At 51.1% G+C, this 67,535-nt stretch overlaps 4 protein-coding genes, 6 non-coding genes and 1 pseudogene across 16 annotated transcripts; 5 read left to right on the forward strand and 6 right to left on the reverse strand.

The window, feature by feature from the left end:
- Nucleotides 1-2,683: 2,683 nt before the first annotated feature.
- Nucleotides 2,684-19,916, reverse strand: ALOXE3 (arachidonate lipoxygenase 3). The gene is made up of 15 exons (XM_045824322.1): nt 19,770-19,916; nt 18,955-19,159; nt 17,838-17,919; nt 17,179-17,298; nt 16,709-16,834; nt 15,683-15,786; nt 14,952-15,124; nt 14,038-14,181; nt 13,745-13,948; nt 13,570-13,656; nt 12,851-13,020; nt 12,135-12,256; nt 9,092-9,192; nt 8,320-8,490; nt 2,684-3,589 (listed from the first exon to the last, which is right to left on the reverse strand). Exons 1-15 carry the CDS (start codon nt 19,914-19,916, stop codon nt 3,410-3,412), a joined length of 2,136 nt encoding a protein of 711 aa, XP_045680278.1. The 3' UTR covers nt 2,684-3,409.
- A 1,215-nt stretch (nt 19,917-21,131) lies between these two features.
- TRNAK-UUU lies at nt 21,132-21,204 on the forward strand. Its single transcript has one exon. It is a non-coding gene; the product is annotated as a tRNA-Lys (tRNA).
- A 149-nt stretch (nt 21,205-21,353) lies between these two features.
- Nucleotides 21,354-21,601, forward strand: LOC123809506 (annotated as a pseudogene).
- Nucleotides 21,602-22,298: 697 nt separating this feature from the next.
- TRNAQ-CUG lies at nt 22,299-22,370 on the forward strand. Its single transcript has one exon. It is a non-coding gene; the product is annotated as a tRNA-Gln (tRNA).
- A 434-nt stretch (nt 22,371-22,804) lies between these two features.
- On the reverse strand, nt 22,805-22,886 carry TRNAL-UAG. Its single transcript has one exon. It is a non-coding gene; the product is annotated as a tRNA-Leu (tRNA).
- Nucleotides 22,887-23,349: 463 nt separating this feature from the next.
- On the forward strand, nt 23,350-23,437 carry TRNAR-UCU. Its single transcript is given in 2 exon segments — nt 23,350-23,386; nt 23,402-23,437. It is a non-coding gene; the product is annotated as a tRNA-Arg (tRNA).
- A 569-nt stretch (nt 23,438-24,006) lies between these two features.
- HES7 (hes family bHLH transcription factor 7) lies at nt 24,007-26,544 on the reverse strand. 2 transcript variants are annotated; one of them, XM_045824586.1, is made up of 4 exons: nt 26,436-26,544; nt 25,445-25,540; nt 24,781-24,868; nt 24,007-24,458 (listed from the first exon to the last, which is right to left on the reverse strand). In XM_045824586.1, exons 1-4 carry the CDS (start codon nt 26,475-26,477, stop codon nt 24,007-24,009), a joined length of 678 nt encoding a protein of 225 aa, XP_045680542.1. In that variant the 5' UTR covers nt 26,478-26,544. The 2 variants fall into 2 exon arrangements, with proteins under 2 accessions (XP_045680542.1, XP_045680543.1); XM_045824587.1 differs by having other exon boundaries at nt 24,007-24,473.
- Nucleotides 26,545-28,150: 1,606 nt separating this feature from the next.
- Nucleotides 28,151-28,221, forward strand: TRNAG-GCC. The gene has a single exon. It is a non-coding gene; the product is annotated as a tRNA-Gly (tRNA).
- A 10,367-nt stretch (nt 28,222-38,588) lies between these two features.
- TRNAS-CGA lies at nt 38,589-38,670 on the reverse strand. Its single transcript has one exon. It is a non-coding gene; the product is annotated as a tRNA-Ser (tRNA).
- A 1,345-nt stretch (nt 38,671-40,015) lies between these two features.
- On the reverse strand, nt 40,016-55,217 carry PER1 (period circadian regulator 1). Of its 5 annotated transcripts, none has more exons than XM_045824261.1 (23): nt 55,066-55,217; nt 49,250-49,668; nt 49,032-49,130; nt 48,785-48,939; nt 48,571-48,692; nt 48,278-48,479; nt 48,074-48,125; nt 47,807-47,949; nt 47,386-47,464; nt 47,202-47,308; nt 46,878-47,031; nt 46,689-46,797; nt 46,470-46,601; nt 46,135-46,240; nt 45,846-46,020; nt 45,632-45,759; nt 45,227-45,403; nt 44,373-44,615; nt 42,920-43,530; nt 42,330-42,516; nt 41,929-42,118; nt 41,273-41,423; nt 40,016-40,868 (listed from the first exon to the last, which is right to left on the reverse strand). In XM_045824261.1, the coding sequence occupies exons 2-23, from the start codon at nt 49,522-49,524 to the stop codon at nt 40,605-40,607; spliced, it is 3,861 nt and encodes a 1,286-aa protein (XP_045680217.1). In that variant the 5' UTR covers nt 49,525-49,668; nt 55,066-55,217; the 3' UTR covers nt 40,016-40,604. The 5 variants fall into 5 exon arrangements, with proteins under 5 accessions (XP_045680217.1, XP_045680218.1, XP_045680220.1 ...); XM_045824262.1 differs by having other exon boundaries at nt 55,052-55,118; XM_045824264.1 differs by lacking the exon at nt 55,066-55,217 and adding an exon at nt 55,032-55,064.
- Nucleotides 55,218-56,890: 1,673 nt separating this feature from the next.
- Nucleotides 56,891-60,658, reverse strand: VAMP2 (vesicle associated membrane protein 2). 2 transcript variants are annotated; one of them, XM_045824612.1, is made up of 5 exons: nt 60,525-60,658; nt 59,945-60,065; nt 59,320-59,478; nt 59,184-59,235; nt 56,891-57,563 (listed from the first exon to the last, which is right to left on the reverse strand). In XM_045824612.1, coding segments are annotated over exons 1-5 (552 nt in total). In that variant the 5' UTR covers nt 60,527-60,658; the 3' UTR covers nt 56,891-57,345. The 2 variants fall into 2 exon arrangements, with proteins under 2 accessions (XP_045680568.1, XP_045680569.1); XM_045824613.1 differs by lacking the exon at nt 56,891-57,563 and adding an exon at nt 57,773-58,586.
- Nucleotides 60,659-67,535: the final 6,877 nt, after the last annotated feature.

Raw genomic sequence — 67,535 nt, forward strand, 5'->3', positions numbered from 1 at the left:
GCCAGTCCCTCTCTCCCAACAAAGCAGGAGGGGTGACCCTGCTGAAGTCTGGGGTGGGACTTCCGTTCCTGAGGGAAACATGGATGGAAATGCATATGGGATGGCAGGGACGTGAATGTGGCTGGGGACGTGGACAAGATTAGGCATGAGGTTGTCAATGGGGCACTCCCCAGTTAAGACCAAAACGTGGACACATGACTCTCGGTAGATGCTCACTGTGCTGAAGAACTGGTTCTCCTGGACCAGGGGTGGACCCAGAGAGCAGGGGAGGCCCCTGGGAAGGATGCAAGCTTGCATGGCTGGCTCACAGGGGGCCACCCACACAGGAAGCCAAGTCGTCACTGCTGGGGCACCCCCCCCGCCTTTGCCTTGCCCTGAGCCCTGAGAGTCAGGGAGCAACCCTTGGGCCTCCCACCCCATGTCCAGGATACAGAGAGAAAAATTCAATCAGTTCACTCCTCTGCTTAAAACTCAACAGAACTTAAAACGGCATTGCTCTTAGAGTCAAGACCAAGGCCTTACCAGGTACCACAGGACCTGTGCATGACCTGGCTTCTGTCTATCCCTTGGTCACCTTACCCCAGCCCCTCTGGCCCTCTCCCTATCACTCAAACACAGGCCCTTCAGGGGCCTTGCACTGGACCTGTTCCCACTCTGTAACACCTTTCCCCCAAGCTGTCCCAAGGGTTTTGGTCTTCTCATCCAGATCTCAACTCAACTTCTGCTCCTCAGAATGGCCTTCCCTGACCACCAGACCTAATGCTTCTCCCCACCTGCTGTGCCCAGTCGTGGTAACACAGCACCTGGTTTTATCTCCTGACTGCACTACAACCATCTGAAAGAATGTATTTGCTTGTGTGATTATTTATGGGATTATTTGTTGTCTGTTTCCCTGTAAACCAGTGGAAGTAAGGATGGTACCAGGGGAGTGTACAGCTGCTTCCCCCTGTTTCAAACAGTGTCTGGGGAGACAGGAGCCACAAGGCAAGCAGATCCTAGAATGTCAATGCCAGAGGACTTTCCAAGCCTTCTTGTCCCTCCCATTTATCTGACATATTTGGGACACTGAGGCTGAAAGGCTTCCTCAAGGCCAGCTGGGAAAAGAGGGCTAGTGTGCTTCCCATTATACCACTCACCTTCCAGACTGGCGTAAAAGCATAGAAGGGTCCAGAGTGCAAGCTGTAGGAAGCCTCCTATCTCACAGGCCTCGAGCTTTACATGAGCCTCTTCCCCAAGTCCTGTTCCTGGAGGCACCCAGAGCCTGGGCAGAATCCTGCTTGCAGCTGGGTGTGTCTCCTTAATAAACCTCCCTCCAAGCTGGCTTTCTGGGAAATTAGATTCAAGTGATCTGCCCTGGCTCCTCTCTTTCTGGCTCAGGGACATTTTTAGAATGGGCATGCCTCCTAATACTGACTTTGGTGCAGGCCAAGGCATGTCCATCCTCTTGGAGGGACAGACTGCCTGACTATGCCCTAATATCCCTCCAGCCTACCAGGTCCTGCTCTTCTAAGTCAAAGCCCAAATTTAGAGGGCGGGCATATCCAGCCCCTGCTATGGTCCTCCTAGCCACAAGGGGCGCCTCTTGGTTCTCTCATTTTGTTCTAAAATGGACAAAATCTGGTGATTCTGACTGGATTCTTAGGTTGGAATCTGCAGGTGAGATAAACCCGAACACACTTCTTCATGCACAATGACATGGGGATCATCTTCTCCCAGGATCTCTGGAGCAGAAAGTGAAAATCTGCTCTGGTTTGGTAGAGCCAAAGACTCACACCACCCCTCACCCCCTTACCTCCTCATCACCCCACCACTCCTTGCACTGTGACTCTGGCCAGAGAGAAGCCATGAGCAAGGTTTGCTCAGACACAGAATTTGACTCAAGAAACAGAGTAGGCAAGGGGAGTGGGATCTGAGGTCTAGGGAAGCAGGAGACAGGAAGGTGTTGAGTGGCTGTGGAGAAAGGTACAGATCTCTATTTTTAAAGGCACCCAGGCTGGCAGGGAGAACATCAGGCTCCCCAGATTACTATCTGTTTCAGTCATAATGGGCTAGATTATGCCGCAACAACAAACAATCCTGAAATCTCAATGGCTTAACCCCTCCAACCACCCAATCCCCTGAAAAATTTATTTTTCTCTTAGCATCACGTGCAACTCAGGTCAGCAGGGGTTCTGTTCTACTCTGGTCCCTCAGAGGCAGAAGCTGACAGAAGTGCCATCTCAACACGTGCTTCTCCAACAGCAGAGGCAGAGAGAATAGAACTCTGGAGGTTTCATGCCAGTAAATGCTCATTAACCAAAACTCATCCATGACCCCACCCACCCTTATAAAAGCTAGAGATTGAGTCTTCCATGAATCCACAAGAGGAACTGGATCTCAGTGGCAACACTAACAACTCCCACACCCAGAAGCTGGATTCCCAGGCTTTGCAAATTACCTACTTTTTCCCTATCAACCCCTTCATTCTGGATACTCCTTCACTTCCTGATGGATGGATGACACACTCCGGGAGGTGAAGGCAGGAATGTAGGGCCTGGCTAGGCGTTGAGTGGAACTGGGAGGTTTCCTGTCTCCAGCAGATGACCCAAGGACTCACAGTTGCTCCAACCTTGTCCAATCCCCTGGCACCTCCCCCTACCTACATACACACACGTATCAAACCAAAAATGAAACGGGAGCCAAATATGTTGGTTTTTATTGAAGTCACTGGGCTTAAGGACAAATAAACAAACAAACAAAAAAGGAGGAGGGATGGTAGCAGGAGGACAAGAGACGGGAAGAGACTCCGTACACACCCACGCCAGGGAGCCTGGCCCTGAAAGAACTACAACTAGAGGTCCAGGTAAGCTGGGCTCTAATTCCAACCCTCCCCTTAAAGATGCTGGGGTTAGAGAGGTCCATGTGGCAGATGTAGGGCATACATCCTTTCTTGTCCAGTTTCCAGGCTCTTCCAGAGAAGGAAGTTGGATTGGTTGATCCCAGAGTTGGAGGAAAGTGGAAACAAAGAGTCAAGATAAGAGAAAGTTTGGGGATGGGAGGGAGAACTGGGAAGAGAGTTTAGAGTCCCAAGCTGGGGATCCCAATGGGAGGAGGCAGATTTTGACACGAGAGGGAAATACTAGCCTGCCCAAAGTAAGGCAAGGGGTGATGGGGTTCCTTCCTTGTGGAGGGTCTGTTGTGCGTTTGACTTTCACCAGCAGCTTCTCACGGTGAGTACTGTTGTATTGGTCCCTCACAACTCAGGGCCCACTTCATATGATGCTAGAACCATCTTGGCTGGAAAACGTCCCCACCTGCAGGGAAGTTTCAGGCTGATGGAGAACAGAGAGGGCAAAAGAGCCTGGAGGACCAGGAGAATCTGGCCCTACTCCTGCTTGGGTCCGTCTTCCAGGGTGGCAGGAGGAGGGGATTAAATGGAGACGCTGTTTTCGATGAGGGGAGGGTCCAGGTAGGTATAAGGCAGCGGCAGGCCCTGGTTCCGCTCACGGATGTCCCGTGAGATCTGAGCCAGGCGGTTCTGGAAGGCAGCGATGCTCAGCCGTGGGGCCTCCTCGGTGAAGTGGTCATCCGGGTAGGTGCCCAGGGGCCTCTGGGGGGAAATCAGGTGCGGGGTAAGGGTCATGTTCAGGGCAGGATGAAGAGTAATGAAGAACCACATTTGTCAACAAATACAGTCAAGGTTGCTTCTAAGGGCATGAACTAGGCACAGCTACTGTAAACGCACACCCTTCAAACCACAACCACAAATCACCACTCACATGACCGCAACTCGCGCAGAGGAGCCCGAACACCCACAGCTCGCAAAGCCTGGGGCAGGAAGGGGGCCTGGGAGCCTGCCAACCTAAGGTTAGTGCTCCCTCTGCTGGTAACTCTTTGCCTATTACCCTGAATCAGTTTCTGCCTGTGAAAATGGATGGATTGGACTAGAAAATCTCTGAAGGTCCATGCCAGTGCCAGGTCCCCTGTCCTCTGAACTGAAAGAACACAACCACATTCATAACACAACGGAAAACAAAGTGAACACGCTCCAGCAAACACGCCCTATTTATCACCTACTACCTCACAATTGAACAAAATTCACCCTATAGACCACCAGGCCGGAGACAGCTTCCCAATCATGACAGCTTATTCAATAGCATTAAATTTTTGCCAACATAGTCGCCACCACCATACACCGTCACACCGCACAGCATGGCCAATGACAATCAAAAAATATTGCGATGACCTTCAGTCCGGGGTGGCAGCGAGGGCTTGCCCCTCTCCATGACCACACCACACCACACAACCAGTTCACCGTCACAGCTGGTGCGGCTGGCCTCCTAAACAGCACACACTTCCCGCCCAGTAAAACCTTCATACTATAAAACTGTTGCCAATAATACTAATGTTTTAAAATGCTTTGTCTTGTTTTATTCCACTAGTAAAGCCTTCTAGAAAAGTGCTAACTACCACCAGCAACAGTGGGCTTTGTTTTCTTGTCCCTGACTGTAATAAGGAGACCTCTATTGTTATACCATAAGGGCAGTGTTTTGTTTTCTGAAAGATACTTTTTATCAAAATTCCATAAGGGGGTTTCATTTTACACTGAGTTTTTATTAGTAATGGCTGTACACTGTTACCAAATGCTTTTTTGACCTATATTGAGATGATTATATGGTGTGTTTCTTTACTGATGTAATAAATTATATTGTTAGATTTCATAAGGTTGAACCAACCTTTCATTCCTTTCATTCCTAGAATAAACTAGACTTCGTCACGGTGTATTATTGTTCTACTATGTACTATTGGCCTTCGTTGGCTGATGGTATATTTTTAAGATTGTCGTAGCTAAGTGGAACAAGTTTATAATTTTATTTTCTTAATCACAGCTAGCGTGTTGCAAGCACTTCATGGGGACTATCACAATGGCACAACAATCCTGTAAGGCAGGCGCTCTTGTCATTCTCACTTTACAGATAAGGACACTGAGGCCTGGGGTGGGGGCGGTGGAGGGGGCCTGGGGGAATAAATGGTGATGGATGGGGACTTGACTTGGGATGGTGAGCACACAGTACAGTGTACAGATGATGCATTGTGGAATTGAGCACCCAAAACCTATATAATTTTGTTAACCAGGGTCACCCCAATAAATTCAATAAAAAGGAAAAAAAGAAACTAAGGCTTGGAGATGCCCCATTCCATCCCTAAGGTCACACAGATGGGAAGTGCAATCTGGGACAGGACCGATCTGCCTAAGACCCACCTCTCTCCTGAAGGGCCCCACCTTTGTCAGGTGGGGATATCAGGGTCCCCAGTAAAGCAGAATCCAGTACAATGATTTGGGAAACTTTCACCTTTGTCTATACTTTCAAGCAGTTTGAATAATTTAGGAATGACTTGTTCCTTGATGATTTGTTAGAACCTCCTTTTGTAACGGCAGCGGTCAGATCTTTTACAGCCTTTCCCATTGCTGTATGGTTTTCATCTCTTCTGTTTGTTTATGTTTTCCTAGAAAATCACTTCTTTCATCTAGATTTCCATATTTGTTTGCATAAAACTGTAAGTAGAATTTCCTTCCAATTTCTTCAGTCTTCTCTGTATTTGTAGCCATATGCCTTTCCCATTCCTAATGCTGTACATTTATGTTCTCTCTTTTTTTTCTTTACTAGAATTGTCTCTGTTTTCTTTTATTGGTCTTTTCAAAGCATCAGTTTTATGTCTGATTTACCAAGTTGACATCTAATTTCTAAAACTCTAGTTTAGTTTTTTAAAAAGCAGAACACAGAAGTGTGGCAGACTGGGTTCAAGCGTACTTACTAGCTGTGTGACCTTGGACAAATTGCTTAGTGTCTCTGAACCTCGGGTTCTCCCCTGTAAAATGGAACTACTATTTCCTGAGTAGTAATATGCTAGGCACTGCATGAAGTACTGTAAATATAGCCACTTATTTATTTTCTATTTTAAAATAGTGGACATACGGCATCCTATTTAATACTAAGATGATAGAATCTCAAAAAGGGATAGCCGCCATTACTGTGGTGGTTCTGATTTCCCAGGTTAAACTTCCCACTGGCTCATGGGGAGGAAATCCTTCAGCAGCGTCCTCTTGCCTACTCTTCCCTCTCCACTGTGATATTGTGATTTATAAGAAATATATATTTGGTCTTCCTCCCACTTCTGGCACAGAGCTCCTGAAACCCTTATAATTTCACCTTAGACTGTTACAGGTGTCTTTTGTTATTCAAAATAAGCCTCTTTCAACCACCGCCTGAGTTTATGTTAATGAGGTGACTTCTGGAAAGCACACTCACCCAGCTGCTTGCCTTGGGAATCAACCCTGTGATTTGGGAGTTGGAACTTTTAGTTCCACCCCCCAACCTCTGGGGAGGGGAGAGGGGCTGGGGGTTAAAATAATCCCCAATGGCCAATAATTTAATCAATCACTCCTATGTAATAAAGCCTTCATCAAAATCCCTAAAATGCAGGTTTGGCGAACTCCCAGGTTGGTGCATGGGTGGAGGCGCTGAGAGGCGACATACCTGAGAGAGCACACGAGGTGAGGTGTGTGGGGAGAGAGCACCCCTTCCCTCACACCCCACCTTGTGCATTTCTTCCACGTAGCAGTGCTTGAGTTGTACCTTGTCATGATAAACCTGTACTCTAGAGACTGTTTTCCTGAGTTATGTGAGCTGTTCCAGCACATACTCAAACCTGAGGAGGGGGTTGTAGAAACCCGATTTATAGCTGGGTGGTCAGAAACACAGCTGGCAACCTGGACTTTCATTTGGCAATTGGTGTCTGAAGGGGGGCAGTGGCAGTCTTGTGGGACAGAGCCCTTAACCTGCGGGACCTGACACTATCTCCAGATAGTGTCAGCACTGAGCTAAATTAGAGGGCGCCCAGCCGGTGTCTGAGAATTGTTTCGGGTGGGAACAACCCCCATGCATTGGTAGCCAGAAGTATTGAGTGAGAGTATTGCATTGAGAGTAGTAAAAAAGTATTCTGCGAATAGACCAAAAAAGAGCTTTTTTCCTTTATAATGACAGAAATAAATGCCTTGAAATCCTTGAGAGAGGGGACCAGAAAGGATCAGGACCCAGGGATGAGTTTCTGGCAACCCCAGGCTATAGGATGATAAGTCAGAACTTGCTAAGGAGATAAAAATATCTGCACCAAATGGAGTCAGACATGCGAAATGAGGATATTCCTGTAATGTCAGACAACTTGTGAACAAAACCAGGAGGGCAGAGGCATGACTGATAACTGAATGTGTGCGTGGAGATGATGGTAATCGGTGACCAAAGGGCTGCTCACCACCCCCAAGCCCGAGTAGCCTAAGCAGCACCTCCTCACTGTTGTTCCTGCCTCCAAAATCGCCCCTCCCATCCATTGACACAGCCACAGAAGCACTGTTTGCTAAAACCCAAATTTAGCCATGTCACCCCAGGCTTAAATCTCTTCATCGTCTCCCCATTGTCCTCTGAATGAACACTGTGCCCACACTGTACTATTTGTGACCCTCGAGACATAATGGACTCTTGCCTTCACTTCACTTCATTTCATTTGGTCTCATCCTTCACCTCTGCCTAGGAATTCACACTGCCCCTCCTTTGTCTCTCAAACACCTACTGGTCTCACAGGTCCCAGCTTAGATGTCACTTCCTTCCAAGAAGCCTCCCTGTGTTCACCCACACTTGGTCAGGTTCCAACAGGTCCCTGTCCTTACATGTACCACTGGACTGTAGCCAGCTCATGAGGACAGGGTTCACATCTGCCCATCAGTGCCTGGCACATTGCAGGTGCTCAGGAAGTACCTGTTCAAATGGAGGAATTAGCACCTAAATAATACCTACAACACTATGGTACTCCTTTTCATTTATCTGTGTATCTCCTCAGCTAGACAATAGGATTCTTGAAGGCAGGAAGGTCTCACCCAACTTTACATGCCTGATGCCCAGCATTGTGTTGACACATGGGAGGTATCCAATAAATGTGTGTGGAATGTTTAGATGAATGGGTAAGTGGTCAATGGATGAATGGTTGATGGATGGAAGAATAAATGGTTTGTTGGATGGTTGGATGGATGGATGGTTGGATCGGTGGATTGGTAAACTGGTGAATTGGATGGACGTTGTATCCCAGCCACTAACTGGTATTTGCTTCAGTGTATGTCTCTGGGAATCAACTATCATTTCCTGAAGAAACTGAAGAACCCAAGGCAGTTCAGCAGTCAACATAAATGCCAGCAGTCACCCCCTAAGTCCCCCTGGGGTGGCCACCATCACTTCCAGTGCCCAGGCCCTGCAAACTCCCACCCCCAACCCCACCCCATGCACACACCTGGTCCTTGGGCTCTTGGCTGACCAACCAGAAGAGAAGAAGATTGTTACAGGTGACGTTCACTTCTGGGAGGGCCTCTAGGTAACTCTCCAGGGTGGTCATCCCCTTGGTCTGTGGTGGGGGCTGCTTCATGGATGATGGGGCATTAGGCATCCAGGCCCCAAAGTCATGCTGTGGAGACCCCCACACCAGTTGAGTCAATGGCCAGAGGGAGAGGACCAGTTCCATTATCATCATCCCTTATCCTGCCCCCTACTGTCCTGGGTCTTGTAGCTGGGAAATGAGGAGGTAGTGGGAAGGGAAGAGAAGGAGGGGTAGAGAATAGAAAGTTCCAAAGTGCAGCAGGAACCTGGATCACCCCTGTCACTCCCTTCCCAATGTTCCAGGACTGGGTGGGATGAATCACCAAGGAAGGAGGAGGACCCAGAGAGGAGGTAACTCTAGAAATAGGCCTTGGGCTGGCATGCCAAACAGAGCAACCTGATACTCCACTTGGCTCCATCCTGACCATGACAGGAGTCCGTAAGTTCTACTCCTTGTGCAACACCAACCCAAGCCACCATTGCAACTTTGGCCTTAGCTCCACCCCAGTCATCATCTGACACCAGTCCTTCCCTCCACACAGTCACCACTCCTACCCCAACCCTGATGATAAACCCAACCCAAACCTGACCCACCCATGCTCTCAGCCCAGACTCCCGGCCTCCTGTGCATTGCTGAACCTAACCTTTCCCGGCCCAGTACCCCTCTGGCCTGCCCCCTGCAGCCTCACCTGCCCACTGTTGACAGCAGCGTGTTGGGCGGAACAGTTGAAGATGATTGCTGTGAGGAACTTCACCAGCTCTTTTGGGGTGCACAGACGGCATGGGAAGCCTGGGTGTGGAAGGAAGGGAAGAGGGTGTGGAGGGGACTAGATTCCTAGGGACAGCTCAGGGCTGGGGCTCAGCACAGAGGGAGAGTGAGGAGATGAGGGCTGAACATTTGGCCACCACTGTCTTTAGACTAAGATTAGGGTTGGGCTGTTAGGGGTGGTCACCATGGTGGGTGGTCTCTGAAGAAGGTCAGGAAAGGAGCTGGGTGCTGGGGTCAGACCAGAAAATGCCCAGCTGGCAGAGCTCACAGCTGTGCAGCCAGGTCCCTGCCAGCCACCATGGCACTCCTGTCCACAGCCCATGTTAGCACTTAATGATTTAAGTCTACCTAATTCACCGTTGTCCAAGCAAGCAGGTCATCTGCTACTGGGCTTAGTTGCAGGCACAGATGACCAGAATGTGCTACTCATAAGCTCACAGTGGTAGAAGCAGAAGGAGGCCCTCAGGCCAGGGTTGGCTCCCTGAAGAGAGGGCAGGCAGGCAAGGCACTGAGGCTGTGCTGGTGGGGAAGAGAAGGAGGCTTCCTGAGGAAGAGTGGGTAAGCTTTGAATGGAAAAAAAGATGACAGAGGAAGCACTTCAGCCCTTGGCCCTCTTCTCTCTGTACTTGGTCTCCTCCAAATCTATAGTTCAACCTCCTCCCATGGGCTGACAACTCCTAAGCGCACAACTCTGGCTGTCTCCCCCTACCCCCTGAAGTCTAGGCTCAGTGGGCTTACATCTGCAGCTGCCCGTCAGCTCCAGCTGAGTGTCTGCAGGCCATCTCAGACTTAACGTCTGCAAAGCCTAATGCCCGACTGCCTACTCCCCACACTCCCCAAACCTGTCCCTCCCACAGCCGTCCCATTTTGATAGTTTTTATCCTGTGCGCTCACTGCCCTTATCTCATACCCCACATACCAGCAAACACTTCCAGAAGCCAATTTTGTCTCATCATCTGCTTCTACCACTACCCGGTACCTAGCATCTCACTCCCGGGTGAATCTGACTGCTTCCACCATTACTCCGACAGCTCAAGGAAGTGGTCCTTTAGAATCATAAATTCAATTCTGTCACTACTTTCTAGAACCCTCTACGGGCTTCCCATCCCTCCTACCTCACCATGGTCCTACTTGACCTGGCTCTGGCTTATTCTCTGACTTCATCTCCTTCCCAACTTTTCTCTCTCTCACTCTGTTCCAGCCACACAGGCCTTCCTCCTATTCTTCTAACCTGCCAGCACACTCCCGCCTCAAGGCCTTCCACTCCCCCCTCTGACTGCACCCGTTAAGCCCAGCCATTCACAGAAATAGCTCTTTCATTTCTTTCACATCTCTACTCAAACATCACCCTTTCAGGGAGGCCTTCCCTGACCACATATCTGAAATTATCCCCCCACCTCAACACACCAGTGATTTCTGATGCTGTTTCGATCTTCTTGGCATTCATAACCACCTAACATATTTGTTTGTTATCTGTGTCTCCTCTCAAGAATATCAAGCTCCATGAAGGCTGGGATTTTTGTCTGTCATATTCACTGCCGAGCCCCAGCACCTAGAGCAACACTTACTACATATTAAAAGAGCCAAGTGATGACCAGTTGAATGGAGTGAATTCATGAGAGGGTAAGAAGCCAGAGTGGGAAGAAATGGGGCATAAGCCAGGTGGAGGGTCAGGGAGGGTGCTCACTGGGAGCGAGGCTGCAGCAGTGTGCCAGGCCAGGTCTCTGGGCACTATTTCAGAGGATCGCCAGGGTGGCACCGCACTGGCTTGGCAGGCAAGCATCTAAAGGTTGAGAAGCAGCTGCCACAATGCAGGAATAGCGTGAGGACTGGGATTAGGATGACGACAGCGGGAAATTACCAGGACAATAGGGTTTGCCGCCCACCGGGGTTTAGGGGAAGAGGAAGGCAGAGGGAACATGAGTCAAAGACGGCTCCAAGGTTCAGTCAGGATGACTGGAGGGACACTGATGCAACAGGGCAGATAGAGAGGTTTCGAGGAAGGACTGGGTATCTGCCTGGGAGTGTGTGGGAAGTTTCCAAATGTTCTATTCCTGGCTGATATTCTAACCTTGAGGGCTGAAAATAAAAAAGGAAAGCAGTCAGATCGTCTATGGGAATTTTTCTGTAACTCATATTAGTATTTTTCCCCTTTGAAATATGGAGCAAAAGGCATAATGCCTGAGGTTAATGAATGAGTGTTTTACCTTAAAACAGATGAATCTAGGATAAGTTTGTACTGGTCAGGAGACATGTTTGTCAATCTGAAGAATGTTCCGGTGTATTAAATTAGAGACAAGCGTAATTAAGTAAGATAGGAGAGTGAGCCAACAGTAATTATACCCCCTTCTGGGTCTTAAATAAGAAATAGACCACCCCAAAGAGAAATGCCTTCGAGAAGAGGAGCAATTGAAATCACAGATGCCCGTGATTAACAGCAGGCTGCAAAGCTCAGGGAGGGGTCACCCTTTAAAAGATCCAAAAGCAATCTGGCTGTCACCACCTTTACTCAGAAATCACTCGAGGCATCACTAAGAATGGGACAACCTGACATTATGTGCCTCCCAAGATGATGCAATGCGGAGACTGCAGCGTGCCCTGAGAAATATTCTTATTTGAGGCCAAAGATGGCTCCTATCACATGATACGGCACATCCATACAACTCAGCAAACGGAAGTGAATGGATCATGAGCTCAGGCTCATGTAAAGGTCTAGAAGAGACCAGAGGGGCACAGGGTAGTGGTTGAAAGCAAGGGCTTTGCAGATCATGGGATCGGGCCCTGGATCCTGCCTCTACCACTTACTGTATAACCTTCTCTGTGCCTATTCCTCGTCTATTCAGTGTGGCTAATACTAGGATGTACTTCAAACTCTGATCAATAAACAGGAACTGATTAATGGTGAGGCCGGGGGGAGCACTGCATCATTGGGAGCTTGTGGTTAAGGGGTGGAGAAGAGATACCTGAGCTTTTCCGGCTCAGGAATGCCTGAGCAAAAATCTCGCTGACCCAGGCCTGCAGCTCCGAATCCTGCTGCACCGACGCATCACTGGGATAATAGTAGCCCACGATTTCTGAGACAAAGCTGCAGGAAAGAGATGCCCATGCTATCACAGTGACCTTGGGCTCAGGCCTGGCCAGAAAACTACGGTCCAGTGATGCTCAGGCTGGGGATAGCAGCTGGTCAGAGTCCACTGACAGCCATGGAAGATGCCCAGATGCAGCTGGAACCTGAGTGCCCAGGCTTCCTTCAAGTTTCCATGACTCCTGAGTCATGGGTGCTCTGGGCCTCCTTCCTGCAAAGGGGCTGGAGCAGGGTACACAGAGGAGAGCCAGACTCATGCAGCCCACCCTCCCTGCTTGGCACTCAAGAGAAAGGAAGACCTGCCTGCCCGGAGGCCCCAGGCTACACCTAGCTGTTTTACCTTCTCTGGACACTCTGTCCTTCCCTTCCTCCACTGTGTTCACACACAGCCCAACCTCTCTCCAGCCCAAAGCTATCTGCCATTTCACAGGGGACCCCAACCCTAATGCTCACCCTTGGGAGTACCCCATGCTGAGAACACCTGGAAACCCCACCACCAAGCGCCCCAGCCTACATCAACACAGAGGTCCACACTGCCCCTGAAACAGGAGGGCCTTGCCAGGCCAGACTGGCTTCAGGGTCCCAGGACCACACCTCTCAATGGCGGCCCAGATCTTCAGACCATCATCTCGGTAATGGTAGTTGGGGATAGCCAAAACACCGCGGGCCCGCAGGCTGTCCGGAAGGCAGAAATTGGTGTAGGTGAAGTGGGCCAGGCCAGCGCTCATGAGGTAGAGGAGGCCTTGCCTCCCGATGGAGGTGACCTGAGGATACATCACAGCTCAGCTCCTGGGCCTTCCCAACCTCCACCCTGGTGCCTGGGGACCAGATGGGGCTATTGATTTAGCAGAGGGGATTTTTCCGTTAAGCAGTGCAAGATCACAGACCAAAATCACCCATTGGGACTTGACATGGGCTACCAAGGTTGTGACCCTACTATGTGCATAGGAGGTAATCCCTAGGTATTTGGTAACTAAATGAATGAACTGATGCTGGGGAGTCAGGGAGGCGGAGCAGGGCTCGTCCCAGGGTCAGGAAGGGTGTGCTTAGACTGGGGATACCCTACCCACCTCAAGGAGCATTTGGAACTTGGCCTGAGGGGTGGGACCCCGTGGGTGAGATGGGCGGGCAGAGACAAGGTTTGTGGGCGGTGCAAGTAGGAGACAGGGGGCAGGGGCGGGTCTTGGGAAAAGGGGATGGCTGGCGGGAACTGTGGGATGAGATTGGAGGCCAAACTGGATTGTAGGTGGAGGAAAGTACGCATCGGAGCGGGGCCGCAGAGACGGGGTGGGCGGGGGTAGGGGAGGCCGCACCTTGTCTATCAGGCCCTCAGGGTTGAGCAGCGTGGCACGGGCGATGGTGTTCACCTGCAGCGTGTACCGAGTATGCGGAAGCAGGAGCTGCGAGTGGAATGAGGTCACAGGAACCTAAGGTCAGGGCCCCGCCCTGGCCCCGCCGCCTCTCGACCCGCCAGGGGGTCTCACCGACCTTGTAGATAGGATGACAAAGTGGCAGCTGACGCAGCGTGGCCATGGCGAAGGCCTCGCACAACAAATGTGTGCACAGGAAGTGCGTGTTGTTCTCGTGCACAAGGAAGTCGGAGTTGCGCACCCACGTCTTGGCCAGCAGCCAGTCCCAGTCCGAGTCAGTGGGCAGAAAGATGGGGCTGTCGGGCCCTGGGGTCTGGCTGAGCTGCGTCCAAGAACAATAAGGGAGTGAGATTCAAGACTGCCAGGGTGCACCTTAGAGCCCCACCCCCTAAAACCCTGCCCCAGGCTCACCTGGATGGCCAGAGGCATTAGCGCCCCCTGTGGGTTGAGCCACAGCAGGCAGAGAGGGGCAGCCAAGTACTGCTGGCGGCCGTTTAGGCACTGGACAGGAACGTCCGCTAGGATCCAGTAGTCGGCTAGGAAGATGTTCCCTCTCTGCGGAAGGAGCACAGAGCCTCCGAGTGCCCTTCCCTCCCGCGCTCCGCTTTTCTCCCTGTTCTCTGGGCGTTTCCACCTCAGCTCTGGCCTCGGTAATGCTCGGTATCTGCACTCATGGTCAACGTTGGGTACCCGACCCTTCCCAGAATGTTCGGAATGAGGTCCAGCCGAATACCTTGTTGTGCGACCTCTCACCTGGCTTCCCAGCTTGGACAAGCCTTCATCCTCTCCCCTTCTGCCCATACCTGGTCCTTCCTACTCTCAACGTAGATGACCTCAGTGTATCCAAGAAAAACAAAATCACCAAACATATCTCCAGCCTTCTAGAGGATACCGGAGGACTTGACTGCTTCAGAGAAACTGGATCATCATCTTCTCCCACACCCTCAAAACTCCTAGTTCTCCATGATTGTACCTGCTGTATCTAGCGGCACTGTCTTTGGTCTGTCCTGAAACAGCCTTCTTTGGGCATCAGCACTCAGGACCTTGGAGGCCCAGAATAGAGGGAGAGCCCTCTATTCATCCACACCCCTGTCCTGTTCATCCACACCCCTTCAATGAGTCTTGAACACTCACATCACTGCGCCAGACCCCATGTCAGGCCTCAGGCCAGCCCCAGCCCCATCGGGCCCTTATCCACAACTACTCTACTTAAAAGGTGCAGGGCCAGGGCTACCCAGAGGATGAGGCCTGCAGGCTGGATGCAGCCCTGGCCATCCCACCCTATCTTTCACACCATCCTTTTTCCATAATGGCAACTCACCCACCTCTAGCTCTGTCTGCAGACAGGTGCCAGGCCCCAACGAGGGGGCTACCATGTCATTGGTAACAGGCAGCTTGCTGGGCAAACTGGAGAGGCAATGGAGCATAACAGGATTGACGCCATTCAGGTACTGGTACCCAAAGAAGTGGTCCTCACACCAGTGCTCTGTGACATACTCTAGAGGGGGAGATGGGGAGGGACTTGTTGGTCTGGAAACTACTTCCCCAGATCTTGCTCCTGCCCAGCTCCTTGCTCATCACTTTGGTTTAGGATTTCACAGCAACCCTACAAAGTAAGTGAATTACATCTTCATTTAACACTGGACACTGAGAGCCAAAGAGGCGGAGTGAGTTGTTTAGTTGAGTGGCATAACAGGGCTTTGAACTTAAGTCTGGCCCCAAAGCCCAGAAGGCTTGGTGGTGGGGGCAGAGGAACAGAAGTGAGTGCTCCCGAGCAGGATCAGGGCTCCCTAAATGACTTTTAACCCTTTCCCAGGCAAGTAGAGTATTTCTTGTCCTTACTCTCCTATTCTTGTCCCATCCCAGAGGAAGGGTAGATGTGTGGGTTCCTGAGGGGGGCCTGTGAGATTGCCACCAGCGAAACCAGGAGCCCCTCCCACCAGAATCCAGCAGGCTGTCTGAGGGTACTGGGGGAGGGTGCTTTCCCAGGACAGGCAGAGGGGTCTGAGCATGGGACAGGCTAGCAAATGTACATCTCCTGCTTGGCTCTTCACACCTGAAGTGAATGTCTTGTGGCACCAGAATACATTCCGGATGTCATCCAGCTTCTTCCAGGAGCCCTTTCTGTCCAGCAGCCCTCGAAGCTTCATACCCAAGGACCTGCCGGGGAGCGAAAGTGAAGGTGGGTTCTGGGGCTTCCAGGAGCACTGTGTCCCCAGCCTAGAGGTCTGGAGGGAACTGACAAGGTCAATGGGTTTGCCCAGGACCCACCCACTCTCTCCTCACCTATCCTTCTCCCCCTGGTGCAAAGCCTGCTTCAGTCCCACCTACCACCCCAAATGCCACCTACCCCCCCCCCCACTCCCAGACCCCTGCCTCCTCTAGATGCCAGAGTATGGACAGTACCCCCTCCAGCCGTGTCACACTTAGAACTTCAGCTGTTGCCTTGAGCTGCTGATGACCCTTCCGATGGCTAATTCACTGTGTAGCATGTCTCCCTAGTGATACTGAGTTCTTCCCAGCCAAGATTATATCAGAATACTACTAGCATCTATTGAGAGATTATTTTGTGCTGGGTGTTACTTCATTACATTTTCTCCCAAACCTATGGAGTAGGTATGTATATTATTGTCATTTTATAAATGAGGAAACTATTTAGAAGCCAAGTGAAAATCAAGTTCACACAGCTAGAAAGCATTGGCTCTGGGAATTGAAACTGAGGTGGTTTGGCCACCTCCTTAAAGACTAAGAGCCAGGCATCTCTGTTCTACCCAACATGGTCCCAGCAGTGCCTGGGACCACGCTGTGCACAATCAATTGTATTGGCTTGAGGAATGAAAAAAGAATGGATGAATAAGGAGCAGAGAGGAGACAATGGGAAGATAAAGAATGGAGGAGTCTAAGGAGAGAGAGAGAGAAGACTGGGGGCCACAGAGGGGAAAGAGAGGGGACACTATGGGACAAAGATAGGGAAGACTGGAGGCAGAAAGAAGGGAAAGGGAAGTAGAGATGTGTTTGTGCATCAAAGAGGCAGAGGCAGATGGGAGAGTGAGCAGGAGCACAGAGCAGGCAGTTGCCTCACGGAGGGATGGCGTTGAAGATCAGAGAGGTTGTCTTGGTGGCCGAGTATCTGATGTTGGGCTCCATGTGCAGCAAAGATGGGATGTCAACTTTCATGGGGAAGAAAGGCAGGTACCGATTCCCACTGCTGGGAGAGGGGGGTGGGAGGGTAGTGGGGCAGAAGAGCAGGGAACAGTTAGAAAGATCTGTGGCTCATTTCCTTAATTCCTTCCCTTTCTCCTCCCCCAGACTTCCTTGGCCTTCCCTCACTCTGGGCTTTTCCTCTGCCCTCTCCCATCAGGCCTGGAATCACCTCCTCCTCTCTGCCAGACCCCTGGGCCCTCCCGGCCTGTTCCACTCCTGACACTTGGATTAAATTGCACTTATCATAGTTCCCAACTTCTCTTTCCAGGCTGCCTGGGATCCCGCCTCCCGACAGACCCCTCACTCCACACCCCTCCACCTTCTTCCCAAAGCCCCGTCTTCCCTCACCTGTCATCCTGGTCTGCACAAGCCGTTGTCCTGGTCAAAGCAAATTTCTTGTCTGACTCCATCTGCTCAAAGCTGCTGACGTCCACGATGCCAGGGAAGCCAGGGGCATAGATTTTCCAGCTTCCAGGGGTAGGAGGTTAGAGGCAGCAGGTCAAACTTAGGGTACATAGAAACTTTAGCTTTTAAAGACATGCCTTGAAATTAAAACTTCCAAAAAACTCCAACTTTCTAGGTAGGTGACAGAAAATTTGAATTTTCTCCCTGAGACATCGGGCTTCAGATCAGGGTAGAATTTGAGGATGATGTGAATGTCCCAGCTGCTTTAGCATCAGGTTTGTGCTGAGATCAAGATCATGGACAATTCGGGAGTGACACTGAGGAGGGGGTGAGTCTGAGGATGGGCTGAGATTCATCAATACTAGGGTCACATCAAAGGTAGCTGGGGCTGAGTGTAGATTCATCGATGGTATTGGTGCAATTATTGGTACTAGTGTTCTGAGTCTGGACTCAAGGTCAGTATTAGGTTGAGGTTAGGTTTAAATAATGGTCCTGATTGGAGTTGGGCCCCTAAGATTGGAACCAAGGTAAAAGTTAGTAAAGTGATTAAGTCTGAGGTCCTAATAAAGATGGGGAAAGAAGTCAAATTAGGTCACCCTCACCGGTAGCATTCCTGTCGGGCCTGGAGCTCCCGTTTCCTGTGGTCCAGAAGGATTGGAAGGGAGTCTTGACAAATAGTTCTCGCTGTGGGAAATGAAAATTACTCATCTCTCAAGTCTCTTTTTCAAACAATAGCTTCTCCAGCAAAGCTTACCTGAACCCCTTAACCCTTGTACCCAATCCCTCAGTGGCATGGATATCCCATGTTCTTCGTATCTTCATCAGTAAAAGGGATTCAGGCAGGCCCACCCCTGAATTATAACAATCTTCTATATTGTTTGCATGTTTGTCTTCTTCCTAAAACTAACTCTTTCTGGGTAGAAGTCACATTATATTCACTTTCTGTATTCTCAGCATGTAGCATGGTGCCTAGCACAGTGTACACAGCATGCTCACAGTACATGAGGGGAACATACGTGAGTATATTTTGTGAAGTGATGAATGGGTTATGATGACAGATGGGGGTTCTGAGTGAGATCTATGAAGAACTCACTATGGGCCAAGGGGTAATGTTCACTCACTTTGCCTTGATCTAGAACAGCATCTCTCATCCCTAAGACTCATCTCAAACCATAGACTAACCCTAGTCTTGCCTTTCCAGATCAGACAACTCAGGAGACATGGGGGCCCAGAGGCCGAAGGAGCCAGAGCCCAGCATTCTTGAAAGGCCACCTAAATTCAAGAAGGAATACTAATAGCACCTCACAGGGACTTCATCCACACTGGAAAAGCCAGTAGTAGTGGACAGAGCCTTTTCAGCTAAATTCTCTTAACATTCAGGGCTTCTTCACCTGTCCCCTTTTGGGGACATGCAGAGGCAGTCAGCAGAAAGCAAACTGCCATCTGTGTGTGTTTGTGTCTGTGCTGGGTGGTGTGAGTGGACGTGAGCATGTGTCTAGTCTATGTGTGTCTCCAGAGGGGTGAATACTGTCTAGAAGGCCTCTACCTTTCAGGACTTTAGAGGTTCACTTTCTTCCCCCAGGAAACATCTACTTGGGAGTCCTGAACTTGTTACACTAACCCCAACCCTGTTTCCTACACCCTGAGCTCTGGGAGACCCTGCCCCTAATCCCAACAGATGCCTTCTGCAGCACAGGCCAGCCCCTGCCTTTGGCTCACCTGTTCCTGGTCGCAGCTCTATAGTGCAGTAGCCCTCAATCCACTGATAGCAGGGAAAGTGGAAAAGGGTACCATCTGGGGCAGTGACACAGATGTGGCTACAGTACCAGGAGTCCTTGGGGAAGAAAGCATAGCGCTCCTTGTGTAGACGCAGCAGCAAGAGCTCACCCAGCTCTGCTGAGCAGCGCACCTTGTACTTCTGTACCTGAGGGGACCAAGAGAGGGAGTAGGTGAGAGGCAAGGAACCGCCAGAGCTGTCCTTGCACCTTGCAAGGTGCAGCTATACCTAAACCTATTCTGGCATAGAAACCTGAGCTGCTGCTGACCCATGTGATGCTTTTGTATGAATTTGAAAAGAGCATCCCTTCACAAGGCAGAAGCAACCACAGCTACCACAGGCAAGGGTGGGTTCTGGATTTCACTAGCCCCCTTGGAGGCCGACTTCTCCCCAGGACCCATCAACAAACAATCCTTGGGCCTGGCAGAGACAGGCAGATTCCTCCAGAGAAGATGAAACCCAGACTATGGGAGTTCAAGCAACTTGCCCAGAGCCCATCTTCAGTTATGAGAGGAGGAGCTAGGAAGCCAGGGGAATTCTTCTGACCCCCTTGCCCAGGGCTCCTTCACAGTCCTGTCTGGGTGGGATTTATTATCCCCAAGAAAGACAAGAACCAGACAGAACCAGGAATGGTGAGGAAGTCAGGACCGGCATTCTGAGTTCTGCAGGATTTGATGAGCTCTGAGGGAAGACCCTCCCCTCCTTCAGGGTCACCCAGCTACCCTGCCCCACTCCTCCCTCTCTCATCGGTACTCACCGATCCAGGGGCAAAGTCCCTGCCCATGCGATCCAGTAGCTGCTTGGGGCTCTCACCACGCATGCCCACCAGAGTGACAGAGATGTTGTCCAGTGTGCCTGCCCCCAGGTAAGCACCAGTGGTCACTCGCACGCGGTACACGGCCATAATGAGAGGGAAGGAGGAATGCCCCCAGGTTAGCCCCAGCAGCAGCTGGCCTGAACGTGAGCAGCAGGCAGGGCAGAATTGGATTGCTGGGATGCTGAGCCGATAGAGAGGAGCTCTGAGGTAGGGGTGGGGGGGGGGCAGGCTAGGCCTCTGAGAAAAGGCTCAGCTCTCTCTGAGATGCTCTCTCTCCAGAAACTCCTGGCCTCTGCCCTTGCTCACTGTGGGCTCCCTCTCTCCGCCCACACTTGCACCCTAATAGTTGTTTGCTTCTCTCTGACACAGCCGGTCCCTCTGGCTGACAGAACAGGGCGGCTCACCCAGATGGGTATCAAGAGCTTGAGCCCCATTGGGAAGGGAGGGGCCAAATGCTGAAAAAGAGACAGGGAGTAAGCGACGTCCTTATGATTGATCGAAACATTGTCCTCCTCCTGGTCAGGAGCCCTACAGATGCTCTGGGGCCCTTGTCCGTCCCTCCACGCCCAAATTGCCCCACAAGACCCTTTCCTCTTCTCTCTCAACCACAAAGGGGAACAGAGCACCCACATTCTTACTTGTGAATCATCCATGTGAATCAGTATACACAAGTGAGACACACCGCCATAAACCACACGTGACTACAGCCACACGCAGGTGAGTTTCACGCATTCCTGCACACCCCATGGGGGTCAGAAACAACTCTTCTGTCACCCCACGCACTTCGCACCACCATCCCACGCCCAGCTGTCTGAGTCCCGTGTCTTTGGCACGCCAGATATCAATCTCTCCCTTGGAATGGGGCTCGTCGGAGTATCGAAGTGCACTCCGGGTGCACAGCATCTGAAAGCCCCATGTGGCATTCTTCTGCTCCGGGCCCACCCTTGAACCTTCTGGGCTGGAGCGGGGGTGCCGGGGTGCCTAGAACTTAGGTCTTCCAAATTAAGGAGAAACCACCCTGCGAGGGAAGCCGGCAGCCGGCAGCGACCCCACGCGGCCAATCTTGGCACCGCACCATCCCAGCCTTCGCATCGCTGCAGCCTTAGCAAACCAACTCCGCAGGAACTGTACTCGAGAGGCTTGGTAAGAAGTGCAATCAGCAATCGCCGGCTGCCCTAGCTTTCTTAGGGTCTGTGCCCAAACTATCTGAATACATATATAATTACCCTTCAGTTTTGCGAGCACGAACTTTTTCAAGTAAAATACTATTAAAGATAGAAGAGCGAGTGCAAAGCTAAGGGAGCCCGGATAGCTCAGTCGGTAGAGCATCAGACTTTTAATCTGAGGGTCCAGGGTTCAAGTCCCTGTTCGGGCGTCCGATACCTTTTCTATCAAAACAGCACCGTTCATTTTTTTTTTAGTACAATTGAGTATTTGCGTTCCTTCGAACAAAACAAAGGGAAAGAACAGCGAAAATACTAATACTTAATTTTAAAAGGATGTGATGGCCGGACCGCAGCCATCATGGATACGAGTCGTGTGCAACCAATCAAGCTAGCCAGGGTCAACCGGCCCCCCAGGGACAGTGCAAGCCCATATGTGTGAAATTCATGGACATCATGAGTCGCTCGATCATCCGCAGCGTGAAAGGCTCCGTGAACGAGGGCCTCACCCTACTGGAGTCACAGCGCGAGGCTTCGAGGCTGCTCTGGATTTGTGTCAGGGTCTTGGATGTCTGGGTGGACCACATGGCCCATGGGAATGATATTTGAATGTTAAACAAAGAGTTTTTATTGTCTGTTAAAAAAAGTGATATTAAGTGAGTCAGGGTTTTAGTTTTTAGAAGGTAGAACGAATAACGGGAAGGAAAATAGAGGTATTTTAGAGTATTACATATGGGTCATATATGCTAAATTTACATTTTCTAGTAACTGTATTTAAAAAAGAAGTTTCACCAAGATGTATAAAAACTAAATGTGTGAAGTTTTTTGTATGTCAGTTATACCTCAATAAGGCTAAAAATGAAATAATAATAAAAGAAGAAGAAAAAACTGTGGAGGTAGCAGGAGTACGTGGGAGTTCTCTGTACTTTCTCTTCAATTTTTCTGGAAACCTAAAACTGCTCTAAGAAATAAAATCTGTTATTTAAAAAAGAGTGGAAATAAACAGTCGAAATTAATTTTAATAACATTTTATTTAATCCAAAATATCCAAAATCTGAGCATTTTAACACATAATCAACATTTTTATATTCATAAAATTATAACCATTTTTATGTTGTTTTCTAAGTACACTTTCTATTTTATACTTACAATACATCTCAATTCGTGTTTCAGTGTTTGATAGCGGCTTCTACCTTACCCGACAGCTGTTTTTATGTTGTTTTGTCTTCTGTAAAAGGCAGCGCATAGAAGTACAACAGGAAGTTGGCTAATATATAAGTATTCAGAAAAGGTCGCAGGACAAGTAGGTTCCATGGTGTAATGGTTAGCACTCTGGACTCTGAATCCAGCGATCCGAGTTCAAATCTCGGTGGAACCTTACGCTTTGTTTTCACTAACTACCTATGTGTCCCATTGTTAGTTTTGTATATCACATGCTTTTATGATCTGAGATGATCTAAAAAGAAAACTGCAACCCAATGAGCTTTCCGGAGTGGGTAGTTGGATCCTCTAGCACACCGTGAGGAGAACATACAACAAATCAATTCAATTTGTGTATGAACAAGTGTTGCACTTGTTCTGAGATTTCAGAATGTTATTTGAGGACATGAAGTAATGAGGGTTGCTTTAGCAGTTTCCATCACCGTTATGGTTTAGGGCTGGGATGCAGACCTCGGTAAAATTATGTCTGGAGTACCAGAGAGGGAAGACAGTGGTGAGACTTTTACCAGGAGTCCTCATAAAATTGAAGCAGATCCCACAGGGTCTTGCATGGTCTTACACGGAACATAACCCACGAGAAAAACTCTGACTTGGCAGCGGTGGGATTCGAACCCACGCCTCCGAAGAGACTGGAGCCTAAATCCAGCGCCTTAGACCGCTCGGCCACGCTACCTATGTGAAGTAAACGATTCTCCATAGTCCTCCTAAGAGACTGTAGAAATGTAAGCTAGAGACAGTTGTATTTAATTAGTCGTTTTTCTTTGGAAATAATTTAGATTCAGAACTGCGAAGCTGCGGATGGCAAAGCAGATAAACCAAAGAAAACAGAACACAGAAATTCACAACGAAACGAGTTTATTTGGATGGGTGGGGCCACATCTGGGAGTGGGGGTGCACCTGGGCTGGAAGCAATCCCCCAAGCAGGCAGCCAGAGCTCTGTACTCGCTCCCTCGCTCATATTTGGTTACTCTCTTTTCTTCCACCCATGTGCGCCCGCACTCCCACCTGGCTCACCTGCTTTTCGCCCGCTACCTCTCCCAGGCAGGCCTCGGAAGTCCAAACCGCGCGCTCTAGGCCACCCTCCCCCTCCCCCACACTATTACCCGTAAGCCATCAGAGGTGGAGGCTTGGCAGTGGGCTCTGTGGCGCAATGGATAGCGCATTGGACTTCTAGTGATGAAATGAGCGATTCAAAGGTTGTGGGTTCGAATCCCACCAGAGTCGATTTTATTCAAAGTTTTCCTTTTATATATCCGATTTTTTTCTTAAAGGTTCCCCCATCCCTTCTCCCCCTACCCTATCTATGTGTTTCCACGTTTTCAGCTCCAACCTCAGCCTTCACTCTGCTCTCTTCTTTACTTACCTGTGTGCCCCGGGGCTTGGGCCGTGAAGAGCAAGACTGGGGTGGGGGAAGGGAGGGATGGGAGACAAAAGGGAAGGGAAAGTGGGCGTGGACGCCGAGATAAAGGCAGGCCCCTGGTTCTGGGACACACGGGGGTTTAATAACCACTTTATTCCATGCACTAGGGACTCGAGAAGGGACTAGGGGTGGGCTAGGGGCAAAAAAGGTACAATCCTAGACACGGGGGAGACGGGGTTGGGGAAGGGGACAGGAACCAGGGAAATATATATTTATATAGATACTCTAATATAGACCACATCTCACCCGCGCGCTACGCCCGCACGCCCCGCCGCCCTCCCCAACACCTCCTCACCCCGACGCCCGGGTCCCTCTGCTGCCCTTAGGCGGGAGTCTCTACCCTACCCCCAGCCTCACCCCCACCCCCCAAAATTTAGGGCCAAGGTCTCCAGAAAGAGGGCGGCGGGGGCGGCGGGGCCTTGGGCGCCCCATCTTGTCTGTGAGGCGGCGGAGGAGGCGGGAGCAGTCCGGTGAGGGGCGCCGGCTCGCCGGAATCCCCGGCGCGGGGGGAGCAAGGGGACGGGGACCAGGCACAGCGAGGGCTAGAGCAGCCCTGGTGCACTGGGGGGCGCTGGTGCGGCGCGGGGCCAGGCGCCGGGGCGGCGGGGTCCAGCGGTGGGCGCGCGGCTTGGGGCCTCGGATCTACGGGTTCCTGCCGGGGCGGCTTGGGGCGCAGGTAGATGTGCAGAGCAGAGAAGAGCTGGGCACGGGCTGCTGGGCTGGCGTCGTGCGCGAAGGCCGCCAGGCGAAGCAGGCACTCGCGGAATCCGGACAAGTAGCAGCTGGCGAGCGCCTCGGCGTCCTGGGCTGGGGACCGGGAGACCCCTGGAGCCGCGGCGGTGGGTGCGGCCGATGAGAGGACGGGCAGTCAAGGCAGGGGCCCAGCAGGGGTAAGGGAAGGGGCGGGGCGCAGAGGTACCAAGTCCCGACAGGCGCACAGAGACAGGAAACCAGATGGACGGACAGAGAGAGAGAAAATGAGGGAGACACAGAGACAGACACGCGCGGGTGTTATTAACCTCGCCTCAGAGCAGACTCTGCCACTCCCCAAGCCCACCATCCACGGCAAATTCCGCCCCATCTACCCCGGCCCGGACCTCAGTGAATCCCCTCTCCCTCCCTCCGCTGCCCCACCCCCGCGCTGTACCCGGGGGCTCCACCCGGCTTCGCTCCCTCAAGTAGCCCACGGCGAACTCCAGTATCTCTGCTTTCTCCAGTTTCGGGTTCCGGAGGTTCTACAGACAGGAGGGGAGGGAGCAAAGACAGAGGGGTGGGGAGAGAGGGGGAAAGTGGCAGGGGGAAGAAAGGAAGGAGGGATGCGGGAGCTGGGGGTGCCCCCGGACCGCATTTGCGCGCTGACCACAGAGCGTGCTACCAAATGCGGAATGGAGATGACCAAGAATGGTCCTCACCCACCCTAAGTCGAAACTGTCCAACCCGAGGGAATGAAACCGATCCCGCATTATGAGGAGGGCATTTGAAGTAGCAAACCCAATGACTGAAATTAACTCCCCTGCTGGCTGTTTAGGAGTAGGGGAAGGAAGAGGAAGAATTTACAGACCCAGAGGTTGAAAGGCACCCACCCTGGAAGTGAAATTTATAGAACCGGGTGTGAAACTTACAGACCCGAGGGGTGGCCATGAAGATCGCGTTCTGAGAGCAAGAGGGGGTCTGGGATGGGATTCCAAGGGCGGGACTCAGGTCAGGATGCGTTGGGGCCAGGGTCGCCAGTGCAGCCAGTTTATGTCCCCACCCAAGTGGGAAGCCCTGGGACGCAAGAACGGGATGCTTGGGGGTCCAGAAAGACTGACCTGGTCCCGGGTGCGCTCCAGCAGCAGCAGCCTCAGCTCTTCCAGGCTGCGGTTGATGCGATCTCGGCGCCGCTTCTCCACAAGCGGCTTCAGCATCTGCGACCAGCAGAAAAGGGAGAGCGGGCCGACCGGACCAAGACTCAGCGCGGCCGCGCGGGTGTCGGAATCGCGCGGCTGGGATAGTCCCGCCTCCACCCCTTCCCCAAGACTCCTGAGAGTCTAGGACCCAACCCATTCGATCCCTCTCCATTCCCCCTCCCAACGCCCCTAGGATCAGTTTCTGAAGCTCGCCTCCTCTCTCTCCCGGGTCTTCTGAATTCTCCTCTCTCAGTCTTGTCCTCCCTCCTCCCCTCTGTGTCTCTCCTTCTCCTCCTCTTTTCTCTCTACTTCTCCGCATCGTGCAGTCTCTCTCTGTCTCAGTGGAGAACTTTGGGGGCCCTCTTTGCGCCCAGACACGTGGGCCACAAGGTGCTGGACTCAGAGTTGGCGACCCTGAGTGTAGAAAGTGAGATACCCAGCGCAACCGCGCCTCCTCTTCTCTCTCTAACCCGTTTAAGCGGTCACCGTTCTCAACTGGTTCTAAAATCTTCCACCCGGTCTCCGGCCTCTGGTACCAGTGCCCACTGGGCCAGCCCGCGTGGAGCAGGTGTATATCTCCGCTTTTTGTTTCCACCCTCCTTCCTTAGCTCTGTGCTCCTCTTGGTTACTTCACTCAAACACCAGCCCCCTCCCACGCCCTCGAGGCATCAAGCTGCCAACTCCCATCATCCGAACCCCAGACCTCTGCTTCTGCCGCCCACGCAGGTCCTGCTCCGACCCTGTTCCCTTCTTAATTTGCAGCTTTCTCCCCAACTCCTGGCTGCTTGGATCTCCCGTGCGCACCTCCCCCTTCCAGCCCAGCGTCTCCAGCCTCTTCCCAGACCCACGGTCTCAGAGACACGGTCCCCTGACTGGACCAAGGATCTCTGCTCCCTCTTCTCCCGCCTCTCACCTTGGTGCCGTCCCTATTCTCGGCTCGATCCCGGGTGACCATCGCTCCTTTGGACCCTGATGTGGACCGAGCCTCTGTGCGCGTTGTGCCTTATATCCCTCAGGCTCCCGGGTGGGGGGGACAGGGGAGACCCGGACCCGCCCTCTTAGGCACCTGGATCCCTCCCAGCTTGGCCCGGGGCACGAGGCTCCCGGAAAGGGGAGGAGCGCAAGGGGGAGGGGAAGGAGTGGACCTGGCCTGGGAGTGCGGGAAATGAGGGGTCAATGCAGCACCAGCTGGTTTAGGGACATAAGGCTGTATAATAAGGCGGGTCCCAGCTGAAGGGAAGAGGTTATTAGGGGGAGATGGTTCAGGTGATTTGGGGGCAAAACTCGCCCCAGAATAGCAGCTTTTGGGGGAGGTCTCTGTACCCTCACTGACCCGTAAAGTAGAAGTTAGCCAGCCCTAGGCTAGATCCTATACATCTTCCCCCAAATTTTACTTCCTACGTAAGATTGGGAGAGACCTGAGTGTGCGAGGTGGATCTGTCTAATTCAGCTGGGGCTCTTTCTGGAGGTGGAAGAGAAGCTCTGTATGATCTAAGGCAGTCGAATTCAATTTCCGCATCAGGGAAAGGGACTTGGTCCACACATCAGAGTCCAGAGGAACGAACGATGGTCTACCGCACTCATGAGCGCTGGGCACTGGTCTAAACCCAGATAGTTTTATACTGAGATATGCACTAGAAAGGATAGGAGGGGTATATTATCAAGTATCTATTATAGAATCAGAATAAAGTAGGTGATCGAGAAAAGGATCATCCTGAGGGATATCTGGAATGGGGCGGGGGGACCCCCAAGGAAGACAGAGCAAAGATTTGAAGTACAGGTAGGAGTGGAGAGATCTTTCCATTTACAAGTTATTTGATTCAAAATTATAGGACAGTTAGGCATATGGCTCCCAGAACACCTGATACAAGTGTGCTCACTTTGCTTATTCCCAGGAACCCCCTCGTGACTGCAGAGGAGCAGGTAGTTTTCTTGAACGGACAAGAAAGGGATACGAAAACGGGATCAACACCGACTTCAAACCTATACTATGACCCTCTACAAAGTGATGCGTGAACATGCGGAGACTTCAGGACAAAATGCCTGCCAAGATAAGATCAGAGATTTAACTGGACAGCAAAAGTGCTAGGGACACGCAGACGTAAAGACAAGGTTGGAGGCCGAGTCGGAAGATAGCTGCAGAGTCGGAAACGAATGGGACTCCGCTTAGCCCTCTCCTGCCCCTCCACACTTTATTGTTTTTGCACGGAGCCTGCCTTGCGAAAGCCCGAGTCCCAAGGGACACAGACCTTGGGGAGGACGCTCCCATTTGGGTTCAGGGCCCCCGGTAATCCCACCTCCCCCTACCTAGGCCAAATGGGAGCGCAGATGTGTGGCCCCAGCAGCCCCCGATGCCCCCCTCCTTGGGAACCTGGGCTCAGGCTGAGTTTTTCTCACCTGCACGCGAGATTTGGGGGCCCCCGGCTGTTCGCACCCGGGTGTGGGGCCGCCCCTGGCCATATGGGGGATTTTATGGTCGGGTGGCCGGATTCCGGCGAGAGGAAAGATGGCCTGTTCGCTCCACCCCGGTGAACTATTCTGTCTCTCACTGGGTCCCTAGTTCATACAACCACCTGACCAACCCTACTTTAATCTCTTGTAAGCTTTGCTAAAGGTGTACTTGCATGGGCATTGGTGGTTCAGTGGTAGAATTCTCGCCTGCCACGCGGGAGGCCCGGGTTCGATTCCCGGCCAATGCAACGTGTGCTTTTTTTTTCTTCTCTCCTTTTCCCCCAAACGGAAAGAAACCTGATGATTTGTCCGTGCGGCATCTTTGTTCAATATATCAACCAAATATTAACATTTAACTTTTTTACTTTATCGCAGGGTTTGACACTCTGGATGGAGATACTGATTCATATGTCCTCACACGCCCCTCTTCCCCGCCAGGGGATCCTGCTGCCTTCTCCACCCCTTCCTCCGCCCCGGGTGCCCGCACCTCCGCAGGCGTGACCCTGAGAAAAGACACGGCGCTCGGATCCCTACCCCGGGGGTCCTCTGGACCGAGGGGCGGGGCGAGGTATTCCCGCCCCACGCGCTCTAATTGCCTTGTTCTTCTTTCCATTTCCCGCCTCACTCTCTCTCTCTCTCTCTCTCTCTCTCTCACCTCCTGTTCTCTCTAAAGCGCCCTTTCTTTTTCAAAGTCCAGGTGTCTCAGCCTTTTTTTGTCGCAGTTTTTCTGTGCTGAGTACCTCTTGGAGTCTCTGTCTCTATACTTCACGTTCTCTCCTGGTCTCAGCAATTTCTGCGCTCATCTCTCTGGTTCTTTACTTGTCTCTGCTTCTTTGACTCCGGGGGTCTCCGGCCTCTCCGTCTCTCTCTGCATCTGCGACTGCATCTCGATCTCTGGGTGTCTCCGGGTCTCTGGGATCTCTCGCCTGCTCTCCGGGTCTCTGTCGCCTGCCGGCACTCTGCGCTCCCACGCTCCTGCCATTCCCTGGGAAGCTCGCTCACACCTCCAGGTTCCTGCCACCTCCTCGCCCGCCCCTTCCCGGCGGCTTTGATCCCGCACGCGTCGGGCCGGCGGGCGTCGGGGCACGCTCGCCAGATGCAGTGGCCACTCGTAACTGGGGGCGGGGGCGGCCTGACTCCTCGCAGCGCAGGTTTTCTTCTGTCTTCCGGCGTGTTCCGCCTCCCTCCGCGCCCCTCCTTCTATCCCTGTCTCTGACTAGTCTCTGAGTCTCTGAGCCTGGGTCTCCGCCTTGTCTCTCTTGCTTACTCTGGAACTCGCTCTGGGTCTGTGTTTCTGCCTCTGGTTTCTGTCTCTTCTATCTTTCAGCCTGTTTCACCTGGGCCCAAGTCTGGGTCCTCTTGTCACTCTGGATTGTATCAGTGACTGAGAATACTCTCTTCTCAATTCTAAGGCAGAACAGTGGCCCCCAGAAGAAAATTGTACAAGAGTCTGGGCATCTGTATGTCTTGCGAACAGTCGCTGTTACTATTTACGGAGTGCCTCCTGTGTATTCAGTATGGTTAGGCTTTGAGCATACATTGGGTCCGGGCTACCCTGAAGCTTACATTATAGTGGGCAGGGGAGACAGAAATAACTGAGAAAGCAGAAAATAATGTAAGTTCAGATGGTATAAGGCTGGGGCGGAGCGAGAAACAAGTGGATATGGCAATGACTTCAGAGGGAAGTAAGTGCTACTGTTACTCGGTGTTCAGAGGCAGCCTCTATCAGGAGGTGATATTTGAGCCTAGCTAAGCCAGCCATGAGTGCAGACAAAAGGAACAAGTGCAAAGGCTCTGAGGCAGGAACGGAGTTTGCTGGTGGGAGCTAAAGAAAGGGGGCCAGTGTCCCTGGGATGGAGAATTTAGAACGTGCAAAGATAAAAACTGAAGGCATAGCCCATCACACAGGGCCCTGGATCCTCCAGGAGTTTGGATTTTGGTCTAAGTGCCATGGGAAACCAGTGGAGAGTATTAATAGGAATGTTATATTTACTGACCTACTTTTTTAAAAGATTTTATTTATTTTTAGAGAGGGGAAGGGAAGGAAAAAGAGGAAACATCAGTGTGTGGTTGCCTCTTGAGCACCCCCTACTGGTGACCTGGCCCACAACTCAGACATGTGCCCTGATTGGAAATTAAACCAGCCATCCTTTGGTTTGCAGCCCACACTCAATCCACTGAGCTATATCAGCCAGGGAATGACCTATATTTTAAAAGATCACTGCCTGCTGTGTGGAGGATGGAAGCAGGGATATCATCTGGGCTGCCAGAGCCGTCATCTAGGTAGACATGATTGTCACTTGACTGAGGTGGTGGCCGTGGAGACCTAGGTGTCTGGCTTCAGCAACAAGGAGATTGGTGGTGGCTTTTTTATTGAAATGGGAAGGAGGAGGGGACAGAAAAGGTTTGGGGAGAGAAAATAAGCATTAAACTTTAGTCAGGTTAGTTGAGATCCCCTTAGACATCCAAGTGGAGGTTTCAGGTAGTCCAGGGATATACAAGTTAGAGGGTCAGAGCTGGAGGGCAAATACAGGGAAGTTATTGGAAGACATGGTTTTTAATGCTGTGAGATTGGAGTACCTAGGGATAGAATAGAATATGGACTGAGAGAAGAGATTCAGCAAGGAGCCCTGAGGCATCCTAACACTTGAGGTCAAATTGAGGAGGAAGAGTTGTCAAAGGAATCCAGAGTGATCAGAGAGATAGCTGAAAAGCCAGGGGAGTGGGGTGTCCAAGAAACCAAGAAAAGAATGTATATGAAAGAGGGAGCAGTGAGCTCTAGCTAAGCTGTTGGGAGATCTAGTAAGAAGAGAGAAAAGTAAACATCCAGTTTAGCATCTTGGAAGTCACAGATGATCTAGGGGGAGAGTGACTGTGCAGCCCATTGAGCCAGTTGAGGTAAGAATGGAAAGTGAAGGCATGCAGACAGTGGGTATAGCCAACTCCATCAACAGTTTTCTGTGAACAGTGAGCAGAACAGTGTGTGGCAGGTAGGAGTAGAAGAGATGGGGGTTGCTAGAAAGGGTTTCAGGTTGATGAGAATAACCAAAACCTGTGGAGTGGGGAAGGGCGGAGGCAAAGTGGGCACACTCCAAGGCCAGGTTGAGGAATCAGCCTCAGCTAGTAGGTGGGCAGGTGAGACAGAGAGGGCTTGGGCCAGTTGGGGTGGGGAAGGATGAGGCAAGTTATCTCTGGTTGCTCTCGTTTTCTCAAAGAAGAATGAATCAAGCTCATCTCTAGAGGAAAAAGAACTACGTACAGGTCCTTTGAGGAGAAATGTGTGAAATGTTCACTTTATAGAGTAGGAAAACAAGCCTTCTAAACTAGAAGGATAAGGTTTCCAGGCAGGCTGAGAGTCCATCTGAGATGTGGGATTAAACATTTCAAGTTTCAGAGGCCAATTCACCACAAAGGTAAAGAAGTTTATGCTCCCTGGCTGGTGTGGCTCAATGGATGGAGCACCAGCCTGCAAACCAAAGGGTCACTGGTTGGATTCCCAGTCAGGGCACATGCCTGGGTTGTGGGCCAGGTGCCCAGTAGGGGGTGTGCAAGAGGCAACCACACATTGACGTCTCTCTGCCTTTCTTTCTCCTTCCCTTCCCCTCTCTCTAAAATTAAGTAAGTAAAATCTTAAAAAAAAAAAAAAAAAAGAAGAAGTTTATGCTTCAGGATCCCTCACTTACACAGGCCTCTGGGAGGGCCTAGCAACATTTTCACACAAATGTGAAACATTTCTGTAAAATTTGCAAATTGAAGATATTTTTAACTATATATGGTAAAGACCACTTTCACTTCACTTTCCACTTCGCTTTCCCCCGTCACCACCCCCCACCTATGTTGGAGTGGCTGTGGCCATTTTGGGGGATTCATTTAGGGAGAAGGTGAGTTGGAAAGAAATAAGATGGATATTTTTGTGGGATATGTTAACATGGTTCCCAGTCATTCCACATAAGTTAAGTTAGTCTCGTCACCCTGGTGTAAGAACGGCTTCCAGGAATACTCTTATCCCCTGTGCCCACTTACCAGGCTTTGTGCTGTGAAGGAGCAATGCCAGAGGGAACATGTGATATGAATGTGCCCAGTAACAAGAGTGGGTAGTAGAGTAGAAACAAGATTCAATATGTGAAGAGCCAGTAGCTAGTCTGTGGAAAGTATTATGGGGGTGTTCAGGCAGATAATTAATACAAATATGTTATTTTTCTGGGCTTTGTGACATTTGTAAGCTTTTTCAATTTGTAAGTTGTGGTCTCTTATTTCCCTCTAAATACTACTTTTTGTACTTAATTTTGTATTATTTTTCTAAAAAGCCCTCTCTGCTCCAAAACACACACACACACACACACACACACACACAAACTTAACTAACAAGCAAAATAGAGACAGACTAAAGAGAGCAGGCTGACAGCTGGGGTGGGAGGCATTGTAGTTAGGGGATGGAGGGACCCAGCAAAAAGAAAAAAGACTCATGGGCATCGACATCAACAACAGTGTGGTGATTGTGGCAGTAGGGGGTATAAAGGGGATAAATAGTCATGGAAGAACTAAAAAATGAATAAACTCCTCCATACACACACACACTTTAGATTCCCCAAACCTGAGACCAGTTGTTGGGGCTGGGGGATTTTTCTCCAGCCACTACTTCTGTGCAGATGTGGTTCGAGGACATTCCCTCACCCCGTTCACAGGGTTTCTGGGGTTATAGGATAGGGTCTTTCTGTGTTTGGCACACCTCTGTGTCAGCGTGGGCCTGAATGTGTATCTGTTTGTGGTTGTGTCTGTGTACATGGTGTGTGTATGAATGTCCAGGCCTCTAGCCTCTTCAACGCTGGGCCATGTCTGGGCTTGGGAAATGGGAGCTCCTGTCCAAAAGAGTTGGGCCCCTAGGGCGGCAGGGGCCAGGGAAAGAACTTAGACAGCACCAGGCTGGTGGGCTGATCCTATTATCTGAGCTTCCCCTCCCCTGCTGTGATGTCCCCACAGGCCTGGGTTCCAAGGCTCAGCTCCTCCTTCTTTGTTCTTCAAAGGGAAGGCTGGCTTCCTGGGACCCCCTGGGTCCTGGGTAGGGGGCGTACCTGGAGGGTTGGATCCTGGAGGGTTGGGGGTTGGGAAGTAGGAGGACCCAGGATAGAAGACCTCCATATATCCCAAAACCAAAACACAATACTCCTTGCCCTTATGAGTCATACACTTCTTGTGGGGGAAACAATCAAATGAACATTATACAAAACTTATCTTTTGTCAGATGGTGATAAGTGCTACGGGGAAAAGTGAAGCAGGGGAGTAGAGAGTGAAAACTACAATTTTAAAGGGTGTCACCAGGGAGGTAAACTGTAAGGTGAGGTCTCAAGCTACAAGGACACGGGGTGGGGTGGGGGGGGAGCACTCCAGGCCAAGTGACAGAAAGGCTTGGCTTGTCAGAGGAACAGAGAGCAACAAGGGCCTGCATAGGCATGGCTGCAGTGGAGGTAGCAAGTGTAGAAGTTGTGGGAGGTTAGATTGGAGCCATAAATTGGAAGGCTGATCATGTAGAACCATCTAGGCCACTGAGAAGACTTTGTCAGGACTTACTCATCTCTGGGTGAGCTGAGAAGCCGAGAAACCATTGGAGGGTTTTTTTCCCCCTTTGCTTTTTTGTTTTGTTTTGTTTTCTGGCATTTTAAATTTTTATATAGTTTCATACTTTCAGAAAAGTTACAATAATAATAATACAAGGATCCCTGACTGGTGTGGCTCAGTGGATGGAGCACCAGTCTGCAAACCAAAGGATCACGAGTTCAGTTCCCAGTCATGGCACATACCTGGGTTGTGGGCCAGGTCCCTAGTAGGGGTGTAGGAGGGGCAACCACACTTTGATGTCTCTCTGCCTCTCTTTTTCCCTCCCTTCCCCTCTCTAAAAATAAATAAAATCTTTTAAAAAAGTAATACAAGGAACTCCAGTACAGTCTTTTCCCAGGCCCATTAGTTGTTTGCATTTGTCCCCTTTGCTTTATCACTGCCTTCCAAATATAAAATATGTGTTTTCTGGACCATTTGGGGGTACGTTGGAAACATCAGGCCTTTTTGCCCCTAGTCACTCAGTGTGTATTTCCTAAGAACAAGGACAGTTGTAGCACAGTAGTATGTAATAGTATAATTACCAATATCAGGCCATTAAAACTAATATAATACTATTACTTAATCCCCAGTCCCTATTCAGATTTCCTCAAGTGTGCCACTGACCTCCTTTATAGCTCTTTTTCCCCCCAATCCAGGATCCAATACAGGATCACATGTTGCATTTAGCTGTTATGTCTCTTTAGTCTCAATCTGAAAGAATCTTTTCTTTAACATTTAAAGAGTATTATTTTAATCACATGTTTTTTCTTCAAACAGTCAAAAGCTAATTTATTTGGAAACATTGACTAGAAGGTCAGTAACTTCGGAACCTGTGAAGGTATTCTATAAGCTTAGTGAAATGACGACACCGGGTGCTAGCCCCTGTGGAGAGCAGAAAGAGATTAGTATTTACGTGGCTCCCAGTTTGGCAGAGCTGACAGTGCCTTCCGGGATGTCCGAGTTCTGGACGGCAGGACGGGTCCATAAGTCTCATATCTCCTCAGTCTCCCATCGTGTTTTCATTTGTTTGTGTCCTTTTGTTTTGCCGTTTTTTCTACTCCTCCACACCTACTTTTGCCCTTGTTGGAAATAAACTTTCCACCTCTGGCTGGTGTGGCTCAGTGGATTGAACATGGCCCTGTGAACCACAGGGTGGCTGGTTCGATTCCCGTCCGCAGTCGGGGCTGGTTTGCAGGCCACGACTGTGGTATGGGACACGTGAGGGGCAGTCATACATCGAACGTTTGTCTCACTCTCTTTCTCCCTTCCCCTCTCTCTAAAAATAAATAAATAAAATCTTTTTAAAAGTAAAGAAAATATACCTTCCCCTTCCCCTGGTTCCCCTGGTTGCCCTGGTTCCCCTGGTTCCCCTGGTTCCCCTGGCTGCCCTGGCTGCCTGGCTGGTGTGGCTCAGTTGGTTGGAGCATCATCCGATGAACCTGTTTTGGTTCATCGGAAAGAAACTGATGTTTCTTTCATTCTCTCTAAAACCAATAAACATTTCATAAATGTCACTTATGATTCTTTAATTTTCCTTTTTTCCAGAAGGCTTCTATTGAGTTTTCCTAGATTTCTGTCTAGTTGGCTTTCCATTCTATATCCCTGATTCCTACTCTTCAGAGGCAAATTGACAGCTCATGTTTGTTCTACCATTTGAATCTATGCTTCATATTTTTCAGTAACATACTGTGTACTTGATTGCCTTTCCCCCATCTTAGATGCTTTCTACTGGCTTTCTACTCTATTCCTCCAGAACCCTGTCCACACATGTTTTAATTTCTCCCTTATTCTTCCAGTGCTGTAATTGTAATTTTTAGTTAAATGGATATTTAATGTTTATATAATTATGATAAGGTAAATATTTTTGCACTTGAGTCACCTTTATTGTAATGTTATTTTTCATGGAGTTAATAATTGCTTTATTTTTTGGTTTATTTAGTTTTCCATAATGTATTATTATTTCTTTTTTTAAATTTTAATCATTGTTCGAGTACAGTTTTCTCCCTTTTACTCCCAATCCCGCCCACCCACCCAACCCTCCCCACTTCCCTCCCATTACCACCCTCCCCCTAGTGTATTATTGTTTCTTTATCCAAACTCAATTTAAACTGTCAGATGTGAGCAAACAGGTCACATAATCCTTCAATTTCAGCTTTAAAGATTTGTTTAAAGGGTCTTCCTTCTGGAGCATGCTTACTGCTCCAACCTGGACTGGTTGCTGCTTCTCTTTGCCACGCCACTCCTGGGGTTCTCTTTACTGTCACCTGGAGAAGCCCCATCACGTGATTTTTGTGTTAGACTCTGGGCTTCTTATAACTCACGTCCTCTTGACTTACTCCCTCTGTTTTGGTGTCGCACAGTCTCTATTTCCTTTGAGAAGGGATAGGTGGGATTCTTTTTTAACATTGTATGTCTGAAAATGTCTTCACCTAATTCGATAGCTTGGTTAACAAGCTCTAATCTGGAAGAATCTTTGTTGTTGATCTTCACAGTTTTGTAGAGTTTAGGGTCGTTATTTTGTAGAATGTCCTTCAGTTTGTTTTGTCAGATGTTTCTCCATAGAGAACAGTCAGATTCAAATTATTCAGATTATGCACTTCTGGCAGAAATGTCACCACAGAAGTGTTGTCGTGTCCTCAATGCATCACATCGGAAGACACATGTCAGTATGTCCCAACACTGAAATATTCACTTGGATCACATGGGTATAGTGGTGTTTGCCAGAGTTCTCCACTGTAGAGTTATTATTTCCCCTTAGTAGTAATTAATATGTAATTTGAGGGAAGACATTTTGTGATTCTTTACTACCTCATCAAAGGTCACCCACTAAGGTCATGTCCGCTGCTGATTTCTAACCTCAGCACTCCTATATTTATTAGTTGGCAGTTTACTGAAAAAAACTTTCAGTTTTCCTCCCATTTATTTATTTATATTGGTATGAACTTTGGATTCATTCTTGATTCAATGAGCTATAATCCACCACAATCATTATTTATTTTAATGCTCAAATTGTCCCAGATTTGCCAATAGAAACCTCCTTGACTACAGCCCCTAGCTGCTGTGTCTTTTTGATAAATACCCAACACTCCTTGAGTACCTCTTTACTTTCTGGTACAACAAAATATTTCAAGATTGTTTTGTAATTCCCCAACCACAGTTCTGGAATAAGCCTTTTCCCAAGGATCCCTGGTTCAATTTGGTAAAGAATGATATTCATTAATCAAGATCTGGACACTTGGCATACTTATCACTACTCATGTATCCTTCCTTTTAGGCTCTCCCAGTGGACAGAACTAGGAAATATATTCATATATATGTGTTTAGGTTACATATGTACATACATTTTTCTTCATCTGTATACATTAAAAACCAAAAATTCATATTGATATCCCATTAAAAGAGAAGAGAAATGACAGAATCTAATTTATTTTTTAAACAGATCATTTTGTCCAATGTGTTTGGAGTAGACTGTAAGGGAACAAGGACCCAGAGCAGAAGGAAGGGAATAATTTAGGAGCTAATGTAGCAGCCTGGGTAGAAGATGAGGGTGGCTTGAGCCAGGGTGTGGTGGTGAAATAGTGACAAGGAGTCCATATTTTTTACATAATTTAAATAAGAAATTGCTGAGTGATTCAATGTGCAGTGTGTGAGAAAAGAATCAGAGATGATCCTAAGGTTTTTAGTCTGACCAACTAAAGAAATGGAATTTCCATGAACTGAAATGGAAAGACCCACAGGTGAAGCAGGTTTTGGGGAGACCACCAGGAATTTGTTGTGGATATTTTAAGTTTGTAATTGGCTACTAGATATTCAAGTGGAAATGATACACAGGCAATATTATATATGCATCTGGAATTCAGGGAAGAGTTCTGGAGCTGGAGATGAAAATTTTGGAGGCATTAATGTATTACTAGTTGATATGTAAAGCTCTGAGACTGGAGATCACTAAAGGAGTGAGTACAGATAGAGAAGAGGTTGGAAAATTGAACCTTGGGAAGACTCTGACATTTAGAGATCCAGAAGATGATGAGCCAGCAAAGGAGTCTGTGAATGAACTGCTAATGAGGTAGAATGAATATCAGAAGAGTGTGGTCTCCTAGAAGACAAGTGAAGAGAGTGCTTCTAAGAGGAAGTAAACTTGTGTGTCAAATGGTCATTTGGTAATCTTAGCAGGAGCAGCTTTGATGAATTGGGGGTGGGGGGTGGGGAGGTGCACCGTAAGAGACGATGGTTCAAAGGAGACTGGGAAGATAGAATTAGAGACAGTAGGTATAACTAACTTTGCAGGAGAGGGGAACAAAGGAATGAGGTTGTTGGGGGACATGAGGTCAAGATACCTTTTCTTGTCTTGCTTATTCTAAATTGGAATACATTTCAGTATGTTTGTAGGCTGGTAGGAATAATCCAATTAGACTAGAACAATTTGATGGTTCGGTAAAGAGACAAGTGTTCTTGAGCCCTTGTGGGCCAAAAGGGAAATGGAGATCTATCTAGTAAGTGTAGGGGTTGACCTAACTTGGAAGGGTTCATCTACAGTAATGAGGGAAAGGAAAAGCATGTGGTCACAGACAGACAGACGGACAGGTAGGTAGATTGGTGGATATCGATGGGGAAATGCCTTCAGAATGCCTCGTTTACTCACTGAAACTTCATACAAACCTCAGAGAGGATTCAGGGATTTGTGCCTTGAGGTGTAAGGAGAAGAATGAAATAGTATAGGAGAGTTGCAATATGAACAGATTACAATAGCCAAATATTCTTGAGGAATCGCCTGAACTTGGCGGAGTTATGAATTCATATCGGCAGTTATTAGGCTTCTGCCGACACAACCTTTAGAGGTGTATGTAGCAAGGAGTGTAAGGCCTGCTAGGGGGCGCTCGCGGAGTGGTTACGGAGTGGTTACGTGTGGCCGAATCCCTGCGAGTCCCAGAACAAATGCAAGATCTCCAAGGGAAGAAAGGAGTAGAGAAAACAAATTATTTTTCCTAAAGGCAGTAATGCGTGTTCCCAAAACTTCTATCGCTGTGAGCAGGATTCGAACCTGCGCGGGGAGACCCCATTGGATTTCGAGTCCAACGCCTTAACCACTCGGCCATCACAGCCATGTAGAGCTTTTAGCCTGTGCAACTATAGTTGCCTATAAACAGGCCCGCCTCTTGCGACCCTAACCCACCACCTAGAGATGTCTATGTATGTGTGCCCTGGATGGGTGCTGCTGACTGTGTCTGCTTTGCATTAGCCATCAGCAGCCCTTGGGGGCAACTTTCCTTTCCCCCCTCCTCACCCGGAGCCAAATACAGCCCCAACAAAATAAGCCAAAATCCGAGGGCAGGGCCCTACACCCTTGAAGGCAAAGGATGCCCACTTCAACCTAGGGCATGGAGGGGAAGTGGGAATCAGCCTACAGATGCACACTGATAGAGCACGGCCACGGAAGTTCAAAGAATTTGACTTGGTAAGAATTTTTTGATAATTGCACTAAGAAAGGCCCTTTGGAAGAGGCGGAAATGCGTTGGCCCCTCAGCAATAATGCACCACTGTCAACTGGCTCGGGTACTGCTGGAATCCAGGATCTTGTGTTTACTACGGACAGGCACTTTAACCACCCAAGCCAGTGCTAACATCTACAGATAGATGGACTACTTAGGCAGCAGCCAGTGAGAGGGACTACTTAGGCGGCCAGTGACAAATAATTACAGAACAATGGCTGATCCAAAGCCTTCAGTAACTGATCCCTTCCAGTTCCCCCTTCCCTTCCTAGGTTCTGTGATCTGAACCAGAAAGTTAATGCTCCACCCCTCCATCCACACTTTTGCGGGCCAACTTGACCATGCATGGGTGTGTGTGACTCCTGCTCTCCTAGTCACCTAGACACCCTCGGGCCTTTTCCTGTGTGCTGACAAGACACACACACACACAAAAAAGCCAAAGGCCTGCAACACTCAGGTTAACGGGGTTTCCCCCCTCACTCAGGCACCATAACCCACAATGGAGCTTGCCTAAGTAAGCCCTTAGCCAGGGATCCCCAACCTCTGGGAGGCAGACCTGTTAAGAACTAAGCAGCACTGCAACAGGTGAGCTTGAATGTAGTGCACTTGATTCATCCCCAAACCATCCCACCCACCGCTGGTCCGTGGATAAACTGTCTTCCACGAAACCTGTCCCTGGTACTAAAAAGGTTGGGGACTGACGCCCTTAGCCACAAGTTGCTCCGCATGTCTCCATCCCTAGACAAATGCAGCTAAGGTCATATTAGAGGTGAGAGCAGGGTTTGAATTAGGTGGAGATTTAGCAAGCTCAGCAAGGCCCTTCAGCTGGAAAGGATGTGGGGAGAAGGGGGCTAGGAATTGCACACTCTCACCACCACCCTCCAGGGAGCAGGGCCACACCTCCCCACAAAGACCGCACCTCACTCAACCTACAAACTTTATTCCACAAAGTCCTGGGTTTGGTTTTTTGTTTGTTTTTGTATTAAAAAAATATTAACAGACACAATATCAAAAACACAAATGTCATCGGTAGAGGGTACAGCTGAGAACACCTGGGTCCCACCTGAGGGGCAGCACCAGGGACTCCATGGTCCACCAACCGCCCCCACCCTGGAGCAGCTAGGGGTTTGGACCACTGGCTCCTGCTTGGGCCTCAGGCCCTCCTCCTCCCATCTGGGGAGGAGGTAGGAGAGAGGACTGCCTCCCTCAATAAATAAGTGCAGCCCCAACCCTCAGGGACCAGGACTAGGTCTCAGCTGGGACTTGAAGAGACCACTTCAGCAGCCTGTCAGCAACTCTGTCCAGGGAAGGAAGGTCTCTTCACCAGCAGTGGGAGATGAAGCTTCTCTGGAGAGTTCTACCTTCTATTCCCTCAGAGGTCAGAGGCAGCACCTGGATCCTGGGCTGGTGATGGGGGTCCAGCCCCCATAGCAGGAGAATCTGGGGCAGTTTCCTATTGGTTGGTCCAGCCACATCTGAGTTCTGAGAGTTAGGTGTGGAAGAAGGAAGCTTCTCATGCACTCCTGGGGGTGGCCCCAAAATGTAGTCTAGCTGGTGCCATTTTCTGTGGCAGGTAAGGCTGGACTAGACGAGCTCTCACCTTGCTCCTCCTCTTCCATGGCCAGGTCCTGGGAGCCTGAGACCCCCGCCCCAGCTTGGGCCTGGGCCTCTTCACCCTCATCTTCACAACCACCACTACCTTCACCTCCACCCTCCTCCATGGGCTCCAGCCCCAATCCATCCAGTCCTGAGAAGAGTGGGTCATCAGGGTGGCCAGGGTCTTGGGCACTACTACCGCAGTCCACACAGGCCTTGGAGAGAAAAAGGGAATGCGTGAGTCAGGCAAGGTTCTGTCACTGATGATCTGCTATCCCAGCTCCTTTGTTCCCCAGCCCAAGAGACTTCCCAAAATGTACTTGGAAGAAACACTAGTCCACAAAGACACACATGGGGTCAAGATTGGAAAATGCACTGTACTCCGTGTATCTAGATCCTACTATGGAAAAGTCATGATGTACATTAGCACAGAATTGGTCCAGAAAAGGTCTACAAAAATTCATGTGGTTTAATACTATGTAACCCAGCAGCAAACTTAGTGGAATCACCATCCTTCAGGATGATCCAATGACATAAAGGGTGTCAGCCCTTAATCTCTATCCTTTTGACTTGAGCTCAATTCTTTCTCCTCCCTCTCAGCCCAGACTTCTCCTCTCACCATCACATCAAGGACTCGAGGCAGCTGACCCTTCCGGATCCAGGAGTGCACAGCACCCAGTTCCCTCCGCTGGTCCTCCGAAAACCGAGGCTGCTGTTTCTGCATGGCTCGGAGCCGTTCTCGGTCCTGCTTCAGCACAGAGGCTACGTCCCTGCCCAGGGAAGGGGTTCAGAGGGCAAAGACTCAGAGGGGAGAGCAGGGCCCATGAAGCTGGCATTTTTCCTCTACCACAACTCCACATCCATTGCCTCATGCTCCTCCTCTGAATTGGTGCTCTGGGAGTTCAGAGCTTTTTTTAATTTTTATTTATTTATTTTCAGACAGAAGGAAAGGGAGAGAGTAAGACAAGAAGAGAAACATCGATGTGCAAGAGATACACTGATTAGTTGCCTTTGGTATGCTCCCAGCCTGGGACCTGGCCCACAATCTAGCCCTGGCTGAGAATTGAACTGGCACTCAATCCACTGAGCCACACCAGCCAGGGCAGAGTTCAGGGCTTCTAAGACCAGGGAAGCTGTCCTCAGTCTTGGAGGAACTGATGAGGGGGGCTCCAAAAGGCAGGGGATGAGATAGAAAGCCACAGAGCAGAGCCAGCCCCAGAAAACCCCAAATTAGCTGCGGAGTGAGGGTGGCCAAGGAGGCCTCAAACTCCTCACCTGGAGGGCACCTGGTAGGTCATCATGACACGCTGGTCAGCGTTGGCCATGAGTAGCCAGATGGGGTCCTGGAGCACGTACTTAATGACCTGGTCCCCAGGCTCAGCCCTGGCCCGGGCAGCCCCAGCCTCAGCCTCAGAAGAGTCTATGCTGCCGAAGTACTTGCTTGTGTGGCTGCTCTGACTGCTGCCTGTGAAGCAGGGGGCCAGCCAACAATGTCAGGCCAGCCAGGGCTCCCATCCCTGGGACACTGCAAAGCCTCCCTCAAGGCCACATACGTGTCCCCCCACTGTCCTCAGGAGGCAGGACATGGGCCCAGGCTGCTCATCCAACATGGTGCCTGGCCTCCTAGCTCCCCAGTCACTGTCCTACCCAGGGAGGTAGGGGGGTGGGGCACTCACGTGTGATACTGGCTGAGGTGCTGCCCCCCTCATGGGAGCCTGAACCAGACCCAGAGCCCAAGCCAGATCCCAAGGAGCCCGAGGCAGCAGAGCCTGTGCCAGAGCGAGAGTCTTCTTGCAGCAACAACTCCAGGAGATCACTGGAGCCTGAAAGTGCATCCTGATTGGAGGACTCAGTTACCTCCACCTAGAGGAGGGGGAAAGGAAGGAAATGAGGAGAAATTAAGGGGTCAACACCTGGGTTTCCCTTCAACTGTTTCCACTGGTTGGGGGGGCACACAAACCCAGGTGGTCTCTGATCCCACTCCATGACAGTGGGACCAGAATGAGAGAGCAGGTGAAGCGTAGGGACATGACGCTGGACCATTTCCAAGTGTCAGATGCACTTAGAAGTTATTGGCTCCCTTTACAGATGAGGCAGCTGGTTTCTACCTTATTCAGAAATTCAGCTGGGGTCTCCCACCTCCCTACACCATCTTGTGGAGATGGAGACACCAGATAGGCAGAAGGCAAGAAAAGCGCGCAGTGGAGGAGCAAGGGGGGAGGGCTGCGTGAAGACTGTAAGAGGACATAGGGGGATCAGTGCTCACCAGTCTGGCCTCTGGCTCAACCACCTCCTCATTAGGAGGCAGGGGCCCAGCACTGCTCACAGGGCCCCCTGCAACAGCACCCCCCTCAACACGGGGGGGCTCCTCAAGCTGCAGCAGATTTAGCTGGAGTGGGGAGCTGCATCTTGAGTTGAACAGTGGAGAGTCCGAGCGGTGCGGGGGGCTCGGGGGTGGTGGGGGCAGGGATGGAGAAGGGGAGTGGGAGGCAGGAGTAGGAGGCCCCTCTGCAGGAGTCTGAGGTACCCCATAGGGATAGCTGGATGGGGTGGGATACAGATAGTTAGGCAGCACCAAGGCCACAACTGGGGTCACCAGGGGGGCAGGGAAAGCTGCAGGGGGCACAGATGTGGGGGCAGGGGCAAGAGGCTGGGGGCCACCTCGGGGAGAGAACACTGGGAGGGGATAGGGCTGGACCACAGCTGGGAAGGGAGCAGCAGCTGGTGCTGGGGGCCAGGAGGCAGAGGGTGGAACAGGTGAGGGGTGGGAGACAAAGCAGGGGGATTCGACTCGGGGGGCCTGGTGGTGACGTGAGCGCTTGGCTTTAGATCGGCAGTGGTGTCGGCGGCTGGGGGTTGTGGGGCCATGGTGGCAGCCTGTGGGGAGAAACCAGGGTTAGCAAGGGCCTCAACCTGGGACCGAGTGCCCCTGCCACCTCTACTGCCCTGCCGTTCTAACCAGGGAGAGGGCAGGTGAAGGCCCTAGAGTCTAGCTTCCCAGACCACACAGAACGGAGGGGGCTCTGGGGACATGGTAACCTTCAGGGAAGAATCACAGGAGGCAGGGACAGGGAGATTTATTGAGAAAGGAGGGGAGAAGGATGTTACATGAGGGAATGAGTCGGAGGTGCGCAGAAGAGACATGCACACTGGCAGATGGGAGGAGCAGGGTGGGTCCACAAACGAACGGGTGGAAGGCTTCAGTCCATGTGCCAAACTTCCTCAGGCACTGCCAATGTTGGTGCTCCTTCTGCCAGTCAGGGCACACTCTGCCTAGCTCAGACCCCTGCATCTGCCTACAGGAAGCCTCCTTCAGGTATCTGCTGGGTTGCTACCTGCCCTTGAAGCCCGGCCCCAGCCAGAGTTGTTCCAGCCCTCTTGCCTGTATTTGGCCCAGAGTCCATATAGATCTCTTAATTGGTGACAACTGAGTCTAAGTAGGCATACTTTCTACCCTTGCCCCCAGGCTGGACCTGAAGCAGCTTACCTGGAGCAAGGTACCTCCTCCTCCTGCCTGTCTCAGTGCCAGCCCCCCAAGCTGCCCTTCTCTAGCTGCAGCCTGGAACCCCAGCCTACTGGGGAGAGGCAGGGCTCTGGTGGTGCAGGAAACACCAGCCTGGTCCCTGGAGCAGGAACATCTCCCTCAAGAACCCCCTCCCCTGACTGGTCTAGTCCTAGACCAGGCAGAGGACAGGGCTGGAGAGATAAAGGGTGGCTACCTCGCTCTCCGGGGGCTGAGGGAGCCATGGAGGAGCCATTGAGTCCACGCAGCCTGCCGAGATCACGGAAGCGGCTGAGGAAGGCCTGCTCCTCCTTCTGTGTGTGCAGGGACAGCACGGCCTTGGTCAGGCCCACGGGGCGGTAAGCATCTGGGGCTGGGTCAGGGGCTACTGTGGGGCTAGGAGCTGGGCTGGGAACTGGGCCTGGAGCCAGGCCAGGCAGGTCCTCCATCATGATGATGTCTGAGGAAGGTGAGAAGGGGGAAAGGTCATCGGAATCACCTCAGGGGTTAACACAACCACACCACACCCTCCCTGTCCAACAGCTTAGCCAACCCCTGGCCTCTGCCCCACAGCCAAGCCTGGGCCCTGTATGTATCTCTTGCCCTCCTCCCCACTGAGGACTGGCTCTGGGCCCTCTTTATGCAAAGCTGTCCCAGCATGGCAGAAGATACTCAGTCTCCTCTGGTGGCACTACCCAAGGATGACAGTGCCATGACTCTCTTTGGAAGGGAAGCCCACCCCTTTCTCTTCCCTCCCACATTTTCCAGGGCAATGCCCTTCAGGGTTTTTCAACAGGGTTTTTCTGACTCTCTGTGGTCACACCCCAGGTGGAACGCCCTACCCACACTTTGTGTGTGAACTGACAGTAAGAACACAGGAAGTAGGGCAGGGAAAAGACAAAGCAGCAAAGCCTGGTGGGGATGGAGGCAAGAAGTAGCAGCTCCAAGCTAAAATGGAGGCCTCCTTCTCTCCATTAGGGCCAGAAGAGGCAGGAAAAGGCAAGCAGGAGGGAGCTCTGGCTAGGGGACCAAGGGGAGCCCGGGCACTGCCCCCTCACTCCAAGCCCATACCCGACTCCGGGGGCTTCTTGTCTCCCACATGGACGATGGTGGAGCTGAAGCTACACTGACTGGTGACAGACACCACACTCTCCGCCTTATTGGCTAGGGCGAGCGGGCTCAGGGTACCTCCTACCACCGGCTCCTTCTGAGGGGTGGCCCCCTCCCCAGACAGCACTGCCAATGGATCTGTGCAAAGAGATGGTGCCAGTTACCACAAAACTGCCCCCACCAGAGGTCAGGAGAGGAAATCCCAGGGAAGACGGGGAAGGATGGACAGCAGGGAGGAGGTCTGGAGATCTGGAGGCTGGGAGGGGGACAGGGCAGAGTGAGGTGGGGACCCCAAGGCAAAAGGGGAGAGACACAGGGGAGGTCAGCAGCCGGGTAGTGGAAACAGGGCATGCACCAGGTCTTCACCTTTCTTGGTCCCAACAGGGACTGGGCCTGTCCTCTGCTTGTCATCATCGGAGGCTGAGGAGGTGGTGTAGGAGGAGGAGGCACATTTACGCTTGGTCGTGCTGGGGATGTTGCAGCTCTCCAGGTACCTGGCGATGCCCCAGAAGACATGAGGGCAGGGCCCGGGGTAGGCAAGGTCAGTGCCCAAGAGGAAGAGGTGCCAGACTGGCCTTACCTGAGGATGCTGTCCAGGCAGTTGATCTGCTGATAGGAGCAACTGGAGGCTTCTTTCCTCTCAGCCTCCTCAGGGGCCAAGGCTTGTGGGGGCTGGGCTACAGCAGGGTCCACCTGCAGCTCTGGGTCTGGGGACTGGCAGTGAAGGGTCTTGGCCTTAAATGTGCCTGTAGCTGCTGATCCAAGGAGAGAAAAATGAGACGAAAGCTCCTCTGGGTTGGGGTGAAGGTCAGGAGACCACCTGGTCTCACCTCTCACCTACGCCCACAGCCACACCCCCACCAACTCACCAGGAAGGCGGGGCTGGGGCTGAGGCCGAGCCCGGGACTCAATAAAAAGCTGCTGCCCTTGATGCTTCACCAGATGGACATCCTTACAGATCTGCTGGAAGGTCACCTGTGGGACAGAGCAGGGCAGCAGGAAGCATTGGGAGGGGTCCTGGCCAGTGTCTGGGGCCCAGGGCACAGTGCAACAAGAACCAGTGAGGAGATGTGGAGGCCATGATGAGAGCAGGGCAAAGAAAGAAAAGGAGAGAGGATGAAGCAGAGCTCCTCTGGGACTGGCAATGCTGGTTCTAAGGACAGGGGAATGGGACACTGGAGGGGTGAAACAGGAGGACACTCACCGGGGCAGGAGGCCCAGGCCCCTCGGCATCACCCCCGTTGCTATCACTGGAGGAGCCAGGGCTGAAGAGAGGGCCTGGGGAAGTCACAGGACCAACTCCACAGAGCCCCGCGGGGCTAGGGCTGTGTACAGGCTGAGGCGGAAAGGAACAGGTTAGGGATCTACAGCCTTGCACCGCACCTCTTCTTCACCTCCCAAGCTCCCTCTCCTCAACTCTCACCTGTAACAGCAGCCGATGGATCTGCTCTGACAGTTCCTGAATATCAGAGTCCAGGGACAGGGCTGGGCTGGGGACCGGGGGAGTGAACACGTCCTCATTCAGGGGTGCCCTGCGAGGTGGGAAAGGGTGAGTCGAACCCTTCCCCCTCCCACACTATCCAATGCCAGCTCTGGGTCACAGCCCACTTACGTTCGTACTTTGTGGCGACCCAACACAAAGGCCACCTTGCGGCTCCAGGGGTGCACGAAGCCAGCCCAGCTGGTGTCCATGGTGACATATTCCCCATTACGGGCACAGAAGCGGATGGGAGAGTGGTCAAAGGGCTGGCCAGCCAGCTGTAGGACTGAAGGGAATGGGAAATAAAGTGTGGGAGAGCAGGAAGGAGAGCTAAGACAGAGAGCCACCCCGTAGGAGATCCAGGAGAGCAAGGCACTGAGAAACATAGTCACAAGAGCATCCGTTAAGAAGCCTTGCAGACAGCTGGGAAGGAAGAGCAGGGTGAGAGGAACTCACTCTTCTTGTGGATGGCCAGCATGAGGGGTCGGTCTTCAGGGTGCAGGAATAGGAGCACTGGGGCCCCCAGAAGATCCTGGGGGAGGTAGCCCAGCAATGGGGCAGCCCTGAAATGGGAGGAGGCATCAGTCTGGCCATGGCCTCAGCCCTGGCCACTCACTTCTCCTCTAGGTTCTGACCTCACCTTTCATCCACATCCTGAAAGAGGCAGCTGGGTGTGTGCCGTGTAGTGAAGATCCTTTTGTCTGGAGGGATCCGGGGAGCTGAGCACAGAAAATGTAGCCACTGGAGTTCATCTGAAATGGTCCAGCTCCTCTGGCCCTATCAGGCCGGCTGGCAATCCTCCCCATAGCCCTTCCCTGGGCCTCTTGGCCTACAAAGATGGTCTGGACCACTCTTGTGTCCTATATTAGTAATGGGCTAAGAACAAGGCACTCTGCTTTACCCTCTCCTAGCTCAGAACTCTCATCCAACTCCACTTCTAAAGGAGGCTTCAAACCCTCACCTTTATAACACCTTCTCTATTATAAAATTCCAAGGGGCTGAATCACACCTCCCAAAGTTATGCCCTGCCTCACCCCCAGCTAGGCCCCTGGCCTGCCCACCTTCATAACCCGAGTGGATTCGTTCTGCGATGAGCAAGCAGCATGGCTGTGCCGGGGCCCCATCGGAGACCCGGATTTTGGTCACATATGGGGTGAGGCGAAATGGCTGGTACCGAGGCCCTGCATCCCGGTCAGGACCTCCTCTAGCAAGGGAAAAAAAAAGGTGTTAGGGAGTATTAATGAAAGGCCACCCACCCTCTACTCACACAGTAAAGAAGGGTGATGTGTGGAAAGTGGAAGGGATCTTCTCCCACTTCTCCCACCTACCTGATACGGCAAAAGACAGACTTCTCCTGGGTGAAGTCCTTGAAGCCTGAACCTGGGACAGACCAGGAGAGGGGTGAGCACAGGCTCCCACACCCTACCTGGGCTGAGAAGACCCCAATAAGGAATATCTCAGGTCCCCTGGTCCCTCACAGAAGGAGCTTCCTACGACTGCTCATCCCCCCTGCAGGCACTCGGGGACCTCACCTGCTGAAGCCCCAGTGCCCCAGGTGGGCAGGCGAGATGGGGCAGTGGAACCATAGAAGACGCCCACATCCTGGGGAGCCAGGAGCTCTGAGAAGCGGGCACCCCGAAATACATCCCGCTTACAGTGCAGCAGGATGCCTGCCTGCTCCGAAATGTAGATAATTCGGCCTGTCAGGAAGGAGACAGCCACGGAGAAGGTATCCTGGGCAGGAGGGTGAGGAAAAAGCAGATTCAGAAGCCATGGGAGTAGGGATGAGGGTGAGTTACGACAGAGAGGCCAGGCTGCAGCTGACCTGATTGCGAAGCGTGTATTCAGATGTGATGTGCTCCAGCTCCTCCAGAGTATAGGTAGACATGTCCATGGCACAAGGCTCACCCTCCTCCAGGCTCCACTGCTGGTAGTATTCCTGGTTAGCTACAGGGTGAGGGCAGTGGGGCATTCAGTGAGATGGCCCCACTGCAGTAGCCCAGGGCCTGGCCATTGCCCTCCTAGGAAGCACCACTCACCTTGCACCTGCTTGACACAGGCCAGCGCATACTGTAGTGTGGCCAGGGTCCCAGAGCGGCCCTTGCCTCGGCGTTCTGGCGGCAGCCGAAGCTTGAGCTCCCGCAATGCTGTCATGAGTTCCTTCTGGGTCCTTGCACGGGCTGACTGTTCACTGCTGCAAGGCCCACCGGAAGGGAGGGAGTACGGCATTAGCCTCAAAGCATGGCCCAGGTCCCCCGCCTCTCCCCCAACCCTTACCCCACAAACCTGCATCCACTGGTAGATGGATTGTCCTGCTCCGAGCTGGCACTCAGGAGGCTATAGGCAATGGAACTGCTGGGTGGGGAGGGGCTCTGAGAGTTTGTGCTAAAGGAGAAGCAACAGGCTTGAGATGAAGAGAAAATGACTAGCAGCATGGGCCTTCCTCCTAGCCCAGCCTGCTCCTAAGAGCACTCCCAGACCCTGTAACACACATCTGTACACACCTCTTGCTGCTCTCAGTGGTCTCCAGCAGGGCTGAGTCCTTGCCATTGCCAGAGGAAGAGCTATGTGAGCTATGCTGAGATGCACCTCTGGACTCCGGCCCATTGGACTCATTGCCACTTGAACCATTGCTGTTGGCATCCGTGTCATCAGCCAAGCTGGGGCCAGGGCAAGAGCGGTGCTGTGGGGGCCCAGGGGATGGGGCCCCTCCAGGACAAAAGGATTCCCCTGGCCTGGGGTCCCCTCCCCCATCAGCCCCTTCTAGGGGGCCACTCATGTCTGGGCCATGGGAAGGGCAGACAGAAAACAGCGATGACGGAGAGGCCACCTTGGATGCACAAGGGGGCCGAGAGGCCTGGCTAGGGGAGTGAGGTGGAGGACCCAAGCCTCTGATATTGAAAAGTTCAACCACAGCCAGTACCTGGAAAGGGAGACCAAGAAAGATGGCTTAGAGAAAGTTGGGCTGTTAACTTCACAGTACCTGCCAGCCTCACTCAGACCCTACCCGCACTGGTCCCCACGCTCTTGGGACCCCGGCTTCTAATAGGGAGCTTTACGTAGTTCTGTTTCTTATTCTGGTAGGGGGTTTGAGGTGGGAAGGGGCTCATCCCTTGCCACTGTGGCCTGGGTAAGTACAGCCTGAGCAGTGTACTAGAACTACGGCTGTGGGCCAAAGTCTAGACTCCTTCCAGCCCCAAATTCCCATCGGGCCCCCACTGTGCCTAAGACTCCAAGGCCTCTGAGCAGGGGGTGAGCCAGTGGCCTCCTATATTTAGGTCTCAGGACTAATTTTATCTGTGGGCGGCACCACCCCCGCCGCACATGCGCAAGGACATGCGCGGCCCCACCATGCGCTTCCGCCACCGCCACGGTCACCAGGGAAACTGACGTCAGCAGCTGAGCTCAGCGGTTGCTGGAGGGACCACAGGAGGGGGGGAGGAGCGACCCTCCCCCATTTCCCGGTGGAAGAAGGGGATCTACCTACTCCCACACAGGCGGGTGTGGCCAGGGTTCGCCCACCTTGAGTACATCCTCAGTACCCCGAGAGAGGCAGCCCATCAGGGTTCTGCAGACTGGCCCTGCTCCCCAGGGCAAAACACAACCGCCACCGCCCTCCACACAAAAGCCCCACAGCCTAATGCTCGCCTGGATCCGAGTCATTCTGGTTATTAGCACACAGCCTTACCCTCTCCGTCCCCTACACCCTCTCCTAACCCCCAGAACCGAAGCCAGCACCTGCCTTTGTCAGGGGCCCAGGAATTCTCTTCCCTCAGCCCGCTACTTTTCTAGACAACAGCACCCCGCCCCCATCCGAAGCAGACAAACTCAGCTCTGAGCCAGGGATGCACAACAGCCAACGAATATTTCTTCCTCTACTCCAGGTCCAACCACACCCCCAACCCCCCAGCATTTTCTGAGCGCCAAGAGAAAAGGGAAGGCTGTGGCCAACAGCAGGAACTAAAGCCGGGAACGGGATGTTCCAGCCCGAAAAGGGCTGACATCACGGCCGGCGCCGGGCCAGGGATTAAGGGGGGAGAGCAGGGAGCGTGGAAAGTCAGAGGGATCCTGCTACTCAGGAAAAACTGGAGACCCCCGAGTGACAAGAAAGACGGCAGGGGGCATGCCTGCTGAGAGTCAGGTGTGGGACCGGAACAACTGGAGTGCAGAGCAAACAGGAGGTAAGAGGGTCAAGAAGTGCAGACATCCAGTGCGGGATTGCAAGGATCACCTGGATCCCCGGGGGCAGAGAGCAAGTGGACCGCGGCATGGAAGACGGATTATTGGTGGGCCATCTGAGCGCCTAGGCCGAAAGCGGCACATTAGGCTGGAAATGGCGGTCCTGTATGGGGTTGGTAACCAGCCCCCGGATGGTCAAGGAAACGCCTACCTGTCCCGCGCGAGTCCCCTTCGGTAGCTTGCCCGCCGTTGTAGCCCGCAGCCGAGTGGAAGCTCCGCGGGGCCAGGAGGCGGGTTGCATAATGCCAGGCACTGCCCCTCATTGGTCTCCTACCGGGGAGCCACAGGCCCCGCCCTCAATTGGCTGAGGATCTAATCCTGGTCCCTGATTGGCTACTGGCCTCTACTGAGGTCAGGGCTGTGTCACACACGCTGGCGCACGTGGATCTGGGTGCTGGCACTAAACTGAAGGGCCCCAGACACCACCGCCCAGGCTTTGGGTGCAGGACGCCTTGTACAGTGAATACTGAAAGGGAGGGGAGGGGAACTAAACTGTCCCTCTTCCGGGACAATGCTCTGGCCGCAGTAGGTGTTTAAGAAATGTTCACTTAGTGAGTGAACTGAGCCAACTTGCAGGATACCTTGGCCTTGCTAGGGGTGGGAAACAGAAATGCAAACCCTGGGGAGTGAACCAAGATTAATGAGATAGCTGGTCCCTGGAAGGAGGGGGACAGACAGAAACCTGACTTGACCTTTCCTGGGTTCCCTTCCCCATCCTTGTCATCATAATAAAGCTGGTTTACACAACCCTTTCATCTGACACTTCAAATACTTGGACAGCTAGGAGGAAAGCAATTGAGTATCCATGCCGGGGTGGGGGTGGGAGTGTGGGAGTGAAGGATACAAATAATACAATGGGCAGCCAGAGCCAATAGGGGCTGTGAAGGGGAACAATGGCAGGTGCTTCTATGTCCAATCAGAAAAAAAGGTCTCTGGGCAGCCTACTGGGTGACTAGTGCTTCTCTCTTAAGGAAACAGCAGCCCTCAAGGCTGCCCCAAAAGTGAGGGACCAGAAATCCAGGGTTACAGGGGAGCGGAGGGAATGCCTGAGAGATACTAGACAGTGACAGGTGGGGTGCAAGGGCTTCAGATCCCCACCACTAGGAAAAGAGAAGGCCAAGGACATCATCTCTCTACTGTATTTCCTAGTCCCTAGAGTAGAACTTGACACATGGGAGGTGGTCAATAAAAAAGGATTGTGTAGTTCAGTTGATTACAGCATTGTTTCAATATGCCAAGTTTGTGGGTTTGAACCCCATCAAGGCGCATACAAGAGTCAACAATTGAATGCAAAAATAAGTGGAACAAATCAATGTTTCTCCTTTCCTCTCTCTAAAATCAATAAATAAAAATTTAAAAAATGAAAAAGGATAGGAGAGGGGAAGGGGCTTCAGCCAATGAGGAAGTAGCTGAAAATCACAACTTTTTTTAAAAGAAGAGGGAGCAGAACACTGAATCCTAAAAAATGAACAGGGGCCTGATTTGGAGGATGAAGTGCCAGGCTGCGCCCAGGAGAGCTGCAGTTACACAGACCCACTCCATCCAGGACCGTGACAAGCAGCTTCTGTCATGGCTCCTTGAAGGCGTGGTTGACAAGTGAAGAGGCCCCCCCCCAGGTAATGTGGACATAATCAGCTGTGAGTGCACTCCCCTCACTGTCATGTGGCCTAAGCTTTCCTTAAAGTGGTGTTCCTCACTGAGGGGTCGGGGGAAAGCTCTGTGGAAAGCTGAGGGGTGGGGAATTATATAACCTAGAAAAACCAAAGCAAGGAAACAAAGGACTTAAAAGCATGGATTTTCAGACTTCTCTACTTGAAAATGTACCCCCATCTCACATACTGTGGCCCTGTCCCTAGTCTCGTTTTCAGACACCTCTTCTCGGGAAAAAATTTTTCTTCCATCCCAGTTCTCCTCAGGAATTTAGGAATAATCTGCCCTGACATAGACAGTCCTTGTTCTCCCACCTCCACCTCCATCTTTATTTCTTGCATAGACAAAAGGGTCCAGCGCTCCAGCAACCCTCACCTGCTCCCACGGCTCTGGTTGTACTGCCTCATGGTCCCCACAGTAACCAGGCCCTGCTGCCGTCAATGGAGGAGAGGGGGCGGGAGGCAGTGGTGACGTCAAAGCTGAGGAAGGGGGCGGGGCGAGGAAGCGGGGGAATGTGGGGCAGGGAGGCTGGGGAGGCAGTGGTTTGGATGGCGGCCAGCCCGAGGGCGGCGGCCAACGCACTAAGGAACATCATGTTCTCTTGGATGGTAGCCCAGGACAAGCACAAACCCAGGCGCCTCCCCCAACCCAACGACAGCCGTCCTGTCCCAAAGCCAGAGATTCCTGGAGAGAGAATTAGAAGGAAGGGGTCCCCCTCCCCCGCCCCTATGTTTGGTTCTCTTCTAGACACGCTTCGCCCTCCCCTAGGCTTGTTCCTACAGCTCTTGGCACTGGCTTCCCCCCTCTCCCAAACTGTACACATTTGCCGGCCGAATTCCAAACAGCAAGGGTGGGGAAGCTGGAGGCCCAGGTTTTGTGAGAGAACACGCACCTTTGCTCTTTCAAAGGCCCCCTTCGGAGCCTGAATTTCTCGTTACCATGGCAAAGAGGGAGGAGGGGAAGGGAGGAGAATGGGTCTAGGATGAGGAAACCGAACTGGGACAGCAAGTGGTTCAGCCTAGGGCCTGGCTCCTGGGAGAGGAATAAAAGGATGGAATGAGGGATTTGAGCAGGTGCCTGAAGACCAGAACCAGGAAGAGGAAAATGCAGAGGGAGTCATCAAAACTTGCAGAAAAACTTGCAAATGTGAGAATAATTCCTAAGCAAAAAATTCATATAAATCTCTCACCTCCTCACTGTTGTTTTGTCAGCCTATAGGCATTTTTCAGCTAAATAATTTTAAAAACATGACCCAGGCATTGTGTTTAGCACTTTCATACATACATTATTTTATTTAATTCCCAGAACAGCCCTGTGAGAAGGGTATTACTCTCCCCATTCCACAAGGACTTACTAAGGCTCACGAGTTACTGAAGTTGACTAAATTGCCTCATAATATGTTCTCAGGCTCTTAACAAATAGAGCCCAGAGTTCAAATATGACCTCTGATAATGGCTTGTCGTGCTGGAACTTGTGAAGGGTTACGTAGCACTGGGGAACCTAAACCTCTCAAATGTCCAGGCAATTGAGTTTGGTGTCTGGAACACAGACTCCATCCAACCCCTCCTCTCATTTAGGACATTCAGTGTGCACTCCCTACACATTTCCAGCCATCACAGCCCAGTTTTCACATGCTCACAAAGTCCTTGAGATCATCCTAGCAGCTACCAGCCCCAGTGATGTCCTAGGATCCCCAACTTCATCACTCTTCCACCTTTCCTACAGGCCTAGGTGTTTTTACAGTTACCAGAGTACCCTGTTAGTTCCTCCTCACCTTCAGGGGCTTAGGAAGACATGTGCACAGCCAGTCTGTACAACACCATCCTCCCTTTCAGGATCCAACAGTTGCTACCTCACCTTTACTCCCAAGGATGGCTCCCCTTTACACATAAGACATCCAGAGCTGTAATATGACTGGCTCAGGGTCACACAAATCATCAAAATGTCAAACCTTTTGAATCCTCCTACCTGCCCTACCAGGGCATCCCTGCAGCCTCAGAACCCCTGCCTCTTTTAAGTGCTTAAGGCACATACCCAGACAGCAGTCATGCACTGGAACGTCCCCCACTCTCACAGAAACCCCGACCCTGTACCTCCTTGGGAGCAGGGGTCTCAGCTCCCTCAGGTCGCTGAGAGCTTCTGATTCCCACCTCCCTGGCAGTCAATGGTCCAGGTGCCCTAGGGCAGTGAAGGATCGGATCTCGGGGACACTCCCTAGCCCCCACCCCTGTCCCGCCAGTGCTGAGTCTTGGTCTCTATTCCCCAGAAGGATCAGGGCTCCCACCGCGGCAATCATGCATTCCCAGGATCCCCACGCCCTCCCCCAACCCCTCCCCCCCACACACACACTCCATTAACACCCCAATTGACAGAACACACCACTCCAGAAAAACTCACCACCACTCATCTCCCCCTACCTCTGAGCACTCACCGCTTGTCAAGCACGCAGGTGTCCAACCTCTTCCAACTAGGGCCACAGCGACTGGGACTTGCTCCTTCGGGCCCGCCCACCAGCTGGGATGCCACGCCCCTCAAGCTTATTGGCCTAAGGGTGCGGATCCATGCCCCGCGCCGCGTGCCTTCGCCAGACCTCCCCATAGCCACCATTGGTGCAGCCTGCGGCCCGTCATCATCTCATTAGTCACTTTACCAATCCTCAGTGACAGGTCCACGTGCGGGCGGGCCGCCCACAGTGCGCGTTGATTGACAGAAAGCCGCTCCCCCATCCACTTCCGAAGTTCATATTGGCTGTGGCAATGTCCCCCCACTTGCCTAGAGACGTGACGCGAATGCCGGTCCAGCCCTCCAAACTTTCTCATAGGCTGAGAGGTCTCGGAGCTGTAGCGGACACGTGCAGGCGGTCTCACGCGGCAACTTGTTTACCTAGAAGCTGGGGATTTTCCTTGACGACACTGCACTGAAGGCTGTAGAGTCTGCGCAGGCGCAGGAAGTGTGACCTGTGCGCATGCGCTGATGTGGCTGCAGCGTGCAGCAATGGTTCTGATACAGGCGAGACCCTGGGAGGAATCAGTGTCAGCTTGAAAGCCGCAGCTACTGCACCCTGCCACCGCCGTCCCTAGAGCTGAGACTCCTGCCCTGAGTCCCTGAGGCTCCCAGAAGCTGGAAGGTGCGAATAGGGCGAAGAGCTCTGTCTTCAGATCTCAGTGCCACCATGGGGGTAAAGATGATGACAGCAGGCTCCTAGATTTTCTATGGACTCAGGCGCTTCTCACAAACCCAGAGGAGGCCGGCTTCCTTAGTACCCACTGCCTCACAAATGAGACTGAGATCCAGAAAGGTTACATACCGCTTCTCCTCCTTCTGGCTAAAATCAAGTGTCCTATCTGTTCTTATCAGAAAGGTTACATAATCTGTCCAGATTAACATACTCGTCAATAATGGGGCCAAGATTTGAACCCAGGTCCCTAGCACTATAAAGAAAGCAGGTCCTAGTACCTGTGGAAACCCTAAACCTTGTAAGTATTAAGTAGATTAAATACGAAAAAGTCCTGAGCACTGATGGGAATATTTGTCATAAACCCTTAAAAAATGGTGAACACTGGTAACTGTAATTATAAAAATCATCTCAGCCCCTTAAACTGCTGAATCAGAATCTCCAGGGAAGGTGCCTAAAAATCTATTTTCAAAGAATTCCAGGTAGTTCTGAGGAACTGATAAGCTTGGGAAACCCTATCTAGGCTATACTCATTATTAAAGCACCTGGGGACAATACTAGGGTGCCATATCAGGGGCATCCTGAACTAGTGTCACGAGTCTGATAACAGAGTGCAGGGGTAAGGGCCAATTTGTTTAGTATTAACCCCTTCTGGATGCTGGACTGTGCTAAGCACTAAGGGGAAGAGATGCTTTACCGAAGTTGGCCATTTACTTTAGATAGAGGTGTAAATGGATACAGAAGCGACTGCAGTGTCTGGGCGTTAAATTAAGGGGTAAAAGGGACCCAACAAACAGCAAGAGCATACCCTCAGGCAATGGAGGAGGGAAAGCTGGAAAACCTAGACCTCAGGGTCCACCAGGGTGTGACACAGGAATCATCAACACTTCCCATTAACCACGCTTGAAGTTGCTTGGTGCCCCGCTGTGGCCACTTTGGGAATCACACTTTGCCCTGTCCAAGGTCAGCCCTCCAGGAAAGCTCAGTTCCTTCCCAATGTTACCTTCTCAACCTTCTGGTTAAACCTGCAGATCCAATACCTTTCCCACTAGTTAAGAAAAGATCTCAGAACAGACACCACTTAGTTACTCATTACACATTTATTGTACATTTTCACAATCTGGATGCGCCACAGAATTGGGGGCATGGGGTGAGGGAATGGGGGTGCAGAGGACACTGGGATATTATGGGGGATCTAGAGCACAGCACCCCCACCCCCAGCATCTCTCCCTACCCTTTCACACCACAGCTTAGATCTCCCTGCTCCCCCTTCACACAGAAACCTTGAGTGTGGGGGAAAGAGTTGGGGGGGGTCCCCTCGAGTGACAGTTTAAGGGACTGTACCCTCAGACCCCCCCAAAATTGTGCCATTTAAAAAGACATTAGACCTTTCCTCTATCACTTCACCTAAGGAGAAGACAGGTCTCTCTGGGCTCAACCACCCTGGAAAAGGGCAAGAACCCCCATCTTCCAAAAAGTCCCACACACACATTGGCAGTGACTAGTACCCCCGCCCTGAATTCAGGGTGGGGGCAGTCAGAGGAGCTGGGCAGTGAAGGAGGCAACACCCTCCAAACTGGGGAGGAGGGTTTTCAGTCCAACCCCCAGGAGGGATGGGGCCAGAGGAGACTTCAGGCAGGAACTGGGAAGATTCTCTGCCCTGCTCCACTCCTCTCCAAGGCAGTGATGACCCCTCAGACACTGGCAGCCACCTCTCCCAAAAGAGATCAGATTGTGGCCAACCCCCAACTCTCCTGGTGGGAGGAGGAGGGGGAAGATCAGACAGATGGGAGGGAAGGAGACCCCATGGGAATGTCAGTTGAGCGCCCCACATGAAAACTGGGGATCAGGAATGTGGGGAGAAACTCCATGTGGCAGAATTATTGGTCCATCATAACACACTGAACTCCAAGACACTTACACACCAGCTCCGAGGAGGGAGAGGAGGGGACAAGAGGTTTGGAAAATGGGGTTAGGGGAGGCAAACTGGACTACAGGGGTTAGGAGATGATTCTGGGGGCCAGAACAGCCTGGCTCCCCAAAAGCCCAGGCTCCCCACCACCTACAAGTAATGTCATGCAAATAAAACTGTGATACAGTGACCAATGAGGACTAATTCCTCAGTGGAAAAAAAAACAACCAACCAACCACGGGTTGAAAAAATGAACAGTAGAGTGATGAACAAAAAAGAAGGAAACCAAAAGGGATGTCAGTATGCAAATGAATGTTAATTAACATGCTAGAAGCTCCCAGACCTTGGGATTCTTAGGACCAAGTGGGGCCAGTCTCAGAGCCTCCCAAATAATGCAAAGAAGATGCACCTAGGGAGGCCTGGACAATTACTTTTGTTTTTGTTTTTCGGAAGGGTGGAGGTATGGGTAACAGGCCAGGGTGGGAGGAAGGATCAGCTAAATCCAAGGAAAGGAGAGGAAGAGGGACTATTGCATAGCAGATGCAAATGAAGGGACTTGGGGCTGGTCAGGAAAACAGGGAAAAGGAAAGAAGGAAAGAGAAAGGTGATGGGAACCTCAGGAAGGGGTGTTAAAGGACAACCAGAAAAATCTTCTAGTAATAAAACTACAAACAGACCAAATATATATAATATTATATATGTATAAATAACAGCTGGCTATTTACAGGGGGGCACACACACGGACACACACACGGGTGGGGGGGCTGGAAGATATGGCTGAGAGGTGGGGGAACGGCTGGGGATGGGTGGGGATGAGAGGCCCTTCTCTGGGCAGGCTCCTCAGGGGTTTAAGAGCTGAAGTAAACTAAATAGAGGGAAAGAAAAGGAAGCAGAGGGGAGAAAGAGAGGAAAGAAAGCAGTGTGTCAGGCCTGGCCCTGCTTCCACCCTCTACCCTTCCCAGCTGGCTGATATCCCTTCCCCTCTGGGCCTCAGATTATCCACATGTAAAGCAAAGGGGGCTGGACAGGTGGGTTCTAAGGTCTCTTCAACCCCATGACATAGCCTTGGGGCTAGAGACCCCCATGCCATGGCCTCTGAAACCAGGAGCGCTTAAACAATGGCTTCTGAGTCATGTCTCAATTCCCCTGGGCCTTTCCTGCTCTTCACTCCCCAATTCCAGGGTTCCCAGACTGGGGTCTTAGGCACAACCGGTCCTCAAGGGAGCAGTGGGGATCCACCAGCTTTCCTGTTTCCAAAAATCTTAGAATTGCCCACAACCAGACAAAGTGTAGGCTAAACAACATCAAACTTTTTGGGCTCTAGATGAATCAGAACTGCCATTGGCAGCTTTATATGCTTTTTGCTGAATAGTAAAAACTACATTAATGACCTTCAAAACCCAGAACTCTTAGGGAAAACCTCTCCAAAGAAAAGGGCCCTACCCACTCCTACCATACTCACCAATGATGATGATGAGGATGATGGCGCAAATCACTCCCAAGATGATCATCATCTGGAGGTGAGAGGGGAGAGTCAGTGAGATGGACCATGAAACCCCCATTCACCCACCAGTCCTTCTAACTGGTTCCACCCTTACCTTGAGGTTTTTCCACCAGTATTTGCGCTTGAGCTTGGCTGCACTTGTTTCAAACTGGGAGGCTCCTGCCTGGAGTGCATCCGCACGGTCATCCAGCTCCGACAGCTTCTGGTCCCGCTCCAGAACCTTGTCCACATTCACCCTCATGATGTCCACCACCTGGAGAAGACCACAAGGCAGGGGGTGTGCCAAGGCCCACCTCAATGAGGGCACTCACAGACCACCATGTGCCCACATACATAACATACACCCTGATGTTGCCAGACTAACATGCCAAGAACACACATAAAACATGTCCACACCTGAGCACATGCAAGAAGCACATATGGGGAGCATGCTGATAACCAGACATCTCAGATGTCAAAGCAGCACCCTCTATCGAGTTGCAAGCAGCCTGCCCGTCACCACAGCACATTTGCCCAGACCAAAACACCCAGGCTAGCAAGGCTAACACTCCAGGGACCTTTCAAGTGCATGCTGACAGGAATGGGGCATGGTATCTTTGTTTCAAAACTTATAAACGTGAACTGTCGTTACCCCTAGCCTAAGTGGATCCCCACACTAGTTTGCCAGCCTACAGGGTCCTTCCCACTGCCCTTGGCACACCCTCCCCTCCCCAACTCACCTCATCCACCTGGGCCTGTGTCTGCTGCAGTCTTCTGTTACTGGTGAGGTTTGGAGGGGGCCCAGGGGGACCTCCCTCCCCAGCCGGGGCGGTAGGGGGGGCGGTGGCAGCGGTAGCCGACCTGAGGGGCAGAAATGGAGTAAGACCCAGGGCCTGAATGCTTCGGCCCCGCAGTCAGGGCTCCGCCCATCTGCCTGTCGGTCCACCTGTCCCTCCCTTCTTCCTTCCCGGGAGGAAGGCCACCCGATGAGAGCCCTGGATACCGTCCGGCCCCCCCGCCTAAAAGATGCGTGACCTTGAATGAAGCCCCCTCCCCCATCCAAGCCTCGGTTTCCCCTCCTGTTAAATGAGGACGACCTCAGAGACAAGGTCTGATGTCGACCCGAAATGACAGGGGCGGGGCGAGAGGGCAGACACCGGGTCTGCTCCTTCCCGCAGCCACCGCCCGCGCGCAGTCACGGGCGCTGGTCCGGCCTCCGGGCGTGGGGCGCGCGAGGGGCGCGGGTCGAACCCTGAGCCTGGGCCCCAAGGTGGCAGTCGGCTCAGGCCAGTGCGGGAAAGGCAAGGGCAGCTGACTCACATGGCGGGGGCAACGGGCGCAGGACTTCGCAGCAACAGAGATGTCGGCAGCACCGGCAGCGGCGGCAGCTCGCGCTAGCTCCGACTGGCGCTGGCTGCCGGGGACGGGAAGATGGCGGCCGCACGTCACCCACATCCGGGCACTGCGGGCGGGGGTGGGGCGCCTTGGTGACTGGTCCGGAGCCGGGCCGCGGGGGCGGGGCGCAGCGGGGCCGGGGGCGTGCCTGTCGGGCCGCTGTCTTGGCGCAGCCGGCTCTCCTCACCTCCTGCTGCTAGCGGGCTGCGGCTTCCGCAAGCCCCCCGCCAGCCTGCCTTGTGGGACCAGAGGCCACACAGCCTCTCTCAAGCCTCTAAACCTTTCCGAGCCCCACACAGCCCAAGGTCTTACCTTTTAGCCAGGTCCCAATGCCTGGTGACTCGTCTTCAGCCCTTGGTACGGGCTGGGGGTGGGAAATCAGAAAGGGTAAGTACAGGTCCCAGGGCAATGAGAATAGCTGGGATCCTGGTACTGAGGTGGGGTTGGGAACCACCTGCAAGTGGATGTCCCAAAGGAAGTCTGGGGTCCATGGGCCCTGAGTAGGAGGAGGCTATGAAGGAAAGGACATGAGGGAGGCCCTTCCTCCACATCCTAGCTAAGTCACTGCGGTGTGAAAGTTACCCCTCCACACAACTGGAGTTCAGACCAGGAGTGCTTGGCAGGCTAGGCCCGAGTGAGGTAAGGTTACCTTAAAACCCCAGGTAGGAAGGTATGAGGCCTCGTGGTGGGGCTGGTTCACTTACGTGGTGGCTGTGGACTGGCTAAAGCCTAGCTCTGGCCCAGAGTTGGGTCAGCTACCCTGACCTCAAGGGGCACAGGGCCTGGGCCAAAAGAGACAGCATTTGTTTTGTTTTGTTGTTGTTGTTTTGGTAGAATATAGGCAAAGGGGGCGCCTGTAGTACCCCCTTTGTAGTTACATGGTTACTACTTTACATGCATATTGGCCTCATAGATGTGACCTTGGATAGTTCGAGCCCTCTTTCTGGGCTTAAAATACATTAGCTGTGTAGGCAGAAAATGTATATTTGTTAAATGGCTTGATCTGGAACTTGGTGGAGAGAATTATCCATGGCCTCTTCCATCCCTGACTGATCTCTCTTTAGGTCCTATTAACAGACCCACCAGATGTACATGCCCACCCAGCTCATTCCCAGCAGGCCTGGCACCTCAGCTAAGATAAGTAGGGCCAGATGAACTGCCTATCTGGTGGTGTGGGTGGAGGCAAGTCTCAGGTGACAAAGGAGGCCTCTTAGGGGAGCCCTAGTAGGGGTCCTCACTGTGTCCCTAGATGGGGAGAGGGGATGCTGGTGGTCTTTTGTCTCTGAGACAAACAGGAGCCAGCTTCTTCCCTCTCCCACCCAGACTTCCCAGGCCCTCCAGGTTTGAGAACCTTCCTTATGCAGCACCCCACTCCCTCCCAACAGAAACCTGGGGACTGCTGTGTCACCAGAGGTGTCATTTCCTAGCTGTCTGGGTGAGGTGAGTGAGCAAGGAGCCTAAGTGTTGGGTGTGGGGACTCGGCAGATCTCAGATAAGATGCTCTCAACTCCCTCCTCCTCTGAGGAGCAGCCACTTCCCCAGTCCTTCTGCAGGGACACACAATGTCTGATGGATCAGCCTATGTGAAAAAAAGAAAAGAGCGGCTTCCGGGATGGGATGCTAGCTCTTGTGTTTTGGCCCCAAGACTACTCTACTATCTAACCTGAGAACAGAAGTAGCTAATTCTATGCTTTTTAGTTCAAAGGCCACAGTATCTGAGTCTAAGGGAATGGTGGAAGGAGGTACAAACAGGCAGAGCTCCCCCCACCTAACCCTGCCCCAATACCCTCCCTGCACTAGCTGTGGAGAAACTAGTTGAGGATTTGTCAAGATGTTAGACACTGGTTTAAGAATGATCCCCATTTTCACCCATGGCAGAGTCCAGTACATGGAAGGGAGAGAATGTGAAACAAATTTCCTGAAATGTGTGGCTTGGAAAGCTGGAACATTGCTATTGCTATTGGATCCTGGGCGGGGGGAGCAGCAGCAGCATAGAAGTGAGGGCATGTGTGATCCATGAAGTCAGGAACTGGGAGGATTTATCTCAAGAGAGGACTGTCACTGAGCAGCCCCTCCCCTGCATCCTGTGCTGTGGTGTTAAGGAACTTCCCAAATTTAGATCAATGGTGGAGACAGCAGGGGGAAGGGTGGGATGACGGAGCTTACCTGGAAATGAGTAAGAGAATGTTTTCTTTGAGTAGGTAGAATGGAAACCCAAACAAGGGTGAGCTGAACTAAAGAAAAATAAGATAATTGTATAACTGAGAGCTGGCTTCTACATTTACCTTCTTCAGGGGTTGTTAGCTGAATCTCGGAGCCCACTCCCAAAGCTTATTCAAAGGATGCAGGAGGGGGCCCAAGCACACTTCTAACAAGTACCTCTGGTGATTCCAATGTAGGCACTTTAATAAAGTTTTTCATTCATTATTTTTGCCTCTTCTAACACATTGGCTAAGAAGTTGGGATGAAACGGGGCTTGGTCATTTCCACAGATTCATGGACTTCCTCCATCCACATGAGTCAAACAAGACCAAAGTTGTAATTAATTTCAGAGACCTGTGTGTCCTTCATCGTAGATTATAAATCAAGGCCTCCTAATTAGGAAAAATGAAGCATGCCCTTGGGAGTGCTGTGTGGAATACAGACCCAGGGGTTAGCACCATCACCATCCAATCAGCTGCTTAAAACTTGTGACCTCTGGCTGAGCCAGTCAGGAAGGATCTGGGGCTGCCTGCCAAGAGCCAGGCTCCTGGAGGGAAGAGAAACTGCCAGGGACCTACTGTGTGCCAAGGGCTTTACAATGATTGCCACGTGTGCTCAGGTTTTTAATTACACAAATAGTGTGACTGCATTCTCCTTGCAAAATATTAAAACATTACACATAAAGCTGAAATTCCTTTGATCACCCCCAACTCATTTGTATTTTTGTTTACTTTCTGGAAGGTTTCAATGTAGCCTCCCTTCTTGGAAAAAAAGTTTTGTATATTTATCTATTTTTTTCATTTCCAAAATATAATATCCTCCCTCATCTCTCTGAGAATAATATTTTTTAAATTTAATATTCGATTTTATTTGTATTTTTTAATTTTTCAATTATAGTTAATGTACAGTATTATATTAGTTTCAGGTGTATAACTCAGTAATTAGGCATTTATGTAACTTATGAAGTGATCACCCCAATAAATCTATCATACATCTAATATCACACACAGTTTTTTGTTTTTTGTTTTAAATAGCTATATGGTACTGCTGATAATAAGGTGTGGTAAGTTCATTTTGCTGCTTTTTAAAAAAGATTTTATTTATTTATTTTTAGAGAGGAGAAAAGGGAGGGAGAGAAACATCAATGTGTGGTTGCTTCTCAGACACTCCCAATGTGTGGTTTCCTCTCATATGCCCCCAACTGGGGACCTCGCCGGAAACCCAGGCATGTGCCCTGACTGGGTACCAAACCGGTGACCCCTTGATTTGCAAGCTGGCACTCAATCCATTGAGCCACACCATCCAAGGCCACAGGTTTTTTTTGTGTGTATTTTTTTAAGGTTTTATTTATTTTTAGAGAGAGGAAAAGGGAGAGAGAAAGAGAGGGAGAAAAACATCAATGTGTGAGAGACACATCAACTGGTTGCCTCTTGCACACCCCCAACTGGGCACCCGGCCAGCAACCCAGGCATGTACCCTGACTGGGAATCTAACCAGCAACCTTGCGGTTCACAGGCCAGCACTCAACCCACTGAGCCACACCAGCCAGGGCACCACACACAGATATTACAATATTATTGACTATATTCCCTATGTTGTGCCTTACATTCCTGTGACTCTTGAAACTACCAATTTGTACTTCTTAATCCTTTTACCATTTTCACCCATTCCCCAACCCTCCTCTCACTGGGCAGTTGTCAAAATGTTCTCTGTATCTATGAGTGTGTTTCTGTCCTTGTTTATTTTGTTTTTTAGATTCCACCCATAAGTGGAATCATGTGGCATTTGTCTTTTTCTGTCTGATTTATTTCACTCAGCACAATACTCTTTAGGTCTATCCATGTTGTTGCAATGGCAAGATTTGATTCTTTTTTATGACTAAATCATATCCTGTTGTATATATGCACCATTTGTTTTTTATTCACCCATCTATTGATGGACACTTAGGTTGCTTCCATATCTTAACTATTATAAATAATGCCAAAATGAAAATATGGGTGCATATGTCTTTTTGATTTAGTGCTTTAGGTTTCTTTGAATAAGTTCCATCCAGAAATGGAATTGCTGGGTCCTTTTTTTTCCTTGTCATATAACCTTTGTTTTAAAGTTCTATTTTATCTCTTGTGTTACTGTTTTTATTTTCATGAAGTATCTTTTCCCATCCCTTTACTTTCTGAGAAGTTGGGATGAAAAAGGTCTGGGTCATTCCATCTGAAATAAGTCTCTTATGTAAGGAAGTATATTGTTTATTATCCATTCAGCCACCTTATGCCTTTTGATTGGAACATTTAATTATTTATAGATATTTTTATTGCCTTTTTGTTTACATTTTTTAAATCTTTTCTTTTTCTTAAAGTAGACTCTTTAACATTTCTTGTAATACTTATTTAGTGTTGTTGAACTCCTTTAGCTTTTTCTTATCTGGAAAATTCTTTATTTGTCCTTTGATTATAAATGATAGCTTTGCTGGATAAGAGTACTCTTGGTTGCAGGTCCTTGCTTTTTATTGCTTTGTATATTTCATGCCAATCACTTCTGGCCTGCAAAGTTTCTGTTGAGAAATCAGCTGACAATCTTATGGGAGTTCCCTTGTAGCTAACTGTTTTTCTCTTGCTGCTTTTAAGATTCTCACCTTTAGCATTTCAGTTATGACATGTCTTGGTGTGGGCTTCTTTGGGTTCATCTTGTTTGGGACTCTCTTGTGCTTCCTGGCCTTGTATATCTATTTTCTTCACCAGGTATTATTATTTTTTCAAAAAAAATTTTAATATGACTTCGATGTTATTTTAAAGATTTTTATTTATTTTTAAGACTTTATTTATTTATTTTTAGAGATCAGGGAAGGGAAGGAGAGGGAGAGAAACATCAATGTGTGGTTGCCTCTCACATGTACCCCACTGGGGACCTGGCCTGCAACCCAGGCATGTACCCTGACTGGGAATTGAACCAGCAACCCTTTGGTTGACAGGCTAGCACTCAATGCACTGAGCCACACCAGCCAGGGCAGATTTTTATTTATTTTTTATAGAGGGGGAAGTGAGGGAGAAAGAGAGGGAGAGAAACATCAGACACCCTAAACTAGGGACCTGACCCACAACACAGGCATATGCCCTGACTAGGCATCAAACTGGTGAGCTTTTAGTTCACAGGCTGACACTCAATCCACTGATAAATACCAGCCAGGGCTCAAATAGGCTTTCAATTTCTTGCTCTCTCTTCTTTGGGCATCCCCATGATGCAAATGTTGGTCCACTTGAAGTTGTCCCAGAGGCTTCATAAACTATTCTTTTTTTTTTTAATTCTTTTTTCTTTTTGTGGTCCTAATTAGGTGTTTTCTGCTTTTTTATCTTTCAACTTGCCTATTTGATCCTCTGCTTCATCTGCTCTACTGTTGATTCCCTTTAATGTATTCTTCATTTCAGTTATTGTAGTCTCCATTTCTGACTGGTTCTTTTTAATGTTCTATATCTCAATTTTTATGTTTCCTACCTCTTTGCTGAAACTCTCACAAAACTCATTTACTCTTCCACTAAGTTCATTGAGCATCCCGATAACCAGTGTTTTAAGCTTGCATCTGGTGGATTGCATAGCTCCATTGTTTAGTTTTTTTCTGGAGTTTTCTATCATTTGGGACATGTTTCTTTCTCTTCTCATTTGGGTGCCTCGCTGTGCTTGTTTCAGTGTATTAGTTAGAGCTGCTATGTTTCCAGATCTGGTCTTGGTAGAGTGGCCTTATGTAGAAGATGTCCTGTAGGGCCCAGTGGCACTGCTTCACTGGTCACCTGAGCTAGGTGCTCCAGGTGTGCTCCCCCCATGTGGATTGTGTGCACCCTGCTGTTGTAGTTGAGCCTTGATTGCTGTTGGCACATCAATGGGAGGGATTTATCCCCAGGCCAATTGACTTCAAGGATTAGGTGTGACCATGTGAAAGATCTGCTGTTCAGGGGCCAACTCCATGGAGCAGGACTCCCTTCAGTGGGACTGTGGTGCCTGCCAAGTCCACCCCTCGAGTGTGTTGCTCATGGAGGTGCTTTGGCATAGTCTGAAGCTGTCCACTAGATGCACTGGCTCTAGGGACTCCTGGGAGGTGCAGGCCAAGGTCAACTGTCACCTGTACCCTGCCTGGGGCCACCCAGCCATTCCAAATGCACTACAGAGCAACCTGCAGGTGGCTGCTATTTGTGCTGGGCTTGGAGGCACCCAAGAGAAGCCAAACTGTGAACCAAGACCAACTGCTGCTGGGCCTGGAGCCACTTAGCAAGAGGTATAGGGCACGCCAAGGCCAGATATTGCTCATTTGAGAGATTTTTGGGAAAGTCAGAAGCATGAGACAAAAAAGGACACACTTATGGGAAAGCCCCTGGAAACAGCTTGGGTGGGCCCACAAGTTGGGTGGGGCAGGGTCACAGGCAATCACTAGGGCAGGGTCAACCTCACTGTGTTAGTGAGGTTGACAGAGGCTCAGATATGGCACCCACCTGCACCTGCAGGGGGAGGGCTCAGCAAAGAAACAATGGCTTCTGCCAGCACTTCTGTCTGAGAGAAAGATGCCGCACCCACCAGCCCTCATTCTGATGCCAGACAATTCAGTTCCTCCCTGTATGCCCTTGACAACTTTCAAACTGCTGCCCAGTGCTGGAACTCGGAGCTAGTGAGCTGGAGTAAGTCTGTTTGTGGGGTCCTCTACCAGGAATGCCTGGGACTACAGCTGCCCTCTGGCTCATTCAGCCATAA

This window comes from Phyllostomus hastatus, unplaced genomic scaffold, assembly GCF_019186645.2.
Source record: "Phyllostomus hastatus isolate PE091 unplaced genomic scaffold, TTU_PhHast_1.1 phas_scaffold_55, whole genome shotgun sequence".
Lineage (NCBI taxonomy): Eukaryota > Metazoa > Chordata > Mammalia > Chiroptera > Phyllostomidae > Phyllostomus > Phyllostomus hastatus.

What these genes read in the sequence shown, in the direction of transcription:
- PER1 (XM_045824259.1), bottom strand. Translation starts at nt 51,225, where the DNA reads ATGCAACCCGCCTCCTGGCCCCGCGGAGCTTCCACTCGGCTGCGGGCT. An exon ending in GGCCTGGGCCTCCTGCCCCG is followed by an intron (nt 46,241 to 46,469) that starts GTGAGTGTCCTC and finishes TCTGTCCCACAG; the next exon opens with GTGACCTTCCAGCAGATCTG. An exon ending in CTCGAGTCCTTGATGTGATG is followed by an intron (nt 40,869 to 41,272) that starts GTGAGAGGAGAA and finishes TTTCTCTCCAAG; the next exon opens with GCCTGTGTGGACTGCGGTAG.
- HES7 (XM_045824587.1), bottom strand. Translation starts at nt 26,477, where the DNA reads ATGGTCACCCGGGATCGAGCCGAGAATAGGGACGGCACCAAG. An exon ending in AGAATAGGGACGGCACCAAG is followed by an intron (nt 25,541 to 26,435) that starts GTGAGAGGCGGG and finishes TGCTGGTCGCAG; the next exon opens with ATGCTGAAGCCGCTTGTGGA. An exon ending in AAGCCGGGTGGAGCCCCCGG is followed by an intron (nt 24,474 to 24,780) that starts GTACAGCGCGGG and finishes CGGCCGCACCCA; the next exon opens with CCGCCGCGGCTCCAGGGGTC.
- VAMP2 (XM_045824612.1), bottom strand. An exon ending in CACAGGCCCAGGTGGATGAG is followed by an intron (nt 59,479 to 59,944) that starts GTGAGTTGGGGA and finishes GGTCTTCTCCAG; the next exon opens with GTGGTGGACATCATGAGGGT. An exon ending in ACTGGTGGAAAAACCTCAAG is followed by an intron (nt 59,236 to 59,319) that starts GTAAGGGTGGAA and finishes TCTCACCTCCAG; the next exon opens with ATGATGATCATCTTGGGAGT.
- ALOXE3 (XM_045824322.1), bottom strand. Translation starts at nt 19,916, where the DNA reads ATGGCCGTGTACCGCGTGCGAGTGACCACTGGTGCTTACCTGGGGGCA. An exon ending in GGGACTTTGCCCCTGGATCG is followed by an intron (nt 19,160 to 19,769) that starts GTGAGTACCGAT and finishes TGGTCCCCTCAG; the next exon opens with GTACAGAAGTACAAGGTGCG. An exon ending in CTGAGGGCCTGATAGACAAG is followed by an intron (nt 13,021 to 13,569) that starts GTGCGGCCTCCC and finishes ATGTATCCTCAG; the next exon opens with GTCACCTCCATCGGGAGGCA.